We start from the raw sequence: 72,089 nt of genomic DNA, 5'->3' as shown, positions 1-72,089 counted from the left end.
TCATTGTATTAATTTCTGATATTTTGCACCTCTGCACCTATACTCGTCAGCCCTACTCCAGAACTTCATAATACTTGAAGGCCTAATTTTCATATAATTTAACTGTCCATTTGAGGTGCAATAACACAACATCAGATGTATTAAAAGAAATAGTAATAAGGCAGTAACATGGTGTTGTGAAATCCTGGTTGGAATACAAATAATGGAAAGAGTAAAGGTTACACTCACCATACTGTGAGGCAGGGATAAGTCCACAGACACAGAAAAAAGTGATGATTTTGCTAAGCAATCAGACAATGTCCTTCTTCAGAGATGCTGACTAGCAAAAACACACACAGCCATACTTTTCCGGGTCAGCTACTTTGTCATGCACTGTAGCCTGACGAGTGAAGGTTTTAGTTGGTTGTGGTGTGTGGAAAGAGCATTGAGTGGGAGGGAAGAGGGGCTGAATGTTGGGGGGAAGAGGGAGTAAGGGATTGGGATAGGCATAGGAATAAGCTACTAATGAGCTCTCTTCATCACAGATGAGACTGTTGTGTGTGGCACTCATTGAGTTGGTGTGTTGGGTGGTGAAGGGGAGGACAGGGGACATACAATACTGAGGAAGAGGGAGACTCTCGCTTTTCTATCTGGAACTCCTTCTTCCTCTTCACTGTCTCCCTCTCCCAATCCACTCCTGCTCCACTTTATGTTTCACAAGTAACCCCCCCCCCCCCCCCCCCCCACTGCCCTGTCTTTGAACCAGGGCAGACTCACTGGTATACCAGTATATTATTCTCCCATTCCCTTGTGACTGTTGGCTCTCAGCCATTAGCTTAACTTCCCTGCACCCTACCTTTCCTTTGCCCCCTCCTTTCTTCTGTCACACACTCCAGTGGACACAATCTCTCATCTCGGTAAGGGTGCAGTGCGAAATTCATATAATGATGAATGTGTATGATTTTATCATTAATTAATAGTAGTAGTAATAATAATAATTATAATAATCTTTATTTGTCCATAGTAATGTTACACTCCTGGACATCATAATTTATTGTACATTTTTAACAGATACCATATCACACACATAATAAGTACTCATATATACAACAAATGGTACATTAAATACTATTATAGAAACATTTACTATGACTAATATACTACAGTACACAAGAGTAATACTATCAGTAAATAGTTCAGAAATCATTGAGTGAGTATAAATGTCTTTTCATTAACAACTGTTTCAACTTGTCCGTAAAAAGGTTTTCACAGAGTTGCTTCATATTATTTGGCAACATATTATAGAATTCTCTTCCATCTGCTCATGGACTGTGGTTTGTAGTTCTTTTGTGGCTCAATACTTAAAACAATTGAAAGGAAACCTTTTACATATAGCAGATCGATGTGTGGAGCATAGAAACATGTAACAGAAAACAACATTCACACTAAGCTTTTGAGCACTAGTTGTTTTTCAAGAAAAAGCACTCACATTTATACACACAACCACAAAGACACCCAAATGCACAATCCTGTGCCATGAGACTGTGCGTGTGGTTGTCTGTGTGAGTGTATGCATGTTTGTGTGTGTTTGCTTTTGATAGAAAAGAGCTCTGCTGTAGGTGAGTCGTTGTCTTTCCCTTATTTTACATACTGCTCTGTTCAAGAATTTCCATTATTCTTTTATGACTCAGTAACATATGATAATTAACTTCTGGTCCATCTATTGTAAATGTAAATGTACCTATTCATTACACTTACTTCATCATTCTCTTTTACAAACATAATTGTCATAAGAATGTGCAATAAGTACATAGTCATTAGATAATGCTTGATGAAGTAGTCCATATAGAACTGGTGTTTGCTTGTAGTAGCAATTATCCTAACTGCTCCCTTCTGAATCCTGAATGTCCTATCTACATAGACTGTGGGTACCCTATCCCATATTGCGAAAGTGAGTGGATTTATCTGTAGTATATCTATTTAAACACTGGAGAAGCTGTTATATTTGAGAGACTTTATGTACGTAAGCCTTTTAATTCTGAGGAAGGGCGGTTAAGTAAACCTTTTAGCTCTGAGGAAGGACAGTGTCCAAAAACGAAACAATCTTTTCAGTAGCTGGTATATCTTTGGGTTATATAGTCATGGTCCATAAAACTTTCCGATTAAGAACATTATATCCAAAGCTGTGCTGGACATCTTTATAGGTGTTTGTGATTCCGCTGAGTCTTGCCAGAAATGTTAAAAATGGAAAAGTTTCAAGGAACATGACCAAATGTCCCAGAAGATTTACCAGGAACTAATATGTCCTGCCATGAGACCCTAAATTGTATAATCTTTTCAGTTTTCAGTTTTGTTTTTGTGCTGTCCAATTTCTCAATGTCTCAAGTAAACTGTGAGTGGCTACCTCTAATGCTTCCATTATCAGTGATATGGTAATAAAATTTGCCCAGCCTTCATGCCTTGATGTTTCGCACACTCATACGCATGCGCATGCCCCCCCCCCCCCCAGAGAGAGCCATTGTCTATAATTTTTCACATGGTGGTTGTTTTGTGTTTAAGATGATGCTGTTATTTTCCTCACTTATTTATTTTTTTATTATTAGGATAGGACATTCATTTTTAAATATTTGGGAAAAAATAATACAATTTTGAAAATTAATGGCTAATTTTACTTCTAAAATTCACAAACAGCTCAACTTGAAGATAGTGGTTCCTGCTCTTCCATAGCTAACTATTGAAGATTCCTTTTTTTTGCACACTGAATGTAAGTTTTGGCAGTCAATCAACATTTTTTAAGGAAAACTCTGCCTGTGAACCGACCCGTTGTAAAGAGACTGAATTACCTAGATAAGTAACTTCCCAAGTAATTCCCAGTCAAAATATAGAGCCAAGAAATCATGAAAATCTTGTTGTGCATTCACAATAACTGATGCTTATATCTGTGGCTTTTATGTAATAGGATGTTCCCATTTTCGTCTAATTCCAAAATGACAAGCTTCTTTGGGAAGTCATAAATTTCATTGATCTTTCCAAGTGTTTGTGTTGGACCTTGGTAAAGCTCATTCTGACATGTGACTTTTTAATTTTCTCCCTTCACCTCCAATCCTAATTGCAATCGAAGAATTTCTACATTCATAATTTTTTAGCTCATTTGTTCACACTGCAATAATTAACTACATTTCTCAGTGCCTAATATAGATTCATATGTACAGGAATATGTCCTTCATTAATATTTCATAAGGATTATAATTTTTCACTCTTGTCAGTCAGCACACATTTAGAACATACTGATATGTTATCAGAGGCAACTTCTAACAAAATCACAGAAAGAGAAAAATGTATCACAAGATGTTCCTGTCAGGTAATCAGTGACAAATGTATCACTGATTCTTTTGTTTGATGAAAGATTATAGTAAAAATACTTTATATGTAACTTTATTTGGAATTGTTATTTTTCATTTAGTGATATTAATTATTTCTTCTACTTTGGAATAATATACATATAGAGCTAGAATCCTGATCAGTTATAAGAACTGATTGAAAACAAGATGTACTATTGATCATTTTCCATGTGTTGTTATTTTATAAAAGGTCTGGTTGTGTCACTGTTAAGAACAGTTTATTCGTGACATCTGATTAAGAAATGAAGTAATTGTGTCATATAATACACAGTGAACTATAAAAGTTAACTGCACTCTCTTCCCTAACACAGTGCTTTGAAGTGGCATTTTTCAACTATTGGTGATGATTTCACAAGTCAAGAACTCACTGAGCAATCACATACATTACTACCTTGAATTGCAGTATCCAAGAACCAGAAAAAGATTAAAAGCTGTGGTAAAAGTAAATTATGATGAGTCACCCTGTTGTGTTGGCACTGCAGTTTAGTGGGGCTTGATATTTTATGTAGTTCTATGAACTGATTAAATGTAGTTAATGCACTTATTGTTAAATCATATATTTAAAAGCTGTACTGATTTCCATGTGTTTCACATCATTTCTTAATACTTTTTTAAATTGTATTATCAGTGCATTAATTGTACAGGAAGGAGGTTCTTATATGTGTACTGGTTTTAATTATTGCCCATCCTGTTCCTCAGTTAATATTACCCTGAAAACATAAGTGCCATGAATCTGTAGAACTGTGTAGTCGTGTATTTGCTATTGTCTTGTGGCATGTGTCAGCAGTGCTCACATTATCTTTTCCTAATGAAAAGTTCACTTGATGAACTAGTGCCTTGTAATTTATTGCACTGTGTGTATACATTACTATATTTCTCAGTATATAATAATACATAATGACTGTTGCTTTATTGTGAATATTATGTTGTTGGTGTGTAAAGATGCAGTTAGATTGTGTAATTGTGGCTGCGTTTTTGTTTACCAAAATGTATTAAAAAAGAAATGTTTATTAAATACAGAGATCTTACCAGAAACTACAATTGCTTATTTAAAATTGTAATTTGGTAATGTTAATTTTACTCTCTTGGTACTCCAGGATTCAATTTATTGAGTAGCCAACACCCAGCTGTTTTTTTCTTTTTTTTCCTTTCATTGGTAGACCACTTATATATTGTATTCACTACACTATTGGAATCAGACAGCACATTCAAAACATTTGTATAACAACATGGCAGTAATCCTGTTATTGTGTTCCTAAGTTTGCAGTGCACTTCATTATATATAAATAGCAAGGGAGCCGGAATATATTCAAAGTCTTACACACACACACACACACACACACACACACACACACACACACACACACACACACACGCGCGCGCGCGCAGATAGCTGATTTTTGTGTGGCATGTGCTGGGTGAGAAATGTATCCCTGTGTTTTTATTTTCATATGAACCATGTACCACTTGTTTCATGTCCAGTAGATACAATGTGACAAGACAATGAAATGTTGGGATTTATCCTGAATAGGCATAGTTTGGAAAACAACTCATGCATGTCATGTATATGTTTAAAACAACTCATGCAAATTATGTATTTGTTTAAAGCAACTCATGCAAGTCGTGTATATATTTAACTCAGATCCTTGCCTCTCTTAATGTGGTACTCAGTTCTTTTCAGCTGTTGCTGTTCTCTCCTGTTGTTATTGACTGAAAAGCAAGTAACATCACCATCTTGAATGCAACATCCTTCCACTTTTATTTTTTTTAAATTATTTTTTGTGTGTCAATGCAGATGTTGTTATTTCCATTTACTATAGTTTCTGGTTTGTTACGTTATGATGCATAAGATAATTTCTGAATCAGAGACTCACTAATAAAAGATATTTTTCAGTGTGATAAATGTGATTACACTGCATTGAAGAATTCTATATTATTTTCTATAATACAGCTATTTCTTCTCAACTGTGAAATCTATTTAGTGTGGAGTTAACTTCACTAAAATTTATTTATAGACAGTGTTTCTTCTGCTCAATGTTCAAAGTATAATATTTTCAGTACTTTATTTCCTTTGGTTGATCTATAAATTATAGTCATATGTGTTTCAGGTTTCCCAGTGCAGAAAAGGAATCCAGTTTATTGCAAACTTGATTCAGAAGATAACTGTTTGCCTTCTAGGAGCAATAATGCAATTGAAACAGATATAAAGCCAGAAAGAGAAGAAAAGATAAAAACATGGGAAGGTTTACAGATTTTTCCATTATTTGAAAATGCAAAGAAAATGAGAGAAATTGTTGCAGCGATTCAGGAAGCAGACTATAAAAATTTCCTAGTTTGTAGTTCAGAGAATACTGTGAAGGGAAGAAGGTGCCACACTTCAACAAAACCTTATATTCCAAATTATGACCAGGCAAATAGTAACAGTAGAAGTTCAAAGAAGACAAAAAAATCACAGTCTTCTCCATAAAGCTCCAGAAACATTTACTAGTCCTTTAGAGAGATCTCCCCGGAAGAAGAAGCAGCCACAATAGGAATAATTTCATAAAAATTGATTGTAGGCTACTAAGAACATTTTGTTCAAATCATCTAACAACAAAGCAGAAGAGAGTTACTGAATCCTTTACTCAGTAGCCTACCCTTCAAAGGCACCACACACTTTTCTCATAAATGTTTGGCTTGCAGCAGCATTGAAAATAATGATTTATAGATTGTAGAAAATGACAGTGAAGGAATTGCAATTGCTCTGACACCAGCAGTTGTGAATGTTTCTGCTCTTTAGACACAGGGGCATATTACTATGCACTTAGCAAGCAAAGATAGTTAGATTACATGATGCAAAAGTTTCCGTGTTGAGCTATGCACATATTGCTGCTCTTACCCTTCAGTGCCTTGTCTTGTAGAGAAGATTACCCATTGTGTCACACGAGTCTTTTATCGCATTCTATATGAGTCAACATAAAAATAAAAGTGTGTGTTTATGAAATTTTCTGTCTGCACCTGATAAAAGTAAAATTTTGTTGCAACCAGTCGGCTGTTTTATACATACTGTACAAAAGACTGTATTTTTGTATTGCATGTAAGTATGTGCGTGTGGGTTTTTCAGGTGACAGTCTAAATGTCTAATTTTCACGTACAAAAATTATTATGCACTCTTCACTGACTTGAAAGGAGAGGTCCCCAGCAGGGGATTGACTTTTTGAAACCATCTATACGGTGATGTAGGTTAAGGTCCCAGGTATCATACTCCTGCAACCATTCATCCTGGTGGGCCCTTGTTTGTGAGAAATTGTCAAAAAATTTTAGAATTTTGTGTGATGCTCAATAGCACTAAAAAGGAAGTATTATGTAGACTGGTTGTGTGGTGTAATAGATTGGGCAAGGCCTTAATGTGCAGAAGGTCATGAGTTCAAGTCTCGTCAGGTACTATAATTTTATTTTATTTTTAAATTTTTATCAAAAAGACATTGATCATTATTTTTATTCAATTAATTGGTGTAAATGTATTTTTTTATTTCTACTCCTTTGTCACATCATATTAATCATCATATTAACTACTTCAATTTTTCTTGCTGTAGTTGTTTTTCCACTTGAAATCTTTGTTCATAAGATTTTAATTAGTTTTATGTATTAATTTTGATTTAATTTCTTACCTGTTATCATCCTATTTTTTTGTCCATGTTATTCCATTCATTATTTATATTTCTCATTTTCCTTAAATATAATTTTACCTGTAATTGCTTTGTTTGCTTAAATTTTGTTCTGCATTACTTTGGACAGACTGCGGCAAGAAATTAGGCTACGTTTTACATTTTTGTATGATGATTAATGTTAAAAAAAGCACATCTTGTAATGAAAAATACATTTTTGACAACATACACACAAAATTCTAGCTTTCGCAACCAACGGTTGCTTCGTCAGCAAAGAGGGAAGGAGAGGGAAAGACGAAAGGAAGTGGGTTTTAAGGGAGATGGTAAGGAGTCATACCAATCCCGGGAGCGGAAAGACTTACCTTAGGGGGAAAAAAGGACGGCATTACACTCGCACACACACACACACACACATCCATCCGCACATACACAGACACAAGCAGACATATGTAAAGGCAAAGAGTTTGGGCAGAGATGTCAGTCGACGCCTAAGTAAAGAGGCAAAGATGTTGTTGAAAGACAGGTGAGGTATGAGCGGCGGCAACTTGAAATTAGCGGAGGTCGAGGCCTGGCGGATAACGAGAAGAGAGTATATACTGAAGGGCAAGTTCCCATCTCCGGAGTTCTGACAGGTTGGTGTTAGTGGGAAGTATCCAGATAACCCGGACGGTGTAACACTGTGCCAAGATGTGCTGGCCGTGCACCAAGTCATGTTTAGCCACAGGGTGATCCTCATTACCAACAAACAGTATCTGCCTGTGTCCATTCATAGGAATGGACAGTTTGTTGCTGGTCATTCCCACATAGAAAGCTTCACAGTGTAGGCAGGTTAGTTGGTAAATCACGTGGGTGCTTTCACAAGTGGCTCTGCCTTTGATCGTTTACACCTTCCGGGTTACAGGATTGGAGTAGGTGGTTGTGGGAGGGTGCATGGGACAGGTTTTACACTGGGGGCGGTTACAAGCGTAGGAGCCAGAGGGTAGGGAAGGTGGTTTGGGGATTTCATAGGGATGAACTAAGAGGTTACGAAGGTTAGGTGGACGGTGGAAAGACACTCTTGGTGGAGTGGGGAGGATTTCATGAAGGATGGATCTCATTTCAGGGCAGGATTTGAGGAAGTCGTATCCCTGCTGGAGAGCCACATTCAGAGTCTGATCCAGTCCCGGAAAGTATCCTGTCACAAGTGGGACACTTTTGTGGTTCTTCTGTGGGAGGTTCTGGGTTTGAGGGGATGAGGAAGTGTGTCTGGTTATTTGCTTCTCTACCAGGTCGGGAAGGTAGTTGCGGGATGCGAGAGCTGTTTTCAGGTTGTTGGTGTAATGGTTCAGGGATTCCAGACTGGAGCAGATTCGTTTGCCACGAAGACCTAGGCTGTAGGGAAGGGACCGTTTGATGTGAAATGGGTGGCAGCTGTCATAATGGAGGTACTGTTGCTTGTTGGTGGGTTTGATGTAGACGGACGTGTGAAGCTGGCCATTGGACAGATGGAGGTCAACGTCAAGGAAAGTGGCATGGGATTTGGAGTAGGATCGGGTGAATCTGATGAAACCAAAGGAGTTGAGGTTGGAGAAGAAATTCTGGAGTTCTTCTTCACTGTGAATCCAGATCATGAAGATGTCATCAATAAATCTGTACCAAACTTTGGGTTGGCAGGCCTGGGTGACCAAGAAGGCTTCCTCTAAGCGACCCATGAATAGGTTGGCGTACGAGGGGGCCATCCTGGTACCCATGGCTGTTCCCTTGAATTGTTGGTATGTCTGGCCTTCAAAAGTGAAGAAGTTGCGGGCCAGGATGAAGCTGGCTAAGGTAATGAGGAAAGAGGTTTTAGGTAGGGTGGCAGGTGATCGGTGTGAAAGGAAGTGCTCCATCTCAGCGAGGCCCTGGACTTGCGGAATATTTGTGTATAAAGAAGTGGCATCAATGGTTACAAGGATGGTTTCCGGGGGTAACAGACTGGGTAAGGATTCCAGGCGTTCGAGAAAGTGGTTGGTGTCTTTGATGAAGGATGGGAGACTGCATGTAATGGGTTGAAGGTGTTGATCTACGTAGCCAGAAATACGTTCTGTGGGGGCTTGATAACCAGCTACAATGGGACGGCCGGGATGATTGGGTTTGTGAATTTTAGGAAGAAGGTAGGAGGTAGGGGTGCGGGGTGTCGGTGGGGTCAGGAGGTTGATGGAGTCAGGTGAAAGGTTTTTTAGGGGTCCTTCTTAAAAAACCTTAATCCTACTCCCAACATCACCACTGCTGAAGCCCAAGCTATCCGTGATCTGAAGGCTGACCGTTCCATCGTCATTCTTCCGGCGGACAAGGGTTCCACGACCGTGGTACTTGATCGTAGAGAGTATGTGGCTGAGGGACTGCGTCAGCTTTCAGACAACACCACATACAAAGTTTCCCAAGGTAATACCATTCCTGATGTCCAGGCGGAGCTTCAAGGAATACTCAGAACCTTAGGCCCCCTACAAAATCTTTCACCTGACTCCATCAACCTCCTGACCCCACCGACACCCCGCACCCCTACCTCCTACCTTCTTCCTAAAATTCACAAACCCAATCATCCCGGCCGTCCCATTATAGCTGGTTACCAAGCCCCCACTGAACGTATTTCTGGCTACGTAGATCAACACCTTCAACCCATTACATGCAGTCTCCCATCCTTCATCAAAGACACCAACCACTTTCTCGAACGCCTGGAAACCTTACCCAGTCTGTTACCCCCGGAAACCATCCTTGTAACCATTGATGCCACTTCTTTATACACAAATATTCCGCAAGTCCAGGGCCTCGCTGAGATGGAGCACTTCCTTTCACGCCGATCACCTGCCACCCTACCTAAAACCTCTTTCCTCATTACCTTAGCCAGCTTCATCCTGGCTCACAACTTCTTCATTTTTGAAGACCAGACATACCAACAATTAAAGGGAACAGCCATGGGTACCAGGATGGCCCTCTCGTACGCCAACCTATTCATGGGTCGCTTAGAGGAAGCCTTCTTGGTCACCCAGGCCTGCCAACCCAAAGTTTGGTACAGATTTATTGATGACATCTTCATGATCTGGATTCACAGTGAAGAAGAACTCCAGAATTTCCTCTCCGACCTCAACTCCTTTGGTTCCATCAGATTCACCTGGTCCTACTCCAAATCCCATGCCACTTTCCTTGATGTTGACCTCCATCTGTCCAATGGCCAGCTTCACACGTCCGTCCACATCAAACCCACCAACAAGCAACAGTACCTCCATTATGACAGCTGCCACCCATTCCACATCAAACGGTCCCTTCCCTACAGCCTAGGTTTTCGTGGCAAACGAATCTGCTCCAGTCCGGAATCCCTGAACCATTACACCAACAACCTGAAAACAGCTCTCGCATCCTGCAACTACCCTCCCGACCTGGTAGAGAAGCAAATAACCAGACACACTTCCTCATCCCCTCAAACCCAGAACCTCCCACAGAAGAACCACAAAAGCGCCTCACTTGTGACAGGATACTTCCCGTGACTGGATCAGAGTCTGAATGTGGCTCTCCAGCAGGGATACGACTTCCTCAAATCCTGCCCTGAAATGAAATCCATCCTTCATGAAATCCTCCCCACTCCACCAAGAGTGTCTTTCCGCCGTCCACCTAACCTTCGTAACCTCTTAGTTCATCCTTATGAAATCCCCAAACCACCTTCCCTACCCTCTGGCTCCTACCCTTGTAACCGCCCCCAGTGTAAAACCTGTCCCATGCACCCTCCCACCACCACCTACTCCAGTCCTGTAACCCGGAAGGTGTACACGATCAAAGGCAGAGCCACTTGTGAAAGCACCCACGTGATTTACCAACTAACCTGCCTACACTGTGAAGCTTTCTATGTGGGAATGACCAGCAACAAACTGTCCATTCGCATGAATGGACACAGGCAGATAGTGTTTGTTGGTAATGAGGATCACCCTGTGGCTAAACATGCCTTGGTGCACGGCCAGCACATCTTGGCACAGTGTTACACCGTCCGGGTTATCTGGATACTTCCCACTAACACCAACCTGTCGGAACTCCAGAGATGGGAACTTGCCCTTCAGTATATCCTCTCTTCTCGTTACCCACCAGGCCTCAACCTCTGCTAATTTCAAGTTTCCGCCGCTCATACCTCACCTGTCTTTCAACAACATCTTTTCGGCCTCGAGTGACATCTCTGCCCAAACTCTTTGCCTTTACAAATGTCTGTGTGTGTCTGTGTATGTGCGGATGGATATGTGTGTGTGTGCGAGTGTATACTCGTCCTTTTTTCCCCCTAAGGTAAGTCTTTCCGCTCCCGGCATTGGAATGACTCCTTACCCTCTCCCTTAAAACCCACATCCTTTCGTCTTTCCCTCTCCTTCCCTCTTTCCTGACGAAGCAACCGTTGGTTGCGAAAGCTAGAATTTTGTGTGTATGTTTGTATTTGTTTGTGTGTCTATCGACCTGCCACCGCTTTTGTTTGGTAAGTCTCATCATGTTATATATATATATATATATATATATATATATATATATATATATATATACAGATGATGTGACTTACCGAACGAAAGCGCTGGCAGGTCGACAGACACACAAACGAACACAAACATACACACATCATGTATGTTTGTGTTTGTTTGTGTGTCTGTCGACCTGCCAGCACTTTCATTTGGTAAGTCACATCATCTTTGTTATATATATATATATATATATATATATATATATATATATATATATATATATATATATATATATATATATAACACACACACTAATAAAGCCTGCATGAAAGGCTTCCATCATGGAGAAAACATCAGTGTGAGGGTCACCTGTCATTCTCAGTTGAGGAGATAAAAAAATTTCCTGATGGACTGCTGTTAGTTCATCTGATAACTGTAAGTTTACAGCCGTACTGCATAGTCTATAACAGTTACTTATAGTGAACAAATAGTTATTATTTTCTGTGTGTAATTTCTGTATGTCAAATTATGCATTCATTGGATTTGTATTTAGGAAGACACTTTTCTTTTAAGATGATTATTGTTTTCATTGTGAAATAAAAACTACAGTTTCGAAACCTGAAGTATGATAAATGATTAATTTTGGAAGTCACATGAACTTGGAATTTAATGGCTTAACTTCTGAGGATTTCTCTGTACAGCATGTCTTACTTTCTTAACATCATGAGTACTGTTCATATGAGGTGGAATGGAGAAAGAGAGGAGCGATGTACTGACAAGCAAAGCAGCTAATTAGTTAAATAGTTGGATGGATAGGGATTTTACATGTCCAAAAATGTATAGCTGTCTGTAAATCTTAGCATGATTTGAACATGGCAGACCTTTCAAAGCATGTTCCTGTTGGAAGTGTTGTGCCCCTGCCATCTTCCAACATTATGAAATTATGTATCTAGCCAGTTGGAGGGGAACCTGTAGGTTAATAATGACATCAAATCAAGTTTAGCTTGGTTTACTTATTTACATGTTCCATTAAACGTAATTTTTACAGGTTCTGTGTTGTGTAACTTTGTTATTTTTTGCGTTAAAAAAATTTCCAGGGGTGAATGAAGCGGAAAGTAATAGGAGAAAAAATCCTAGAACCAATGAAGAACTGAACACCAAGCTTTTGGATTTATAATCCTGTTTATTATCTTTTTAGTTACATGTGATACAAAAAGAAGAGGCTGTGTTAGATGATGATCATAAAATAATCATCATCATCTGGATCTTGTGCAACCATCTCAGCTTAGACTTTTTATGTTTTCTCTAAAACATCCCAGGTAAGTGCTCTCTCTGACCAGAGCCAGTACTCTTGAGTCTAACCACTGAAATGAAGACAACATATTGAACCACAGTTATCATAAAATTAGGAGATGACTAAAAAGAACAAAACTTAACTTCAACTTAATCATTAATTGTGAAATTATGAATCATTCTCTCAACTTGCACTTATACATTGAGCATTTTGTACCCAATGCTGGTGGAAGTGGAAAATAGTGTGTATTTCATTATCTCAGATGGTGTCATTCTCATAAACACTGTACTTCTGCAAAAATATTTATCAACACATGTTCATGTTCTGGAGTAAATCTATTACCAAGAGTCAGATGTGAAAGTGTGCAGAAGTAATAGTGTATATATAATCACACAAAGGTAGAAGTAATCATAACTGCCATACACCAGGAAGCCAGATAATTTCCAGCATATAATAACCGAGTGATGTGGCACAGTAGTTAGCATGCTGGCCTTGCTTTTTCGAGGACAACAGTTCAAATCTCTGTCCAATCATCCACACTCTGGTTTTCCGTGATTTTCCTAAATCACTGCAAGCAGATACTGAGATGGTGCCGTTGAGAAGTGAAAAGTGCACTGCCAGTTACCCTCCCCATCCTTTTGTGATCTGACCTTGTGCTCTTGTCTCTAATGACCATGCTATCAACAAGTCACTGAATTCTACTCTTCCATCCTTTTTGTTGATAATAGTTCATCTCAAAACATGTCCTATTGGTGATAAATAACATATTGCAGCAGCTATATGGTGTTCATGAAAATGATCCCACCTAAGAAAAAATGGTTACCTGCAGGGAAGGATTGCCAGAAAATGTTTGTTTTATTTGACACGTGCTTGTCTCTGATAGCAGAAGTACAGCTTAACATCCAACAGGAAGTGCTACCTTGCCTTGCCATATTCTGTCTATTGAAGAGAATATCTGCTAAAATGACGGTACAATCTTACATCATTCTCTTCAGTTCCACCAATGAGAACCAATTTACTTTCTTTCTTCTTAAATTTTAGTAAGAACTTGGGTCATCATTTGCACTAGAGTATTGTGGGGCTTTGTGTATTAGCCAACTGCACAAAACCTAATGGCTTTGAACACCAATCTGTCCCATTCTTGTAGATCTTCAAACCACTGTGTACTGTCCTCTTTTGTCTGTTTTAGGTTTGTGTTTTTTTGTTGAAAAATAATTTCAGAGTTGATGCTTTGTAGACCAAAGGTATTCCCATTTGCCATATTCAAATCATTCTCATTTCTTAATTCTGCATTCTGATTTCAAAAAAATAAAAGTAATCTACATTTTACAATGTCAGATAGTTATGTGTGACTGCATTTGTTGTTACTGAAATACTTAAAATGGGAATCTCTGAAAATGTTTGTCAAGGCTGGTTTTGCTGAAGAAAATAAAGGCAGGGGTAAAGGTACCCATTCACTGTGCAGATGAGACGCAGAGTAATTTGCAGGTGCACAAACATAGATTGAAAACATTGTTATTCAGATAGCCCTTATTCAAACTAAGTGACTAACAAAAACACATATAGCTACATTGTCCCAAGCAGGTACATTATCCCATTATCCTTGCACTGCACCACTGTATACTGACTGGGGTGAGGTGTTGTGTTAGTCAGATTGTGGGGTGGGGGTGGGGGGGGGGAGCATGACAGCTGGAAGAGGAAAGGAGCATTTGCTGGGGGGGGGGGGGGGGGGGGAGAGACAGCAATGCAACTCAATAAGAATGTGGCAAGGCAAGATTGTCCAGCCACATGGAGGGGAAGTTGCATGTGTGTCACAATTAATTGGAGTGGGGCAGGAAGAGAAAGAAACAACATATTCTGCCATTGAATAGTTAACCTTTCACTTGGCAACAGTTTGGCTGTGGTCATTCATTCAAGCTGACAGTTGCTGGCAATCATGCTCAGTTCCCCACAATCGTTTAATGAACAAAGTAAGAGCATATGGACTATCAGACCAATTATGTGATTGGATTGAAGAGTTCCTAGGTAACAGAACACAGCATGTCATTCTCAATGGAGAGAAGTCTTCCGAAGTAAGAGTGATTTCAGGTGTGCCGCAGGGGAGTGTCGTAGGACCGTTGCTATTCACAATATACATAAATTACCTTGTGGATGACATCAGAAGTTCACTGAGGCTTTTTGCGGATGATGCTGTGGTATATCGAGAGGTTGTAACAATGGAAAATTGTACTGAAATTCAGGAGGATCTGCAGCGAATTGACACATGGTGCAGGGAATGGCAATTGAATCTCAATGTAGACAAGTGTAATGTGCTGCGAATACATAGAAAGAATGATCCCATATCATTTAGCTACAATATAGCAGGTCAGCAACTGGAAGCAGTTAATTCCATAAATTATCTGGTAGTACGCATTAGGAGTGATTTAAAATGGAATGATCATATAAAGTTGATCGTTGGTAAAGCAGATGCCAGACTGAGATTCATTGGAAGAATCCTAAGGAAATTCAATCCGAAAACAAAGGAAGTAGGTTACAGTACGCTTGTTCGCCCACTGCTTGAATACTGCTCAGCAGTGTGGGATCCATACCAGATAGGGTTGATAGAAGAGATAGAGAATATTCAATGGAGAGCAACGCGCTTCGTTACAGGATCATTTAGTAATCGCGAAAGCGTTACGGAGATGATAGATAAACTCCAGTGGAAGACTCTGCAGGAGAGACGCTCAGTAGCTCGGTACGGGCTTTTGTTGAAGTTTCGAGAACATACCTTCACCGAGGAGTCAAGCAGTATATTGCTCCCTCCTACGTATATCTCGCGAAGAGACCATGAGGATAAAATCAGAGAGATTAGGGCCCACACAGAGGCATACCGACAATCCTTCTTTCCACGAACAATAAGAGACTGGAATAGAAGGGAGAACCGATAGAGGTACTCAAGGTACCCTCCGCCACACAGTAGATGTAGATAAAATACTGTGTAGAAGTTGCAGTGAAGTTGTTATGTATCCTTTCACACGTGTCCCTGCCTCTGACATGGTAATATGCCTGTAACAAGAATGGAATAGGATATCCTGGGTTGGGTGCACAGGACAGGTCTGGCACATGGATCTTCCACAGGAATATAAGCTGACTCCACTCCTAACCTCTTTGTTCCTCTCACCTACTCCACCTGCACACCCACTTATTCCAGTTGAGCTGGATTGCTGGGGCAATGTACTGTGTGTGAGTATGATAATCTTTTTTAATTCTCAAGAAGGATGTTCACCGACTGCTCAAAAACATATTCAGTGTTGTAAGCAAGCTGTTATCTGCTTTCTCATACTGAGGAACAACCGCTTTGTCTTTGGGGAATTGAAAACCAGGAAGGAGAATGGGAAATTGTAGGAACTTGATAAACATTGTAAATACTAGGATAAATCTGCTCAGCATGATGGGTGGGGATGGGGGGAGATGAATGTGTTGTGTATTGTAGAATTCAGCTAATTATAATAATCTTATTAATGGCGTAAGAAACAGCAGACTAATTGGTAGTAATATATAAAGTTAGCATTTGCTGTTGAGAATGAACAAGGATTACTGGCAGCAACTTGGGGGGGAGGGGCACTAGAGCCAAGAGTAAAGAAAATGTTGTTCTTGGAAGTGTCTGGAGGAATCACAAGGCTCAGATGCAGTAAATACGTGAAAATGAGATATTGAGAGTGGAAAAACGAGAACAGGAACTAAGAGAATGAAAGAAATACGGATATGAGAGATATGTTGGCAGCATAAAGAGAAGGAGATACAGCAGGAGGAAAAATGTAAGGTAAAGTACAGTAGCTTCCAATAAGATGTGCTGTGCGAGTAAAATATAGAGAGGAATCTGGCAACTCATACAATGATAAGTTGTTTTCATATGTAAATTGCCAGATTGGTTGGACTCTCAGGGTGAGTCTGAGTTTGACTGCAGTTTTATACTAAATAATTCTGGATGGCCTTCCCAATAGATCTGATAATTCTGGTGAATATTTTAGGAAAACTTTGTATGAAATGGATAGCTGACCAGTCACTATGTTTGATAAAGACGGTGGTTGGAGGTGTGTGTCTGGTTAAGGTCCATTGATATTATTTTGATCTTCTAAAATAATCCTTTGTTGGACATTTTAGGTGATAGGAATAGGATAGTTATAAAGTGAACCCAAATTTCAATACTAAGGTGGAGAAGCTGATTCATGAACATGACTTTGGTGTGCTATTTGAAGCATTTTAATAAGGGAGGCCAAAGGGATACCACAAATAAATGAGCAAACTTTAGTAAACCAAATGAGGTAGTTTGGTAGCTATGACCGTGGACTCGTATTGGGGAGGGATGAATTTCAAAGAAATTCGACCATTCTGATTTTGATGTACCCTGATACCTCTGTGATCACTTCAGGTAAATTTCACTGTGATTTCCTATTTCCTCTGCCATTCTTTCCAAACTGAGCTATTGTGACCACAGTGTCACTGAAGTCAAACTTTCCTGCATCATCAGTTGAAACTCGCCTATGGAATAGACTGGAAAATTTTATATACAAGGGGCATTAAATAAGTAATGTAACACTGTTTTTCTGAAAGCAGGTTGGTTTTATTCAAGATTCCCATTTGCCATATTATTTCGTAATCTTTTGGCTACAAAATGCTGTTCTTCAATATATTCTCCATTTGATGTGACTGCCATATGCCACCTTATTGGGAGGGCCTGTATGCTGGCCACATAATACCACTCTACTGACCAATGTCACTGCCAGCGTCTTGCAGCATCAGTAACCTCCTCATCATCCACACACTGCTTGCCAAGGAGTACATCCTACATTGTGCCAAACAGATGGAAGTTGGAAGGTGTGAGATCCAGACTATAGGTTGAATGGGGAAGAACGATCCAATGAGGTTTAGTGAGCTCATTTCAGTTGTGCAGACTTGTGTGAGACCTTGCATTGTCTGGAGAAAGAGTGTTTTGACTGTTATCTGTCAATCACTCAGATGAGTGTGTCCACTTGTTCCAACATTGCAGGAATCACAGCTCTGTGTGGCCAGGTAGCAGATGGGAGATGATAAGGCTTTGCACAACCTTATTGCAGCGATGACGGTTGCCTCGCCAAATGACCCACTGTGCTTTTATTTTTATTTTATTTTTTCCAGGTCTCTGTAGAAATTCTGCAAGTGCCTGTGAATGCCTCTGATTCTCTGGTTTCCCGCCAAAAGAAACTCAATGACAGCTGCCTGCTTGGAACGCATATCCATTGCAGGTGCCATTTTGAAGGCTGCACATAGCACCACCACCTATCAGAACTTTGTGCTATAGGAACTGAAGCAGGAATATTCCACAATGTCCTCAACAAATTCCACACTTTCTCAATCAAAATGACCTAGAAGAAAAAAATGGTTTGCATCACTTATTAAATGCCACTTGTATGTGCTCAAAAATTCTGCATCAGAAAAAGCTTTTCTGCTTGCAAAACTCAAGGTGTAAATGGGTGTTTCCAGTGGTTCTCAGAATGAAGATATTGCTGCTTTGTTTTTCGGGATTAAAGCCTTCTGTAGTTTGGAAATTGCCTTCATTATGTTTCAGGTCAACTACTAAATGTGCAACTTTAAAGAATGTAGTTATTCAGAAATTGAATGTGCCAGCTTTACCAGGGATCCTTTAATCGACTGCCAGGTACAATTTTGGAACAAGCCACGTGCTTTCAGTTGTTAATCACAATAAATATTAAAGAAAGATTGGTGTTTAATGTCTTGTCAGTGATGAAGTGGAGATGGAGGACAAGCGTACCTTTCTCAAGGATAGAAGAGAAAATTGGCTGTGTCTTTTTGAAAGGAGCTATCCCAAAGCAATTTAGGGAAACCATAGAAAATCTGAATGGCCATGTAGATATTTGAACTACTATCTTCCAAAACATGAGACCAGTGTGTTGCCTGTGTGCCACTTCAAAAGATCTAAATGCATAAATTTCTCAGAGAGTCGGAAAGACTTCCTAGCACTTACCTTTTGGGGACTAAATTCTCAGTATTGCCAATAGAGACACTTAAAACAGGAAATGATTCTAATTATGTTCAGAACTCTATATACCTACTTCAGAAACAAGTTGGGATTCAATCAAGGAAGGGGTTGGTCATAGGTCAGACTGCAAGTTGAAAGGGAAACATCTGTTGTGCTAACATGGAGGAAAAAAAATGCAACAGAGAAAGTGCAAAGTCAGATATAGTGTCGTCAGGATTAGAATGAGTTAAGCTAACCAACCTTTGCTTAGCGTGAACAAACTAAACTTGTAGGTTTCACGGAACAAAATTCGGTAACAGTATCTGCCAAACAGATTGGACAAGCGGTCACCCTCTATGTTGGATACGAGTCTGAATGAGTCAGGAAGAGGCAAAATAGAAAAACGATCATTGACATTACCTCTCTGAGAGACTGAGAAAACATAAAAACATGGAACAAACAAAATCATATAAAAATTCATATGTCCAAGAATAAACAATACAAAAGAATATAAAACATATTATGAAACAAAGTGCCCCTGGCGGATGGTGCAGAAGCTGTTTCACAGCTGCTACTCTTTTTGTTAACACAGACCACACACACACAACACTGCACCACTGAACACAAAAACATTTCCAGATGATGCAAACTTCATAGTAGGTGCTATAATAGTATATTAGTAATTATTGTACTAGCTTCTGTTTAGACCTGATATAAGGGACAGTGTGAGAAGTAAAGATTAACTAAAAGGGGAAAAGAAATTGGGAAGTGGAAAGGATAATGCAGTTAAGGAAATGAAAGAGAAGAAAAATAAATGATAATTTAATAAATTGTAACAACTGCCAAATAGGCAAAAGTAGCATGTTAGCTTGAAATTGTCTATGGAAAATTAGCCAAAGAGGGCCGTGTGCCAAGAATATTTTCATGGTTACTGTTCAGACACAAAATTAAATAAATGCAGTGTGAAAGAGTCATTTTCAATAATTTGAATGTTTAAAAAACTATTAAGTGTTTATTAGGTAAAGCTTTAGGGAAATATTAATGGAGGGAAGATGGAATATACGCTGAATAGCCATGAAATTTAGGGACCCTGCGAGCAAGCAGAAGTGCCGCAACATGACGTGGCATGGGCTCGACTAATGTCTGAAGTAGTGCTGGATGGAATTGACACTGTGAATCCTGCAGGGCTGTCTATAAATCTGTAAGACTAAGAGGGGGTGGAGATCTCTTCTGAACAACACATTGCAAGGCATCCCAGATATGCTCAATAATGTTCATGTCTAGGGAGTTCGGTGGCCAACTCAGAAGACTGTTCGTGGAGCTGCTCAGTAGCAATTCTGGACGTTTGGGGTGTCTCATTGACCTGCTGGAATTGCCCACATCTGTTGGAATTCACAATGGACATCAATGGACGCAGGTGTCACCTGTCAGAGTCATATCTAGATGTATCTGGGGTCCCATATCACTCCGACTGCACATGCCCCACACCATTCCAGAGCCTCCACCAGCTTGAACAGTCCCCTGCTGACATGCAGGGTCCATGGATTCATGAGGTTGTCACCATACCCGTATGTGTCCACCCACTCGATACAATTTGAAAAGAGACACGTCTGAGCAAGCACCATGTTTCCAGTCATCAACAGCGCAATGTCAGTGTTGATGTGCCCAGGCAAAGCATGAAGCTTTGTGTCATGCAGTCATCAAGGGTACATGAGTGGGCTTTGTGGGCAATGATGTTTCATTGAATGGTTCACTTGCTGATGGGCCAGCATTGAAATCTGGAGCGATTTGTGCAAGGGTTGCACTTCTGTCATGTTGAATGATTATCTTCAGTCATCATTGGTCATGTTCTGGCAGGTTCTTTTACTGACCACAGTGATGTTGGAGATTTGATGTTTTACCGGATTCCTGATATTCATGGTACACTTGTGAAATGGTCATACGTAAAATCCCCACTTCATCGCTACTTCAGAGATGCTGTGTTCCATCGCTTGTGCGCCAACTATAACACCATATTCAAACTCGCTTCAATCTTGATAACCTGCCATTGTAGCAGTAGTAACTGATCTAACAACTGTGCCAGACACTTGTTGTCTTATATAGGTCTTACCGATCGCCGTGTCATATTTTGCCTGTTAACATTTATATGAATTTGGATACACATGCCTATACCAGTTTCTTTGGCACTTCAGTGTGTATGGGCAAGGGAATGTATATATTAATAATGAAACATGATTTATAGGAGTAAGCTGTCTTAATAGAGGTTTGTACTTGCAATGAATAATTGGGGATAGTTAGAGAAAGTTAGAGTATGCTCAGAAATACAATCAGAAATTGCAAGACAGTCTGTTGTGAGACAGAAATGCAAGTAAATGGGGGAGGGGATCATCTCAAAATCGAGATGGGCGGTTGGGATTTGAATCCATCACAGTCAGAATATGAGTCCATCATTTTACCACAAAACATTTAAAATGAAGTGGAATGATTATATTGTGCCAATGAAATCACTGAATATACTCATTAATTTGATCCTTCATAGCCATTAATGTCATTTCAGTGAATTTAATTCAGTTATTATATATATATCTCTTAGTGATTGTTTTATGGGCTTTAGAGTATGATCCAGGCATATTTCTTCACATAATACTTCATCTCTCAGTGCTAGAGACATCGTCAGAGGCTGTAAAGACCCAGAAAGCAATAACGAACTTAACCTTAGGACGCCCAAGCCTTTTTTTCTAACTTATGCCTGGGGGGGGGGGGGGGGTGTTCGGCGAACCCATAGGTATTAAATAAGTTTACTGACAAAAAATTACAACTTTCAAAATGGTGTATGTATTTTAACTAAGGCATTGGTTTATAAATGTATTTAATTGTTATAAATATTGGGTTGAGTGAATAAAAAATTGACATATTACAATACAGAATACATATGTGTTCATATACAATAGACTACTCTGAGTCCTCAACTTCAAGGCAAGAGACACACTTCACAATGTGTTACACACATTTTTATGACACTGTCCACAATACTGTTTTGGTTTACTTAGATTGTTTTTCTTCTGCTTCTTTGTTTTAGCTTCTCTTACACAAATATGGCACCGACCTTTCCCTGCAGGAGGCTGACGTGCTTCTGTTGTCACGTCTTTGATTTTCTTTTGTAGAATAGTCTCCGTTGATTGAACAATTTGGTTAGATAACCCTCTTGCACTGGCACTTCTTTCTTCTACCTGCAATTTCACTAGTTCCATCCCAGCTTGCAGAAGATAAAGTTTTCGTTTGTTGTGTTTCTTTTCATTCCATCTTGGATGTTGCTGGATGAATATGGTGATTTCATTGATAGCACAAATGTCGATGAGAGAGTAAAATACAGATAGTGGCCATCTCTTTGTTCCCCTCTTGCAGGTGTATATACGCGCCATTTGATCAATGGTATCAATTCCACCTTTAGTGGAATTATAATATGCATTTATCTCGGTTTTATTTTCCTCTCCTCCAAGAGTTCCTTTATCTTGGTGCATTATTGGCAACATCAGTATGTTTTTACTTATTTTGTTTTTGCTACGTAGGACACCAAAGTTACTGGAGGCCTACCTGTTGATGGGTCTGTGAACAAGAACATTGATGAGTATAGCTCTCGATTTGATGTGTTCTTCATTATGTCTGGAATATACTTCCTGTTTGACAGGAGAGTTTCTACTGTAGTAACTTTGTAGTCTTGGTATAACTCTCCCGCCAAATCCACCGATGTGTAGTATTGGTCTGTAGTAATATTTCGACCAGTATTTTTCACAGGTGCTACCAGACGTTTGACTACAGCTGCTGAACCCTGTTCTTCTTTCGACAAATTCTGAACATTACCTGCATAGTGTTCCATATTCAAGACGTATCTGTCAACTGCACCGAACATCATGCATATAAGGATGTCATACCTGCCCGGTTTATCCTTCATAAATACTTTGAAGGGTCAGCGCCCTCTAAACAAGCTGAGCATCTCATCAATGGTGAGGTGGACCCCTGGTTTATACAGTAGTGGAAACCTATCATTCACTTTGTTGAAAACATCAGGGATTGCTGTGAACTTGTCTGCTTCCCTTCTTAGCTGGCGGGTACTTTTGTCATCAAACCTTATGATTGCAATAAGTTTCTTGAAACGTTCTCTTGCCATAATACCCTTGTAAACTGGCCGACCCATTAGGTCTGACCAAAGATCGTGTTCACTGACAGAATTGTCCTTATTTGCCCCCATAAGTATCAGGATTCCTATAAAGGCATACAATTCTTTCTCATTAGTCAAAGTAACATTTCGGCTAACTGCCTCTTTATTTGAATGTTTTACTATAACGTCCATGATGTCAGGTGTAAGAAGTAACTTCAAGGCTTCTCCAGGTGAATGGCAAACACAAGCTGGAGTTACTCCTGCCTGCTCTCTTACTATATTAGCAACAGACCTCCGAGGAATTCTAGGCTGTGTGGTTATGTACCTTCTTCCAGACTTGGCCGCAATCACTGCAAGTTTACAAGATAAACAACAGCTGACTGACATAAAAAATCATGTCCTCTGAAAGTAAACCAGTTGTTGTGAATATCAAGAATACCAACCAACAAGAAACTAACTAGCATTGGTGTAGAGATGAGAAATACGAAATCCTACTAAGGCAAATTTTCCATAGCGTGGAAGCCTAAGGGGGAGAGGGTTGTTGGACCCATAATAAGTTTATTTATTTTTTCTTTCAAAGCAGGAATTTTCTCCAAAATATATTGACACTAATGTTTCATAAAATAGCCAACAAACAATATCTCAAAGGGAATATGCAGTATGAAAGTTACTTGAGCAAAAGCAGGGGACATAAAAAAATTGTGGGTTCAACGAAACCCCCCCCCCCCCCCCCACAGGCGTCCTAGACCCATAATAAGTTTATTTATTTTTTCTTTCAAAGCAGGAATTTTCTCCAAAATATATTGACACTAATGTTTCATAAAATAGCCAACAAACAATATCTCAAAGGGAATATGCAGTATGAAAGTTACTTGAGCAAAAGCAGGGGACATAAAAAAGTTGTGGGTTCAACGAACCCCCCCCCCCCCCCCCCGCCCCACAGGCGTCCTAGACCCACAATAAGTTTATTTATTTTTTCTTTCAAAGCAGGAATTTTCTCCAAAATATATTGACACTAATGTTTCATAAAATAGCCAACAAACAATATCTCAAAGGGAATATGCAGTATGAAAGTTACTTGGGCAAAAGCAGGGGACATAAAAAAATTGTGGGTTCAACGAAACCGCCCCCCCCCCCCCCCCAGGTGTCCTAGGGTTAAACAAGTTCAGCAATCCAAACTGTTTATACGTATCCATGCAGTGGTCAGTTCACGAAGTCTTGAGACCACTGCCTTACACTACAGACTCGCACTGACGTGTGTTATGGAGTTTGTGGCTGGAAAGAGTTGACACAGTTTGTGTCTGCAATCTAGGCAGCGGTTTCATGATAATATGAACCAACTTGTGCATGTATATGTATAAACAGTTTTGCTTGCTGAGCTTGTTTAAGTTCAATATTGCTTGCTGAGTCTTTATAGTCTGTAATGATGTCTCTAGCACTGAGAGATGAAAAATTGGGTAGATAAATATGCCTCGGACCATAGCCTGCAACTCATAAAACAAAAATTACAAAGGGCACAAATACAAGACATGAAAGCATGCATTGCATGGTAATAAATGTTTGGTGTATCATTTTACATGTCATGCGTAATCTTACCCTTTTTTGTTCTTTTTTTGCCTGCTCTCTTTAAACTTAGATATGTTTCCACAAACAAACACAAACACACATACAAAATTCAAGCTTACGCAACCCACGGTTGCTTCATCAGGAAAGAGGGAAGGAGAGGGAAAGACGAAAGGATGTGGGTTTTAAGGGAGAGGGTAAGGAGTCATTCCAATCCCGGGAGCGGAAAGACTTACCTTAGTGGGAAAAAAGGACAGGTATACACACACACACACACACACACACACACACACACACACACACACACACACACACACACACATATATATATATACAGACACAAGCAGACATATGTAAAGGCGAGTGTATACCTGTCCTTGTTTCCCCCTAAGGTAAGTCTTTCCGCTCCCGGGATTGGAATGACTCCTTACCCTCTCCCTTAAAACCCACATCCTTTCGTCTTTCCCTCTCCTTCCCTCTTTCCTGATGGAGCAACCGTGGGTTGCGAAAGCTTGAATTTTGTATGTGTGTTTGTGTTTGTTTGTGTGTCTATCAACATACCAACACTTTCGTTTGGTAAGTTACATCATCATTGTTTTTATATATGTGTGTTTCCTGTGGGTGTTATAATAATTATAATATGAATTAATATTATTCCATGGGTTATTATTGGTTGAAAATAGCCAAAGTACACTGTTTGTATTGTGCTCGCCTCCATACTGTCAGACATAACTCTGAAGACAAATGTTGCTGTCCTTCATTTTTGCATAGATCTTGAATATGGTAATACCACTTCAGTTTTATGCCTATTTGCAGACCTAAAAACTTGGAAGACTCAATCTTTCAAGATCTTGTGCTCATCCATTTTTAGATTATTTGATCTGCAGCGTTAATAGTAGAGCAGAAATGAACATAATTTATCTTTTTTAGATTGACTGAAAGATTGTTGATTTCAAACCAGTTTATCGCATCTGCAAATGCTTTATTTACTACCTCACGTAACATACTTAATGAAATATTATTATCTAGTATTGTAGTGTCATCAGCAATGTGGTGACCTTTCCTTGTTGTGTGAATAATAGTTTCAGAATATTTATAAATGTTAGGAAACGCAGTGGACCTAATATTGAGCTTTGAGGCACTCCAGTGGCAGTAGAGCCCCAGTCCGAAGATACATTGCCACCATGTATTCCCTCCATGATTACTTTCTGTCCCACTAGTAAGATTCAAGCCACTTACACACTATTGCACTCATTCCTAAGGTTTTGACTTTATTTGGGAGGATATAGTGGCTTAACACTGTCAAAAGCTTTTGAGATGTCACAAAATATTGCAACTGTCATCATATTGTCATTTATGGATTCTAAAAACATTGTCAACAAATGCATGAATTGTGTTCTCTACTGATACCCCTTTCTCAAAGCCAAACTTGCTGTTGTTGTATTTACTAAGATGCTCAACCATTCTGCTGTGCATCAATTTTTCCATTACCTTACAAAAAGCTGATAGTAATGAAACTGGTCAATAGTTTGTAGCATCTGTCTTTTTCCCTGTTTATAAAATAGCAATGCAAGTCCATATTTTAATTGGTCAGAGGCTACTCCTTCCTCAAGTGACACATTAGAAAAGAAAGGCAGAGAACTTTACTTATTTCTTTACAGCAGTATTTCAATACTTTACTGGAAATGTTATAAACTCCAGCAGAATGTTTACTTTTTTTAGACAGAATTTTTTTTCTGTTTCCTTCACTGGTGTTTACAAACAAGTGTCTCATCTATTTTGTTAGCTGGCATGTTATGTAAGGAATCTGAATATTTATTTGTAGAACCTGAGGATGCCGCTGTATTTGTAACTATTGAGAAGAGATTGTTAAAAATATTAGCCTTCATTATTACACCTATTTCTTAAACTAATTGTTTCTATGGCAATAAAACTATTCACTTATTTCTGTATGGTGTTCATTTTGTTATTAGATTTATCACTTTCTGCTTTTAAATATATACGTTTGGATTTTTGTATCACTTTCCATAACATTGTAGAGTACACTTTTACAATTCCATTTTTGTTTTACATGAAATTTTTATGTCCTGTGTAATCATTGACTTAAATTTATTGTTGCACTGGTTTTCTCCAACTCTTTTTCTATGGAAACATTCTGTCAAAATGACTTGTAACTTGATTATTAAATCCGTTAAATTTTAACATCTGCTGCATTATGTACTTCAGACCAGTGAACTAGCTGTACTTTCTGTTTGTATGTCTTCATTGTTTACTTATTAATCTCTCTAGTTTCCGGATAGGTTTTGGTTTTATCTGAAAATTGAACTCAGTGATAGTAAGAATCACAGCATCATGATCTGACAGCCCATTTATGACTTGTCTAACTATCAGGCTGTTGTGCCTGTACTTTCAGTTAAAGTACCAGAATGGTCAGTTACCCTAGTGGGAAAATCTACTTACCAACTGCACTAAATTGTAAGAGGCCATCAGTTGCACCTGCTGTACTCTGTTACTACTTTCAGTCAAAAAAATTACATTCAGGTCACTTAGTTATATGGTTGCAATTATTAATATTATTTCTTTCTTTCTTTTCTCAGACGTTATGTCTGGTCAAAAATGGAAAGTGACGCGGACCTTGATCAAGCGTGACTTCCTTTTAACTGTACGGTATATGTTATATTGCATTTAGGAACTTTCGGGTAATTGAACATGTATCAATAATTACGGATTTCTGTAGTTGTATGTATAAGTTTGGATGTAGCTGTATTGCATTGATGTACTGGTGGATATTGTGTGGTATGACTCCTGTAGTTGATAGTATAATTGGTATAATGTCAACTTTATCCTGATGCCACATGCCCTTGACTTCCTCAGCCAGTTGGATGTATTTTTCAATTTTTTCTCCTGTTTTCTTTTGTATATTTGTTGTATTGGGTATGGATATTTCGATTAGTTGTGTTAATTTCTTCTTTTTATTGGTGAGTATGATGTCAGGTTTGTTATGTGGTGTTGTTTTATCTGTTATAATGGTTCTGTTCCAGTATAATTTATATTCATCATTCTCCAGTACATTTTGTGGTGCATACTTGTATGTGAGAACGTGTTGTTTTATTAGTTTATGTTGTATGGCAAGTTGTTGATGTATTATTTTTGCTACATTGTCATGTCTTCTGGTGTATTCTGTATTTGCTAGTATTGTACATCCGCTTGTGATGTGATCTACTGTTTCTATTTGTTGTTTGCAAAGTCTGCATTTATCTGTTGTGGTATTGGGATCTTTTATAATGTGCTTGCTGTAATATCTGGTGTTTACTGTTTGATCCTGTATTGCAATCATGAATCCTTCCGTCTCACTGTATATATTGCCTTTTCTTAGCCATGTGTTGGATGCGTCTTGATCTATGTGTGGCTGTGTTAGATGATATGGGTGCTTGCCATGTAGTGTTTTCTTTTTCCAATTTACTTTCTTTGTATCTGTTGATGTTATGTGATCTAAAGGGTTGTAGAAATGGTTATGAAATTGCAGTGGTGTAGCCGATGTCTTTATACGAGTGATTGCTTTGTGTATTTTGCTAGTTTCTGCTCGTTCTAGAAAGAATTTTCTTAAATTGTCTACCTGTCCATAATGTAGGTTTTTTATATTGATAAATCCCCTTCCTCCTTCCTTTCTGCTTAATGTGAATCTTTCTGTTGCTGAATGTATGTGATGTATTCTATATTTGTGGCATTGTGATCATGTAAGTGTATTGAGTGCTTCTAGGTCTGTGTTACTCCATTTCACTACTCCAAATGAGTAGGTCAGTATTGGTATAGCATAGGTATTTATAGCTTTTGTCTTGTTTCTTGCTGTAAATTCTGTTTTCAGTATTTTTGTTAGTCTTTGTCTATATTTTTTTTTAGTTCTTCTTTAATATTTGTATTATCTATTCCTATTTTTTGTCTGTATCCTAGATATTTATAGGCATCTGTTTTTTCCATCGCTTCTATGCAATCGCTGTGGTTATCCAATATGTAATCTTCCTGTTTAGTGTGTTTTCCCTTGACTATGCTATTTTTCTTACATTTGTCTGTTCCAAAAGCCATATTTAAATCATTGCTGAATACTTCTGTTATCTTTAGTAATTGGTTGAGTTGTTGATTTGTTGCTGCCAGTAGTTTTAGATCATCCATGTATAGCAAATGTGTGATTTTGTGTGGGTATGTTCCAGTAATATTGTATCCATAATTTGTATTATTTAGCATGTTGGATAGTGGGTTCAGAGCAAGGCAGAACCAGAAAGGACTTAATGAGTCTCCTTGGTATATTCCACGCTTAATCTGTATTGGCTGTGATGGGATATTATTTGAATTTGTTTGTATATTAAGTGTGGTTTTCCAATTTTTCATTACTATGTTTAGGAACTGTATCAATTTAGGATCTACTTTGTATATTTCCAATATTTGTAGTAACCATGAGTGGGGTACACTATCAAAAGCTTTTCGGTAATCAATGTATGCGTATTATTATTATTATATTATTATTATTATTATTATTCTTATTCTTATTTTCCCTATACTGCTTCACTTTGAGGTAGACTCCCAGATTCCTTACAGGAGCCACTTGAATTTATAAAAACAACTGATGTACTATTTGCTGTCAGTTCAATGCCACAACACTTAAAAGTGTTCCTCAGTACAAAGATTGCTTAAGTCTAGGACACTAAATACTACGTTATTTCTATACATATACTGTATTTGGCAAGAATGAAACAGACTCCAGCTCTTGCCGGATACACATCTACAAGTGGCAAATTAAATGTAGATGTAGACCTTGACTTTTTTTAGAAACTTGACTCACCATTTTTATAACAAATTTCATCAGAAATGCATTTAATGTTGATCACATGTAGGGAAAGAATAATGGCATCATTCAGATGAATTTATATGTAAATTCCACTTTCGGTCATAAAAATCTTTATTTTATGTTAAGGAAAATGGCATTGTGGAGAGTGTGCACCCAACTTCAGATATAAAAAATTACATAAAAGTGTACAAGAAGATGCTACAAGAGCCAAAGTTGCTGAAGCTGGATCCACAAAATCTGAAATGTCACTGTGTGTTGTTCACACAGCTATTTTTGTACATTAATTTAATTACCAAAATAACAATTATTTCAATCATAGATTAAATGACATCATTGACATTTACAATGATAATGATGTAGAGTATGTCAGTAGTGAAGTCAGATGTATTTGTGTGTTGAAGATGTTAGTATGAAGCTGAAGAGTTGCTTCTCTTTTGTCAATATATATCTTGAATCATTCCATATCCTTCAAAGATGCTCCTTCTTGATGGTACTTTATATTGCAATGAGTGAATGAATGGTGAAAAAATGTGAGGTTCAAAGAGCAGCAGTGAACCTTCTTAGGACAGATGAAGCTTCAGTTATTATTGACTTCAAAATGGTCTATAAAAGCCTGAAATCAGAACTATTGATTATAAATGGAGAGTGACTATTTAAAATGGAATGCAGTTGTCATATGAGTTTCAAGGGATTCATTAAGGTTTTCTGATAATATTATTTCATTATCATTTACTTCCTAATGACCAACTTTTTTGATTATACCCTCTAACACCATTGACTATAAAGAGCAGTTTGTACAAATGAACCTGAATAAGTACTCTTCAACATTGTAAAATCCCATTTTCACAACACCCTAGATTTTATACTGTCACTTATTGTTGCTTTCACCTCTGACAAGGTTTTTTTATGTAAAAAGGCCATGTTGCATTATTGAGAATCTACATTAAACCACAGGTTCTCATATAAGTGGCACGGCAAGTTAGTTCAGAGACTGGAGGAAGGCAAGGGCATACCACCACTTCCAGTGGGATTATGCCCAGTAAAGCACTTTGGTGTTCTATTCAACCTTTGGTTTGAAGACAGCATTACTTTTTTAAATTCTTGGTTCTCTATATCATTGACATACGTCTGTTACACAATTGCTAATTGACTCCTTAAATACCACTACATCAGAGGTTTCATTCTACAAACTCAAAAATTGCTAGTGCAATTCAGAATAATGTAATTTTTAAAGAGCCATGGATTTAAAATTAAGTGTTGAAAGAAAAAAAATCAATTGCAATAAATCATCCAAATATCACAATTAAAGTGTTAAAAAGTTAGAACCCGTATGCAAGTGAATGGAACTTGCATATGGTGCTAGAACTGGTCATTTGCTAGCTGCTGACTTGAAAGTGTAAAAATCTACTTGTTGATGTAAATGTATTTCTCTTGTACAATTATTGCCCTTCTGTTTGACAAGCATGACTTGTGCATTTTATGTAGTTTTATGTTATACCCTCACACTTGACACCCTTTTAGATAGACTGCACTTTGAAACCTTAGGTATGATCAAAATAATCATGCTTTACTTTTTTGCTAGAACTGTTGGTTTTATGTTTGAAATGTTGCAGTCCTGTAACTCCTTTTTATTATGATTCTACCCTTTTTTTACCCATTGTTAGATCTAAATATGATCTTTTCATCAGTGTGTGTTTCCTTTGATTGTTTATTTCATTTTATCCATCTGTATACAGAAAGTACTGTATGGATGATGACAAAGCAGTGGTCACAGTTTTACATAGACATCATGTTTTTATTTTTGTAAATTGTATATCTTTTCACTCCAAACCTTTTTGAATCATTTTCTCTTGTGGCATGGACAAAGGCTTGACTGACAGTCACCCAATGAGGTTTCTTTGAATCTTAAGTTGTAGGAACTGAACATCCAATGAGGAGATACTGACACATGTACAAAACATAGAAATGTGAATGGTTACTAAAGACACAAAAAAGCATTCAGTATCTGCTCAAGGAAGAGACAGCCTATTGGAGGAAAACACCATGTCAACTCTCCTGCAGTCTTTCTGGTAAGTACATTCACTTTGTCTTTCAACTGCAATTAATAATTTTGAGTTTTCTTTATTTATTCATATATTTACATTTTTGTGAAAATCTTTAACTTAAGTTACTTTGGAGTGCAATTTAAATCAGTCTTTGTTGTATTTGTATTTTCTGGTAGTCAGTCTCAAGAGACTAAGGTAATTTTTACCAAGAATACCAGATAGTGACATGAAACTGAACACTGTGACAAAGATGTTGGCTTAAGTGTACGTCCTTAAGCGTTCTTTACAAGTGCCAGCATTTCCTGAATGGAAGAGATTAACTCCATGTGCCAGTAACATAATTAATGGTGCGAAAAGTGCATTAGTTTTTGGGTTGTCATTAATTCTCCGCCATGTGACTACAACACAATTACACAGCTTTATGATATATTGTCTACAAGAGACAGCAGAAGAGTGTCACATTTATCAATCCAGTTCCTTTCCCACCAGTGTTACAAAGGTCACAGACAAAATCACACTTGCCACTTACACAATTCTCAGAAATAGTTTATAGGAATGTATTGAAACAAAAGCTGACTTAATAATTGCAAATAAGTAATCATTTAATAAACTGAAAATAAATCCGCTACATAAACATGAGCTCAGTGAAGTTACTTTGTTTGGTCACATAAGAGTACTGTAGAGGAAATGTGGGGGAAGTATAGTCTGTCTGCAAAATTAACAGCAAGCAGCGCTCATGGTGGGGGACATTGCCTTTCCCCGAAGAAGGCTTCTGTTTCCGTGCAGGATGACTCAAAAGCAGATATCCTGTCTGTTTAGGTGTGTAGAACAGTGTGCAGAGATTTATGTTGATTCTGCCCAGATGCATTTTTTGCATTATTATTATCAGTAACACATATCTGTATTCCATGTAGTGCTAATGGAGTTAGTGGAAAACAAATAAGCTGCCCTCCCCCACACCAGACATGACTGCACACTTAGTGTTAATGGACTTGATGGAAAACAAACATCCTCCCCCACACCAGACACATCTGCACACTATGATGTCGATCGTTCATAAGGCATGTTGCGGAGGGTCGGTATAACTTTGTGAATCACCATGTATGAGAGGCGTTTGAAAAGCCCATGCAAATTCTGAGAGATGGCGCCATTGGCACGTATCGAGGTCATGTTTAGCTGGTAGCATCGTTGGAAAGAACGCACACCAAGTTTCAGCCATATTGGTCTATTTCTTTATGTTTTGCATTCGTGTGAATCAAGGAAGTCGAGTGATAGTCAAAAAATGGATGAAACAGAAGTTTGTGTGGTGATTGAACATTACTTTATGAAAGGCAAAATGCCTCAGGAGACTAATGAGGAGCTTGTTAAACATTACGGTGACTCTGCACCTTCGATTAGAATGGTTTATGAGTGGTTTCAAAATTTTCAGAGTTTCCATATGGGCACAAGTGATACTGAACATTCTGGACGCCCTATGGAGGCTACAACTCCAGAAATCATTGATAAAATCCATGATATGGTGATGGATGACAGAAGAGTTAAGGTGCGTGGGATTGCTAGTGCTGTGGGCATCTCGAATGGATGGGTACATAATATTTTGCATAAACATTAGGACTTGAGAAAGCTGTCCACTAGATGGGTTCCGCGCGATTGCTCAAACTTGACCAAAAACGGAATCATGTGAAGTGTTGCAAGGGTGGTTTGCAGCTGTTCAGGAAGAATCCGCAGTATTCTAAGCGCCGTTTCTTCACTGTGTATGAAACACGGGTACATTACTATACTCCTGAGACCAAACAAGAATCTAAACAATGGGTTACCCTGGGAGAATCTTCACCAAAAAAGGCGAAGACCATTCCTTCAGCCGGAAAGGTTATGGTGACTGTCTTTTGGGATTCGCAAGGGAATACCCTCATTGACTATCTGGAAAAGGGTAAAGCTATTACAGGTGCATATTATTCATCGTTATTGGATAGTTTGAAAACCGTCTGCAAGAAAAACGCCGGCGATTGGACCACAAAAAAAGTCCTTTTCCATCACAACAATGCACCAACACGCACCTCAGCAGTTGTGGTCACAAAATTAATGGAAACAGGATTCCAACTCGTTTCACATCCTCCCTATTCTCCAGACTTGGCTCCCTCGGACTACTATTTGTTCCCCGATTTGAAGAAATGGCTGGTGGGACAAAGTTTTATTCAAACGAGGAGGTGATTGCAGCAACTAATAGCTATTTTGCAGACCTGGACAATTCCTAGTATTCAGAAGGGATCAACAAATTAGAACAGCATTGGACAAAGTGTATAAGTCTAAAAGGAGAGTATGTCAAAAAATAAAAAAGGTTTACCCCAAACACATAAGTAGTTTTTATTTTTGCACGGACTTTTCAATTGCTTCTTGGGATGTAGTGGGTTAGGTAGGATGGGGAACCACAGGCTCGCTCCTCAGTTTGCAGACCTATGAGGGAGGATTTGTGCAATCACAATCCAGTAACCTACCTTCCCTTGCATTTCTATCCACCCTCTCTGTCCTGTTACACTCCTAGAACACAATTTATTGCTTGATGCAGCTTTACTGCTCTTAGATGTGGTACAAATGTTTAATATTTGTTCTTAACTCACTTCATTTAAAAATAAAACAAATTTTATATCATTAAAACACTATTTTTGATAATCTAATAATGGAAAAGCCAGGATAGATTACTGACAATATTATGAGAAGGATAGATTGCTACTTACCATATAGTGGAGACAGTGAGTTGCAGGCAAGCAGTTGATAACGTTTTTAATAATCTGCAGTTTTTCCAGTTCTAACAATGTGGAAGCTATTAGTCCTGAATAAAAAATGAGTAGGACCTTTTTTTTTTTTTTTTTCAAAATTTAATGTAGTTTAATTTTGTACAGGGGTGGATTTTCGCTAGAAACTGTGGTTTTCAAATTGTTCAATAAAGTATAAAAAAGTGGCCTTTAAACACCCCTCCACTTCCACACACACAACTCACTAGTGGGGATTTTTAGTATATTGTTCTTAACACTCTCTACTACCACTGTACAGAAGTTAGTGTCTACACAATTTTCCCCTAATTTTCCTTTGTTGACTGGATTGGAGAGACCATTCCTTTATAGTGTAACATATCAATAGCTTATATTTTCAAAGCAGAAAAATATTATGTGACCAACTACTTAAAGATAATATCGTTCTCCTCCATGCAAAGTTAAAGTAAAAGCAGAACAGGAAACACAGAGAGTTGGTGTTGTACCAAGGGATAAAATAATTCTTTTGTTTTGTCTAAATGATGTACGTTAACATACCCCCAGTACAACTTTTCCAATGTCTTGTTTTTATGAAGTTTAAGTGACTGCTTTGAAGTAAAGGCTTAGGCCATCTCTGTGATCTACTTAATTAGCATTGGTGAATAGTAATATGGAGCTCCAAGGTTTGATTCATGGTAACCATGTCACATAATTGTATTGTGGAAAGGAGACTACTTTGCTTCAAGAGGCCAAATGAGATGCTGCTGTAAGCACAAGACCTATTTTCAGAAAATGTATTGTCTTACTGTATTGTTCTATCTTTCTAACAAATACAACCTCTTTATCAACTGTTCCTCATAACCAGGAGATTGATCTAGTCCTGAGAAATAAATGATACAAGTGAAAGTTTGAATAAAGTATTAAATAAAAAATAGAATTATTTCTGATTTAATCATGTTTGTCAGTTTTATTTATTTATTCATCCAGGAATCAACAGTATAGGTGTTGTAATATTCAGAGTTTTGCTGTACATCACTTCACACATTGTGAACACCCACTGGAGACTCAAGGACCATGAACATGCTACTATGCCCCTTGCACTCCCTTCAGTCTGTTTGAAAAACTGACTCCAGGCCTACATACGGGAGTGGTTTGAAAAGTTCTCAGAATCACCATGAGAGGTCAGCACTAGTGTAACGAATTGTTCATGTGATATCCATTGGACTGTTGCCTGTAAACATGTGCCATTTCAGTGCTCTTGGAAGATAGCTGTGGTGATGACATGGCTCTGTTGTTTCCACGTAGTGATTTGCAAAGATGGAAAAAAATCGAGATTCAAGCAGTGATTAAGTACTTCGTAAAGAAAGGTATGAAAGCAAAGGACATTCATGCCCATTTCCATAATACACTGGGGGACTCTGCTCCTTCATATTCAAATGTTGACAAGTGGTCAGATAAATTTAAATTTGGTCAGGAGAGCTTAGATGATGAACCAAGCAGGGTTCAGCCAAGATGTATCACTACTCCAGAAATCATTGCACAAGTGCACAAAATGGTCATGGAGGATCGCCGATAGAAAGTGCGTGTAACTGTTCATGCTTGCCAGATGTCATTTGAAACGGTATATCACATTTTAACTGAAGAATCAGAAATGAAAAAAATTTGTGCAAGATAGGTGCCACAGCTCTTGACGTTGGATCAAAAATGCATGAGAATGGACATATCGGAACTGTGTTTGGCCCATTTTAGGAGAAATGAACTAGATTTTTTGCACCAGTTTGTGACCACCGATGAAACTTGGGTGCACTACTACACTGCAGAGACAAAACAACAGTCAAAGCAGTGGAAACATGCTGATTCTCCACCACCAAAGAAAGCTAAAACAAATCCTTCGGCAGGAAAGGTCATGGCATCAGTGTTCTGGGATGCAAGGGGGATTCTGTTTGTAGATTATCTCCCCACTGGTAAAAAAATTACTGGAGAATACTATGCTAACCTCCTGGACAAATTGCAACAAAAGATATGTGAAAAAGGTCCAGGTTTAGCAAGGAACAAATTCATCTTCCATCAAGACGGTGCACACCCACACACATGTGCTGTCGCCATGGCAAAATTACATGAACTAAGGTATGAATTGTTGCCACACCCACCTTATTCATCTGATGTGGCTATGTCAGACTTCCATCTCTTCCCAAAACTGAAAATTTTTCTTGGTGGGCGAAGATTCACTTCAAATGAAGTATTGATAGCCAAAGTTGACAACTATTTTGCAGGCCTCGTGGAAAATCAAGATTGGATAAAGGCACTGGAACATCATTGGACCAAGTGCATTAATTTACAAGGAGACTTCTTTGAAAAATAAAAAAAAAAGTGGCAGTGAAGTAAATTCATTTTTCTGTTCCATTCCGAGAACTTTTCAAACGACCCTCGTATGAGCTACTACGCCCCATAATGTGTCCATGTCCACCCTTCAGTCCATTTCGAAAAATGAGCCAGCATCTCCCCATGATGAGTGAAATATTGAGCTCAGGAGAATAACAAGACAGTAGTATCATGCACCATAGACCTAGGTATATGATTTCCTTGTAAAAGCATTGTGATCATGTACCATAATATAACTGGACATTGTTGTTGCATCCTGAATCCTCTAAGTAATATTTAATTGTGTAGTGTGAACTACGTATGAAATGTGTTTTAGCTGTCTTTTTAAACAGATCTATGTTGTAATCTTCAAACAATCATTTACAGGAGTCTGACTACTGCTTTTAGTTATTATTCTTCAGTTCTTTTATGCAGTTTGAAAGCTGTGATATTTACTGTTACAGTCTGTTGATCGGACCCAGTGTGCTGATGACATCCTTTCAGCCAGTATCTTTTGTGTTTTTATTCCAAGATAATTGACAATTAATTGTTCATCCCAAAAAACTTTGTGTTTGTTACACAGTGTATAGGTATATCATCAATGCTTTATATAACAGACTTGATTTCACACTTTATGCTGAAGTGCACACTGTTTTTTTAATTATATTCATTGTTAATTTTTTATATACTACTCAATTGCAAAAATCCTTGAGTGTTTCGCTTCCTTTCTCAGATATGAGTTTTTGTAGTTTTTGAGTGTTTTTGTGTTTGCTCCACGTCTTATACTGTCTAGAAAGTCATTGATACATATTAAGAATAGAATTGGACCAAAGATACTAGTGTGAGGCACAGACATGTTTATATGTTTCTTGCCTGACAGGAGTTTTACTAAAAATTTGCCATCAGCAGATTGTGAACTTTCTCTTAATTTTGCGCCCTATTTTTGATGTAAGAATGGACCACTCAGTTGCTATTCAACTTACACCTAGTGCTTCTAATTTGTTTAGTAGAACTTTAATGATAAACAGTGTCAAATGCCGTGACAAGTCTAATAATATGCCTGCAACACAGTCCTCCTAATCCAGAGGTTCAAGTACCACTTTTATGGCCAATGTTGCACTTCTCCCTCTTTGAAAACCAACCTGTGCTTCATTAAAAAGGTTTTATTTATTCATGTAACTGGTAAATTTATCCCTGATGAATGATCAAATTATTTTTGAGAATATTGACAGTTGCATATCTGGCCTGTAATTTTCTGTACAATCTGCATTACTTTTCTTCAGCAAGGGCACAACTCATATCTGCTTTACATACTGTGGAATTTTTAATGGTGTTTTTATGGTACCTATGCACACTTTCAGAACAGAGACTGGGAACCTCATTTATGCTTGCTGACCTGCTATTTTTTTTAGTTTTTGCATTGTCTGTTGTGAGAAACAAAACCATTCTACTTGCTTTGTAATTCATTGTGAGTGCTACAGGAAGATTTTCTTGCAGCTTCTCCTTAATACCAGAGAAGTTCACAAATTTGCCAATTCCTGAGGATTTTCTTGTATTCTATTCCTATTTTTTTATTTTTATGTTATGACAGTTGTGTCTGCCTTTTCCGGTTTCATGTTTTTGACATAACATACTACTATGCTTTTGTTTTCTGCATCATATTTTATTTTGGCGTTGAATGATTTTTTGCAGAAGCAGTACCCTGTTGTACATCTTTCTGTATCTATGACAGTAATCTAGGATATATGAACTAAGTATAGTGCTTTTGCAAAGAAGTGAGAGATTTAAGTGTTGCGAAAGACTTTCTTTTCCAATACCTGCAGTTACCTATTTATTTTTCTTAGCTGCTGCTGTTTAAGTGACTACTTTTCGAAACGCTTCCTCAAACATTAATTTGACAGTGTGCAAAATTTAGAGAACTTAGCATCTACATTGCTTTTCATTTAGCCTACATTTCATCCCAAATTCATGTTTTTTGCCATGGTTATTAATTAAGCAGTATGATTTTTCAGTAAGTCATGGTTGGTATATATGAGTATAATAATATTTCATATTATTTTTTCTGTTCAGTTACAGATTATGGAATGTATAGGCTTGATGAAAGGGACCATTTGCCTGATGCATGCTTCTATCACCAACAGCTCCCAAGGCACCACTCTACTCGTTGCAGAACTGCAGAATGACATATTCTCATAAAGGAACATTAAACAGGCGTGAAATATTTGAACGTTTTGATATAAAACCTCAATTTTCATGTCCCTATTGTTCAAAATACAAATGTAACATAGATGTCCATATTGCAAACAAACATTTTGACGCTGTGTAGGCCTGTTTAAATTTTATTTGCAGTTTCCTTTTTCCACTGTTAATCTCTTCATTTTTCAGAATACCAGTGTAAACTTCCAACAGGTATAAAGAAATGAAAAATTAGTAAATAATTTTCTTTTTAATGAAAGACAATGTTTCCTTCAAGCTGAATCTATTTAAATTTTTCCACATTGATAATGAACTTTGAATACTGATGATAATGGTAATTCAGATGAATACATGATCTTGGAAAAAAATGACTTGCACTTAATGAATCTTTGCCAATTTGTTCATACTTGAATAAATGTTACAGAAAGACATATGCTTGTAATTTGATGTGCCAAAAATTCTATAAGTCTTCTCACATTAGTATTGAAAAGGGTACAACATGGAGGTAAGATTATAATTTTTAAATTGGCACACGTGTGCTTTTGTATTATGTAATATTATGAACGCTGTTTCCTTTTTGTGGTAGGACATTAATATAAGGAGTTTCATTTAAATAAATATTCCTGTAATATCAGCAGTGGATGGAGGTCAAGAGAATCAGAGACAAAAGAAATGTGTGGTTATTTAAGAAAGTAAGAAGTAAATCAAGATACTTAAATAATTGAATAGTGGCAGATTTTTCTGTGTGTCTCTCTACATATATTAGTTCATTTTCCAATTACATCCTGTCTTGATTTCTGCTTGCAATATATGTTTGCATTCAACAACTAAATTGTCTTATCTCTGTGTGTTGCAAATCTGTGGAAACTGCCTCCTTTGAATTGCAGCCCTAATTTAATTGTAACATTTGATAAAATTTATGTCTGATGTAAGCATCTACATCTAAAAACCACCAGCATAGCTTTATTTGTAATGGTATTTCAGTCTTCACATCACACAGTTATTGACAATGAATTTAGACAGAATGTCATACTATTGGTTGTCAGTGTGACTTGTGACCTGATATTTGGGTTTGTACACCTCTCCACTACAAGTTTATGATGACAATGGAAATCATTTGTTTATTAGTGAACTAAGTAACTTCATAGATGCTGAACAATGAACGCGTTGATGTACAGAGTATGAAAGCCATATTATTTGTATAAATATAAAGACCAGAAAGAGAAAGTAAAAAGTAGAAAAATATGAAAAGTAAAGCAGATGAGAGATAGGCATGTATTATGGGGAAAGCCAATTTGAGATCACCATGACAACTAGACATACTTATTGAGAGGAAGATGAAATGATCAGTGAAGTACTTTCATACATCCACCATTTCTCATTAGAGGAAATTATCGTTAAGGAAAAAAGTAGACAAATTGTTATGGAAAACATTTGGTAGATGAACTGCCATAAGCAGGTTATTGAGGCACTGGCTTGCTATTGAAGAAATTCTGATAATATGGCTCATAAAAAGTTCATCAGATGTTGTTCTCGTGTTTTTTCCATTAGCATTGTATATATTTGTTTATGTACAATTTCTCCACTCCTGTTTGTTGTCATTAGAAGTTTCATGTCCATCATTCCAATGTACATGCAAAAAATTGCTTGTGCTCTACAACAATTTAAGCTTCAGCAATCATAGAACAGTGCTAATAGCAAGAAAGTCAAATACGTACACTCAAGTTGTCAAAATTAATATACAGTATCATAAGTTACCACCATTGTATCATGTATTATTGTTTCTGTTCATCAGTATGCTGCTGAAACATTTATTATACTGATTTTGATATGATTTCAGCCATGTTTGAATCCACACTCTATTGTATGAGAGCATTCAACACATCCAAAGGTAATGAGTAAGTTAATGTATTGGTTGTCTAAAACTATTACAAAAGAATGTTGGGATGCACTGACATTCAGATCCAGACAAAAAGTGAAAAATTAAATTTTGGATAGTTCACATTTTCCCTGCTCTCCTCTCTCCTGTAAGGAACTGTTAGCAGCAACAAGTTCCCAGTTTTGAATCAAAATGATTGATAACCAATTTGAAGTGTGTATTTGTCATGAACCTTAATGCTTAGTCATTTTCAATACCTGTCTTTCGTTTCATATATCTCTTTTGTTGTCCTGTAACTGCTGTAAAATCTGTCTTGTATATCAGTACATTCTAGCAGAATATTTAGTTTGAACACTTCCTGAAACTCAAAGTTACAAATGTAACCTCTTATGATAGATAATACTTTTACCTGAGAGCTTCAAAATCCATACCATATAGCTATTTTACACTTGATACAAATTATTAAAAGAAGTGGAGAATGTTGCTAAAACCTGTAACAGAGAAGTTGAACATGTTTACACCTTGTTATCTGTTATAATAAAAAAAAAAAATATTGCCTCACAATCTATTATGCCTGCTTCTCTGCTAAGAAATTTCCTCTGTTAGCATCTTCTCTCTTTACTTTTGCTTCTATTTCTCATCCTTTATTTATTCTTTCATCCAATGCCAGTGCCTATATTTTATCTTTTATATGTAATCTTATTTTATGATAGTCATTGAACCTTTTCATGGAAAACAAAGATAGTGAACTCAAATGTAAATTAAATTATAAAATATATTTATTGTCTTACATTATGTTGAAATAAGCCTATTGTAACACAATAGATGAATTTTATAATTTAATTTATGATCAATATTATTGAAACGTCTTCAGTAGTTTGTGTTCCACAACTTGCAGGAATTTGTCTAAAATCATCTTGTTCGCAGTCAGTTGCTATGAAAATCTTTATCATTGTTGGTGACAAAACTAAATTTTTGACAAATAAATTTTATTAGTTCTTCTCTCCAATTCATTCTTACAACTCTTGTTAAATTGAAATCCTTCTCTCTCCTTTCCCAACTGTACAGTTTTAATCTGCCAGGAAGTTTCAGTTATTCGGCAGTGCACCATATTTATGTTCAGTTGTACATTAACCCTGTTTATCTGTCTGCTGTTCATAGATCTCAGCAAATGAATGTTCTCTGATAATTCCTTGTGTAATTCTTTCATCTTTCCTGAAGTTGAGTATGTCACTATGTTATTAGTCATGTGGTGTGCAGTTGTGTGTTCCTATTTTGTCTATTACACAACTTGTCAGTTAACATAAATTAGTTATCTACTGTATTTCTTTAAAATTGGAGGCTTCTCACATATCTCAGAGGTTTAAAACTTTTATTTGCATTGTGACAATATTACGAAAAGGAAAGTTGCAACTCACGATATAGCAGAGATGCTGAGTCGCAGATAGCAATGTTCCTTTGGAACGTTGCTGTGTACTTCTTAATAACACAGTCACTGCAGTTTTGTATACATTATGTTGTCAGATAAACAATACTACTACATTTTATCTGTAGAAGTGAATAAAATATCATTCAAAACGGCCAACACATAAATGACTTGATCTGAATTCATCTCAAATATTTTTGTTGAAAGTCTTTATTGCTCTTATTCTTTTCACAATGTATTACAAATTTGGTATGGTGATAAGAAATGACTATTTCACATTAACATAAAAGTACACTGTATAATGAAATTATGTGTGATAAACAAAGAACTATACAACATATAAATAAAAGTTTTTAATCTCTGAGGTCTGTGCAAAGCCTCTCATTTTAAAGAAATATGGTAGATTACGTAATTTATGTTAACTGACAAGTGACATAAAAGACAAAATAGGAACACACAACTGCACAGCGCATGAGTAATAACACAGTGATATATTCAACTTCAGGAAAGATGAAAGAATTACACAATAATACAAGCACTGCTATTTCATATTTATTCACAAATACCAGATCCTCAACTCTCAATAAGCTTGTCCTTTTTGGACACGACTATACTTAATATATGAGTTCGAGTTGTGACACATGGACAACAACATATGGAAGTTTAGTTCTGACAGTGAATTGTGCACAGATAGCCTAGTTGGTGAAGGCAACGCTCATCTTAAGTGGGCAATCTGGCTTCAAGTCCCTGTATGGCGCACATTTTCATTGTCCTCATTCCAATACACAGCCGATGCTGGTTTATATTTGCAGTTGCGAACACCTTTCCTGTAACTCAGTGTATGTTCTGTAGATTATTGAATGCATCTCATTACAGGAATCCTGCCTGTGTTCAGAAAGACATAAACCAATATTTGTGTGTGTGTGTGTGTGTGTGTGTGTGTGTGTGTGTGTGTGTGTGTGTGGTGGATTATTTGAACTTTCTTAACATTTCTGCCTTCTTTAATGTACCTTCCATTCTAAATATTATGTCTATTTTTTATAGTAAGAATTACATTTTACAGTCCTGATCATGATCTTGATCATCATCAGCATCAGTAACCTTTTGTCGTCCATTGCTGGATAATGTCCTATTCCACACTATTCCATGCAATACAGTCTTCAGTTATACATGTCTTTGTTGCTCCAAGATGACTCAAATTTTGTCTGTTTATCTCCCAAATTGTATGTAATTTTGTTCTTTTTTTGTCTTTGGAATGCAGCAAAGAAACGTCTCCTGCCCACCACCATTTAATTTTCATTAAAGCCATAATTATGTCACCAACTTTTGTCTATTCTGCAATCCATTTGTCTGTTTCCCTGCCTTTCCTAGTAATTTATAATGGTGATGCTGAGCAACCATCATGTTACATAAAACTTTCACATAAAAGTCCTTGTCTTCTGCCATAGATCAAAACTGTTAATACACAATGATTGTAGAGTTTCCTTTTCAGACACCATGGAAGCTTATTTTCAATATACTGTGTAATATACCAAGGCACAACTCAACACACTTTTACTCTTGTGTTTATTTCTTTTGCTATTCACCCAGTTTTTGTCTGTTTACTAGACTGAGGATCAAACCCAGAATCTCACCTTTCACAAGAAAAGCTCTTACCGACTGAGCTAGCCAGCCACAGCTCACTACCTGCAAGCACAGCAACGCTTCTGCCAGTACCTCTTTCCTGATTTCCAAACTTTATGCAAGCTCCCCAGCAACCTTACTGCTGTAACACTCCTATATGCAAGATGATGCTGTGGTGAGACATTGGACCTACATTTGGGAAGACGGCAGTTTGAATCCCCATCCAGCCATCCAGATTTTAAGTTTGTGCAGCTTCCCTAAATCATATAAGGGAAACTGTGTGATGCTTCCCTTGAAAAGGACACAGCCAATTTACTTCCCAGTCCATTCTCAACCCAAAATGACTGATCTGCAAACTATGTGACTGTTTCAGTGTGCAGTGCAGTGTATGAGTGCTTCAAACTTCCTGACAGATCACGAGTATATGCCAGACCAAGACTCCAACCCAGAACTTTTTGTTTCAATGGCAGTGCTCTTACCAACTGAGCAATCCAAGCACAATTCATGATCTCCCCTCACAGCTTCACTTCTCCTACTTTCCAAATTTAACAGAACCTCTTGTGCACATATTGCTCTGCTAATATTCCAGGAAGAAAAATATTGTGGGGAAAATGGATTAGCCACAGTCTGGGGATTGCTTCACAATGAGTTTTTCATGCTGCAGTGAAGTGTGTTCTGTTTTAAAACTTGTTGACAAATTAAAAATTGTATTCCAGACCAGGACTCAAACCCAGCACCCTTTTTTTGCAGCAATACTCTTACCCACTGAGTCATGTGGCTACGACATTTTTGCTTCCATGAGTGCTAAACCAGTAAAGTATGCAGGAGAGCTTGTGTGAAATTTAGGAATTAAGGTGGAGGTACTGATAGAACTGAAGCTGACATGGCAGGTTACAAGACATACCTGGATAACTCAGTCAGTGACAGGTTTGTTTGCAAAATAATGTGAGTCCAGTTTTGACTCGATGTAACACACAGTTTTAATCTGCCAGTAAGTTTCAATGAAGTAAGAATACAAGATGTGTCAGTCCCAAGACACTTGAGAATTTCAAGTAAGTAAAGTAGTGCGGGGCAGTTGGCTGCAAGACCACAGAGAGCAGGCTCAGTCTCCTAATTATAAAGGTTCATACTATCTTTCTCTCACAATGGCACCCTTCCCTTGTGAAATGTGGGAGTTGTGTTGAAATGTGTCTGGTAATTGTAGGTGACTGTAATGGATGTGTATCTAGTGTGGTGTCTTGTTTGTGTTGGATGATGATGAGAAAAGAGAGAGGGTGAAACCTGGTGCCAGCACTTAGCCTACGCATCTTGAATAGAACCAAGGGGACCGCTGAGCTTAACGTCCCTGTTTGATGGACAGATCACCATTGACAGTTTCGTGTGACCTCATTTTCTGAGACACTGCTGAGAGGTTTGAAATTTGATCCAGGACACTGCTGCATAGACTGGTGATTAGTGATCTAATGCCACCATCCTCCCTCCTCTTTGCTGTAAATGCAAAGAGAAAGCAGCTAACAACACCTTGTGTACCTGACAGTTGCCTGCCCAAGTTCTGGCTGTGCCTGAGATTGCTTGACATTAGTGATCTGACAGGAACTGGTTTATTCAATGAGGTGAGGCTGTTGGTTAAAATTATGAGTGATCCTAGATGCATAAGATGTAGACTAAAAGTTGGTACAATGCTAAAAAGGAGGGAATTCATCAGGCAGGAAGTAAGACATATACAATATGAGAATTTACTAATGAAAGTAAATTAAGGTGCAGGTTCAAAGACAGCAGAAGGGGAAATACATAAAATGGAAAAAGCAACTATAAATAGAAGTCTAGAGTTCCAAGAAAACAATATTAATAGCATGACAGAACGTGCAAATTTCAACAAAATTATTTAGAAAAGATGCCAAAAATTTTATGAGAGAAATAATTAAATACTTGAAGATGTTCTTTTATTTTTCATCTCTCTTTACAAAATGACTGGTTTCAATACCTACTGAAAGACCCAATTAAAATTTTACACCCACCTTTGATACTTAGTCTTCCCCAGCAGTCTCACTTATAGCTTCACTTTATATTTCTTTCGATTTGACATTCATGTCACTATGATAAATTCGCCACTTCTATTTCCCATTAGCCTATTCTTCTGATACTCATTTTGATTTACTCAAAAAAAAATCAAATTGTTGTTAAGTCTGGGCTATAACTAGGTTTTTGTACTTAGTATTATGTGAGCTTCACTGCATTTTAGGAGTGGTTCAAACTCTAGAATTTTATTGCAAATTCTTCTGTGGTTGGTTACTAGAATATAACTGAGCAACCATTGTTTCCTAATGTTGTTGCACTGTTTGACTGCACCGCAACAAAGTTTAAAAACTGATGGAATAATTTAGCAGAGCAAGTTTGAAAGTAGACTTGAAATATGATTCTAATAAAACTACAGTAATGTAAAATCAACAAATCAAAAAGACAATAATACATTTAACATAGGATTTCCAAAATTTAACTTCCAGTACAACTAAAATGGAAAGATTGCAATCAGTTTTGAGCTACAACAGCAAGATGTGGATTTTTAATGCCGATTCCATGTAAATCCAGAGAATTGCTTAGTGAACAATGGAGAGATGCGTGTCAAAAACTACTTGAAGAGATGGGGAAACAAACAAATTGGTTGGGGAACAGATGCGAGTGCATGACATAACTGTAATGAAAATGAAATTGAGGTTGACAGAACATTTAGCCACATGAAAGGATAATAAATGCACCAAGAGAGTTTATTTCTGGATCACAAGAAATAAACTTTGTACTGATATGCTCATGGATAAAGAAAGAAAAATGTTTTCTGCTGTTTTGTATAGTATGTAGGGAATTTTCAGGGAATAATTATTTATTAATCAAATTTGAGTTCGAAGTGTACTTTATTCCAAGTGAAGCGGTAATGAAGCCTGTAGCACCCTGTGAATAGTAGGTAATTTAGAAACTGACTGCATCATACAGTATTGAAAGGAGTACATGTTGTTGTTAGTAACACCATGGATCTACAGTGAACTTCTCGTGTTTGTAGTTTACCATTCATATATGTATACATCTTCACAAAGTAGCTAAATAGACAGATAATCTCAGTTATGTAATTGGGGAACCGGTGATGCTTTGAAATAATAATTTCTAATATACTCATTGATTTAACCATCCAGTCTCTTGACATATAAAAGTCTGAATTTTGTGTTATATTGACAGTATTACACATGTAATGTAGGCTCTGTAGCCCATTTAGCTTCTCAATGTGGTATTACCAAAGAAACTATAATGAATTTCTTTGTTCTGTATTAAACACCCTACTATAGTAATGATAAAGTGTAGGCATTCAAAGTCTGTAAATGTAGAATGTTCCATCCATGAAATATTCTACCCAACTTGGTTAGAAATTATATTTATTTATCAAAAATTTTCCACATTCATGCATAGCCCTAAAATATCTATAAATGCTTCATAATTTTTTCCTCCTAGATTTCTGTCTATATTTCTTTATTAATATACAAACTGTAACTGTAAAAGTTTAATAATGAACATGTACTTACCGGTACTTCTTGATGTAAAAAAAAAAAAAAATAATAATAATAATAATTTAGAGCATAGATATTGCAGTTAAACTGGCCCATAAGCTGGGTTCAGGGCATTTGAAGTTATAATTGACTACAAGTGCTGCAGCTGCTCATATTCAAGAAAAGGCAGTCCCTTCAGGCACCTGCAATTTGTGTGTGATGTTGCTCGCCAGTTCCTTTACAGTCTATGTAGAAAGGAATGTATGTATAGACTACAAATAACCCAGAATATTCTTCAGATTCATAGTAGATACATAATCATGAAAGCAAAGTTATAGTTAACTTGAACTGATCATTAGTTTTTTTGGCTCTTTTGAGACTGAATAACAGTAATGATAACTTCAGTGTGGATGCACACTGTGCCCATGCCCTTGCAAGAATCAGGTGAAGCTCAACCAGTGAGAATAATGGATGGTGGATGTTAAATGTGTAGCCTGTGACAAGTTAAGAATTGGGGTTAGACAGGAAGGATTGTCTGGATAGTGAAAGCAGCTAAGATGATTGCTTGCATAAAGGGGGAAATCTGTGTTCAAGTCCTGATCCGGTACAAATTTTCACTTGTCGCCATGGAACTTAATTCAGTGCCCAGTTGTGGCTAAGATTTGTATTTCTCTGAAATCATTGATTATGGCAATTAAGTGTAGATTGTGTTTGATATGGAAATTTTGTCCTTTATGTCCACCCAAACTGATACAAAATAAAAATAAATTCATGGTATTTGTATTCTTTCAAATTTATGTATAAATCTTATAGGCACAATTCTCTTTTAATGTTAGTGCAATACTTGTCTATTATTAACGTACCAATTACTTCAAAGTCAATAGGCCTGCTATAGCCGGCCGGTCTGGCCGAGTGGTTCTAGGTGCTTCAGTCTGGAACCGCGCGACCGCTACGGTCCCAGGTTTGAAACCTGCCCAGCCGTGGATGTGTGTGATGTCCTTAGGTTAGTTATGTTTAAGTAGTTCTAAGTTCTAGGGGACTAATGATCTCAGATGTTAAGTCCCATAGTGCTCAGAGCCATTTGAACCAGCTATAATTTTTTTTTATTTTTTTTTATTTTTTTATTTTTTATTATTATTATTATTATTATTATTATTATCTGATACAAAATTTTCTGTTCCACCAATCTAAATTACAGAAGCTTTTTATCATCATTATGATATTAAGATATTGTCATTACTACAAGACTAACGTGTGAACACAGTCACTATTTCATTTTTACTATGAATTGAATCTGTGTCAGAGTGAAATTGCCCTCTGCGAGAACAGGTGTGCTCCTACCAGGACTGTGTAACTGTTGTTAAGTTATGTATGCCTTTCTAATAGGGGAGACATTAATAACACTGTGGGAAACAAAGAGGCAGTATCAATAGTCATTTAAATACTTAGTAAAGATGCTAAATATTTCTTTTTATGAGCTGACCACTTCCTCCATAAACAGTCTTCCAATATTTGCAACATGCGTATTTATTATTATTTCACCTATATCGCATTTAGGTACTGGCACGTAATTGACTTTCACATTAACATTCCGAAAGTGCCTTGCTCAGCTCTTGTTCTTTGGCATCAGTTGTCAGACATAACACATTATGTGTGTTTAGTTGGTATTTTCCATCTTTGCTCATCCTAGTAACTTCCAATAAAAAACAATTTTTCTTGTAATAATTGTTTCGGCCATGGCAGAATCAGTGCCTCAGCCCAACATTTTTCTGGGATTTTAATCACGATAATAACACTCTTTCTTAAAAATAAAAGTTCTGTGTAATTATCAATTTATTTATTTCTTGAACAAAGGTTCTAGGCAAATAAAGTTTACAATCAAAATGTTCACCAAATATCGATAAATATTTCTGAAATGCTGCATGTAATGTATATTCAGTACTATAGTTGTGTCACCATAAGTGGATCCCTGACAGTTGCAGTGGACTGATCACAGCTGCTTCATGGGCCTACCTCAGTCAATAAAGCAATATGACTTTGTAACTGTCTCTATGGCGCTGCAAGCTGGCAGGAGTCTTCGTATGCCATCTCAACTATACTTCTGATTTTCGATGACACGACACTTACATTTTTGTCCTCTATTCCATGCATAATGTTCTCTAATTCTGAATATTGATAACCACTGTGCACTAACTGGCTTCTTTATTCATCTTTAACAATGATTATATAATGAAAATAATCATTTTTTGAAAATACATAATGTAATTGGATAGAGAAAAAATCTGTTCACCAGGTGGCAGCAGGAGAACACTCATATAAAAAGGTATTGAAATTTTTAAACGTTCTGAGCCCATGGCTCCTTCTTCTGGCAGAAGGGTTGAAGAGGAAGGAAGAGGGACAAAGGGAAAGCACTGGCGAGATTTCGCATATGGAGAGAGTTCAGGAAAGTCACCCAGAACTCTGTTTCAGGGGAGACTTACTGGACAGGATGAGAAAGGAAGACTGATTTTTGTGGATGTCCCAAACCAGAAAAAGTGACTGACTCTGAAAGCTTACAAATTTCAACACCTTTTTATATTTGTGTTCTCCTGCTGCTACTTCTTGAGTAGATTTTTTAATCTATCCAATTTGGCTGTTGTTGATTTTGGGTGAAAAAGCCGTATTCAATGTCAAACAATACTGAGACGTTCAGGTTTATATTTGTTTTTGTTATCTATCTCTTAGGGAAAATGTTGTCGTTTGGTACTGATGAAAATTATAGTAAGAATTATAATTACGTCTGCTGTTATATTTACAGTGTACCAGCATGTAAATAAGATCAGAAGCAAAATTTTGTAGGAAATTACTTTGAACAAAGGTATTTATGTATGTCTACTGTAATGATGAGATGGTATTCAAATGCAGGTTTTACAGTAACATATCAAGAGAGAGAATAAGAGTAGAAAAGGCATTGGTGTCTTGGTATTCTTCCCAGGGACCTACTAATGTCACTTCCTTTTACCTCATTCACTTGTTATAATTGTGTCATACATAGTCTGACCTTTCAACAGTAATTTACCTGACACCATGGACTTTTAATTTTTGTTTATCGTAGTCATTCACATGCTGAATTTTAGTTGTAGCATCTCTATAACAACCTCTTCAAAAGAAAATAGTTGAATCAAGCTTAATACATTTTTCTTGAAAGTTAGCAAAAGCTGCTTCATTTAATTTTCTTAATCATAGCTTGCTGATGTGTGTCATTGATTACTTTTAGAGTGCTCTGACTTATCTTCATATTTACAGGTTCATTTTTCTGCCATCGCTGCGGTCGCACATACGCTTCGAAAGGCAATTTATCGAGACACTTACGATTTGAATGTGGTGTTGATCGTCAGTTTTCTTGCCCACTGTGTGGAAAAATGTTTAAACGAAAAGAGCATCTTACAGAACATATATTTGGTACTCACAAAAACATAGATATGTTTACTTTCAGTAATTAATTCAATCTTATAGGATTGTATTATATTACTACCATATTGTTTGAAATAGCGCAATGTGCTAATGTAAAGAGCTTTCATACGTATTCACTTTTTTACTGTCCTATAAAACAAACCGTGAAATTGTGAGGAACCATATATGTCGGAAAAACTGATGTCATAATGTTTGATACTCACCCTCAGGAGTACTGTGAACATACACATTTAAAAGAAGGAATGAAAAAAAAAATAGTTTTTTTTTTTAATCTGTTCAATCCCTTCTAAGGGAAAAAAAGAGAGAGGTAGGATGTGTGAAATGCTGGAGAACATGACAGGTTACTCAAACCTAATATTGTAAGAGACCCACCTATAGTCAGTATGTGGTAGACAAAATGTAGGTGGAAGTGTCAGAAAGAGTAGTGGGTCACAGGTACTACAGTGGTAACCACTGTTCCAGCTTCAATACAGTGAGAAGTAAATGTGGATTATGAGGAAATGAAACATTCATTTATCAATTGGAAGGAAAACAGAATAGGAGACATGGAAAATACAAACAGATAAAGAGGACACAAGCATCACGTACAGTCTGTCTACTGAAAAACCTACAGAGAAATACCGGTAGTGCCAATATGAGTGCAGTCGGCTCGTGTAATTGAGGCCAATGCACATGTCAGGAAGCCTCTCACCATTGAAAGGCTGCTGAGATCACAAAATGATTTATTGACATAAATCACAAAAAAGATTATTAATCCTCACTGACCATTGTTACTACAAGGTATGGAAGTAAATCACACTACCATTGAAATTTACTTAATACCCAGGTTTAGATGCTGCTTAAAACTGTCTTTGGTATGTGCTATGAAGCCTTTATATAATAAGATACTACTGATGGTGACCATGCACTCACAATATTAGTCTACCAATAACATTTAAAAAAATGAAAGCACTCCTCTTGGCCACAGTCATTTCATCCTACATAGTCACTTGTATTTCACATGCTGTGTATTCCTGAATCTTTCACATTTCAAAGATGGCATCTCTGTTCCTTATTGTACAATCAGTGTGTAGTATTTTGTAGTGTACACAATTCATGTGTATGTACGCTTAGTATTTGACGTACTGGAACTGTGTCTCAGACTTCGAGTTTTTACAAAACCTAAATCTAACTTCTTTGTTCTGATTTAATAATGAAAATATCATACGAGCATGTATGCTGTATTTCAACTGAGTACAGTTTTTTGAATAAATTTACTTTTTGCAATTTTTCTGCTCCTGATATTACCCATCCACTCTTGTATTCTGTCATTATCTTCATAGTACTTGCACTAAATTAGATGTGTATGTAGCTTTATCTCACTCCATTTAAGGATCTTCATTATTCTTTCCTTGCAAGCCTCTTGGTAAAGGTACTTTATTTCTCATTCCACTTTCATGTCACAACTACACTGCAGCTTACCTCAGAACAGCTACACAACTTTCTTTCACAGGAAAATATTGGCTGCTGTTACTTGGGAACTGTTTCATAGTATTTTGTCTTATACTCCTTGATCCTTGAGGCATTAAAGTTTGTTCAGATCAGAGTATCGTCTCCCAACACTGTACTTGCTTCTAAAGAAACAAGATCCCAATAGAGAAACTTAACTGCCCATATTTCAGTACGTACTTTATTTTAAAAAAAGGAAAGGAAGAAACGTATCCTTAGTAACATGAGAGCCTTACATAATTCATGTGTACTTACAAATTAGGTGCCCATTATTATGTTTGTGTCAATACTCTTTTGTTGTTACGTTCATTTTTAGCATGGAAAGATGATTATTGCTACACAAAATGTTAGTGCTATTATCATATTCATTACAATGTTCAAATGCAGTACTGTAAGGCCATGTGATGTCTACATGCAGAAAAATGTAAATAAATAAAATTTTATTTCTCCTTATGTTTTCATGTATTTCTTAACATCTTACCCCATATGTTGAGCATAAACCATTCTGTTGTGGGAATGCCACCACATTGTATTACTTGTTAATGTATAATGTGTCTCAGTAATAATTTACAAGAAGTATTTGCTGGCATGACAAATATAAATGTCTGTGGTGTTGTTGACAGTTTACAGTTGCTGCTTAACCTTTGCTGAGAACTGAATATTTGAAATTATGGATGTATATAAATTTGTCACAAAATTATTAATAAATGATGTATTTATATTGTAAACCAAATTCTAGAACATTCTCAGAATGAGAACAAACATGTTTGTTTATGCAAGAGAAATGATGCTTTGAATATGTACATTCATTTAATGCTCTTCTCAAGTATGATTTGTTAGTGGAACAAGTGTAAGTAGATTTCTGCAGATCTATTTTGATATCTTCGTAACTGTCTATTTTACAGGGTAAATGGCCAATACATCTCTTGTCAAGATAAAGTCACATGTACTGCCAATATATACATTTAAAAGCAGAAACAAAGTCTTCTTGCAATTTTAAAGTTTTCAAAAGTGAGATTTCCTTTTAATACAACAGTATATTTTGTAGGTGTCAGAACCAAAATTGTTTGTGTGCTTGCATTTGAAGGAACCTTATAACCATCATTCAGGTAGTACATGTTATTCCTACAGCTAAGTATTGCAAATGTAAGAATTGAGTTGAAATCAGCAAAATCTATGTTCCACAGAAAACTGGTTGGCTGATTATGGCTTGCATTATCTACTTTTGATAATAATGTGAAGCAAAGAAAGTTTATTGGATGCACCTTTATTGAAGCTGGAGTATAGTTGATTCAGACCTATCGTCTTTCTTCTCTGACTGACGCAATTACTGCCATTTTAGAGGCTTATTGAAATATATCACTGGTCGTATAAGGTGACTGAAGTACATAAGTAACTGTGGTGCTTACAACTGTACTAAAACTTGAGATAGCATGAAAGGAAATGATTAAGACTGGCAGGGTATGAGTGTCTTCAGGAAAAAGTAGCTATAATTATAAATAATTGAAGCAGTAAATTGAAACCATAATTGCCTTAGGCTTCGTGTCTGAAGGATGCTAAGAATATTTTCTCCTATGGTGGAGTTTGTGGTAACCATTTAATTCACCAATATCTTACACTTTTGTATCATACAGTCATTGTAAATCACATTTAAGCTGTTCTGTATGTTACTCATGTAACATATAGATAGAGAAGAGTACATTTATTAATTACTGATGTATTATCACCAACATACATTGTCTTTGTATTCATTGATTTCTTCTTTTCTCCTAAAACATGATAATCATATCTAAATCATGACTGGTCCATGCACTACAGTGCACGGTATCGGTATGTTCCAAACAAGCTGCATGTGAGAATGCGATTTTCCATGGTGTCATACCTTGGATTCTATTGATCACAAAGATAATGAGTCAAGTCCTTCAGATAGCCCTTGGCCTAGCAATCAGTTATATAGCTATCAGAAGAATGGGTATACTGTAGCTATCCTATATTGTTGTTGTTGTTGTGGTCTTCAGTCCTGAGACTGGTTTGATGCAGCTCTCCATGCTACTCTATCCTGTGCAAGCTTCTTCATCTCCCAGCACCTACTGCAACCTACATCCTTCTGAATCTGCTTAGTGTATTGATCTCTTGGTCTCCCTCTACGATTTTTACCCTCCACGCTGCCCTCCAATGCTAAATTTGTGATCCCTTGATGCCTCAAAACATGTCCTACCAACCGATTCCTTCTTCTAGTCAAGTTGTGCCACAAACTTCTCTTCTCCCCAATCCTATTCAATACCTCCTCATTAGTTACGTGATCTACCCACCTTATCTTCAGCATTCTTCTGTAGCACCACATTTCGAAAGCTTCTATTCTCTTCTTGTCCAAACTGGTTATCGTCCATGTTTCACTTCCATACATGGCTACACTCCATACAAATACTTTCAGAAACGACTTCCTGACACTTAAATATATACTCGATGTTAACAAATTTCTCTTCTTCAGAAACGATTTCCTTGCCATTGCCAGTCTACATTTTATATCCTCTCTACTTCGACCATCATCAGTTATTTTACTCCCTAAATAGCAAAACTCCTTTACTACTGTATCCTATATTACGGGATCAAAAATTAAATATTACACACTTCCCCGAGCATAGGCAAATTGATGAGCAAATAGGTTGGTTCTTTTGCATTAGATGTGATCTATGGTGGGCCTTAGATGGTTTATATAAGCACCATTTGTTCCTGGGCAGTTCCTGAGAAAACCATAAAAAATCATTATTTTTGGGTATAATATTTTTTCGATATCATTATCAGTTACCAAGATCCGGAGGTCCACAGTTATCATATTTAAGCACATAAAATATGTGCACGTAATATGCAGTCTGAGGTGTAGATGCAGTATTAACTGACTATCAACACATGACAAGGTTCCTGGTGTCATTGCAAAGGTTCTGAGGTAACCAAACTATATTTTCAGTTAGCATATTTTCACCAGTAAAACTTAATGATGCAGTGTCTATATAGTGGGCACTTCACGCCTATAGAGGCTGTCTTGACCTGGAAATTCGATGGTGCCACCAGGTGGCATAAGCACCTTACAAAAAATTATTTTGTGTTCTAAAATTCTTTGTACCTGCAAATCAAATACAGTATATTTTTGGTTTATTGTAGGTGTAGCTGAAAAGTTGTGGATTTTTATGTAAAGTAGTCTAAAGTAAACTTTTGTCATATGGGTGACAATTTTGTTTTAATTTTATGTTATGCACACTTGTTTGTTTATATGTATGTCAAAGTGTATAAGTGTGTTGAGGTATATAAATAAACTGTCAAAACTTTACTGACCTATATAGAATTCATTTTATATAAGCAGCACACCCTGCTGTAACAGGGAAAAGAAAGGAATCAGGAGAAAAATGCTCCTTTCAAGGACAGAAAATGTGAATATGCTCCTCTTTAAAACACTCTTGACTGAAAAGTGGGTTACTAGCTGCCTCAGTCCTCTTATGTCTTCCTCACCAAAAGTTTTGGCATACTAACGTATTTGTGCTTTTTTGTGGTGAAAGAATATAGCAGAGAGACAGTGACAGTGGAAGAGAGAGGAGGTAGTGTGAGAGGGAGAGAGAGAGAGATGGAAGGTAGTGATGGTGGGAGAGAGAAGGTGTCAGTAAAAGAAAAAGATATCAATGAAGACAATAACAGTGGAAGCCAAAGGGAGAAGAGGTAATGATTGTCGGGGAGAGGCAGTGCCAGTAAAAGAGAAAGACAGATGAATGGAGATACAAGCAATGCGAGCAAAAGAGAGAGGAGACAGTGGAAATGAAACACAGAGCTGAGTTGAGACCATAAATAGACTTGGGGGCGGGGGGGGGGGGGGGGGTTCTGGATCCCCCAGACCAGCAAACTTAAACACACAAAAATTTGATCACTTTTCCCCATCCCCTATACCCATGTGTTAAAGTTTCCTGGTCTGGGGTCAAAACCCCGAGCAAACCACACTCAATGACATGTGTGGAGAGGAGACAGTGGTGGTTGGAGGGAAATACGGCAGACTGTAAACAAGAAGGAAAGAGAGAGTGGCAATGGGAGAGAAAAAGGAATGGGATAGAGATACAGTGAAAGTGGCAGAGAAGGAGACAGTAGTAAGGAAGATCTGGTTATGATATATGAATATGTCTTTGTTCTAATAAGTTTTACTGGTTCCGTAAAAACAAAACAATACCGATTTTGCTTTAACTTAATAGGCAGTTACACACATAATATAAGTGCATCTTGTAATTGTATTTTTTTTTTTTGTATATAACTCTTACTTTTAGGAATAATTTATTATTTAAATGTTAGCTTGGTGATCTCATTGTTTTATTTGTCTGCATGTTCTAATCTGTATGCTCAATTACAGGTGTATTTTTCTGCCGTGGTATGGTCATATGAATGGATCAGATACAGTCACTCTTATATTGATTTTAACCCTGTCTGTACAATAATTAACTCAAAATTATGTGTTCAACCTGACATGTTGAAAATGAACAAATTGCATTAATTAACAAAAGAAACGTTCAACTAATCACTTTACACAGGAATAAACAATGTAGACTGTGAATTGATAGGTTATGAATTACTAATAGTAATAATAATGATGATAATAATAGTAATAATAATAATGATAATAATAATGTGCCCTTTGATCATTTTGTACAGTGATAAAGATGAGTCACTTCATAAGAGGTATGCAATGCACATATGTTACAGCACTCATGCCACTTCATATACTTAACCTTGCTCATGCAGTCATGATTACTCATCATCAGGCTCACTTCAGCAGCTTCCTGGGTACCCAAGTACACTGAAAGAATCAAAGCAAAAAAGTAGTGTAGAAATATTTTTCATATGAAGGACATAGTGCACACCACATAATTCTTGAATAAAATGGTAGACACGTGTCAATCTGAATAATTTATGCATTTATCAGCAATGTTAAACAAGACTGAGAACATTGCTAGATTTTGGACAAATCATTCTTCAGCACTAATAGAATATACTAACATGGCTACATGGACCTAGCTGACTACATTGTCCAGTACTGGAACTCATTTGGGCGGGCAATTGTGTCTGGTGGAGAATTTGTTCCTTTCATTATTTGTATTCCTCTAAGCACTTTCCATTGTTGTATTTAAATAAACCTAATAGCATTTATTTCCGCAGGCAATGCACTAAAGATTATTTTAGACCGATGTAATATCATTTTCGTTTATAGTGCTTTGCTATATACATCTCTTTAAAAATCATTCCAACTTCTAATTTCATAATTATGAACTCTGGTTGTTTATTGTTGAAAAATTTCCATGTAATTTCTGGTGAAACACACACACACACACACACACAAAAGCCGTAATTTTGATTTCTTCCAAAAATGTTCATACATTCCATATTTGTAATTCCTTTCATTATCCTTGTTGCAACTCTAACGGTTTCTGACGACACGAGACAGTGAGGTACTGGGGTGCAAGACTGATACATCCCTCGCAGTTGACTTACGCATTGTGTGCAGCTGATCTTCTTCTCAGGTCAGACGGCTGCGTCGATCTTCACAAACTCTTCTTCCCCAAAGACTATAGCTGGTTAAAGGAATTTCGAAATAGACTTCTTTTCTACTCTTGAAATGATTCTGTACTCTCAGGATACTTTTTGTTCAACTCTGTTATATTTTGATCTCCACAATAAAACAACTTCACAAGTTACACATAATCGTTCAACTCTTGCAAGTCAACCCCACCTTGGACCATCAAATACTAATAGATACAATTACAATATGTTTTGTTTAATAAAACCAGTTGTTGCTTCTAGCAAGTCCAACACCAGAAAATCAAATGTAAGTGTCTTTAGTTCAATACATAATTCATTTGTTCTCAACAAATAAAGTCGTTACACCATCAAGGAGTAAAGTGTGATTGCTCCTTGTGCTGGAAATACAGCTTCTATGGCACGAGTTGCAAACACTTGTCCATGCCAACCGACCCACACTATTGCAGTATTCTCCTGATATACATCCATCCTGCACACACAGAAACTGGTGGTTAGGTAGACACATCTCCACTCTATCACCCTCGTACTTAAAATATCGGGTGTTCAAGTTGGTGGAGAGCCGAGTGTCTCTAGAACTTACACCGAAATTCTCGAGGCACTACACATATCCCTCCCTTTAGCTTGAACATGCTATATTTTATACATAATTATCATGTACAGTAAGGGCACATAGGATAACACTTCATCTTTCAACAATATATCTTTTCTATCAATAACAGTGAATATGCCTGTTCTCTTCTCATTACTTATCCCCCCCTCCACTCCCCCCCCCCCCCCCCCCCCGCCCGCTCTCCCTCTCTCTCTTTTTTTGCTTCAATTTAAGATGTGACTCTTTCAATACCTGTTGAAGTTAGCTCTTTTCAATTCTCTGACAATTCGTGCCTACCAAATTTTTGTTTTCTGTCTTTTTCCAATCATAAATTCCAGGTGTACATAACTCATGAATAATCTACTGCTTTGTTTGTATTTCCCAACCCATACTACTTTTCCTAAGTACGTACTTATTCATTACCTTTTGTAATCTGGAGGAACTCTGGGTAAAATAAAAGTGTTCCCTTCTTCTGACACTTGCAAATCTAAAACGTAAAAATACTAGTGCTGCATAGAATTCAAACCTACCAGACTCATCCTTTTAAATTTGTGACTTCTGTCATGATACTGTCCTTTTTCCCTTTAGGAACAATATCTATGTCTTACTTGGGTTGATCCTAGGAGTGCCCTTTCTCCTTCCATTTTGGTAGGTATGCCCCTTTCTTATTCCTATCCTCCTATGGTACAGGTCAATCCCCTTCTTGGTGCCCCTATCCTCGCAGTATAGGTCAGCCTTTCATAGGTCTGCATATCCGCCCTTTTTCTCATCCAATAAATGTCGAGTGCATCCTCCGTATCCTTCTTGAGTAGGCCTCCTGGTTCACTGCCCTAGCATACATTTTATGTATACTATACTCAAATATTCTCTGGTAGAATTACAAATCTACTTTACACCTCAACTCCATTTTCCAAAGGCCCTAGAGTCCTCTTTCACTCCTCACTCCTACTGTACAAACAGATATCATACTTACACATAGTAGATGCTATGTCTACCTGTATTTACCAACTCCAAGTAGATACTACGCCTTTTCTCAAAAGACTAGCATGACTAACTCCAGTGAACTTAACCCTGCTTTGTACTTATTACCCCAGTTCTCCTGCTCCTCCTTCTCTAGGCACATGCATTGATTGTTATTCTCATGTCTTTATATGCATGTAAATATATATGAGACCGATAAAAAAAATAACAATGCAGAACCGTCACATATCAACAATGTAATATGTGCATCTACTCAGATGCACAATGTCTTTATTCCCCTACACCCCTTGGCGGTTCGGACATCGCTTCAGTTTTCTAATCGGTAATTTTCATATTTGTGTGTAAGTTTCTCTTTGTGTGTATGTCTATGTGTGTTTGTGCAGCCTGATTCTTCGGCCTACTTATGTGAAATAAGTTGTAGGTTCTTTGTAACCACGGAAAAAGAGAAGGACTTCTGCGATAGAAGCATATGAATATGGAAAGAGGGAAAGATAGGTAGGTACTGAGATGAGAAGTAAGAAAGGAAAAAGCAGAAATGGTTGCTAAGATTGAAGGAGAGAAAGAAGATAGCCCCAAAGACAGAAAACCCTTCCCCAGGATCCCTACTTCGCCGATACTTGAGTGAGAAGCCGGAGGAGGTATGACATTAAACATCTCCTACAGAACAGTCATTCTCACCTTCACCTTTGAAGTCCCCGAAGAAAAATCTTAGCAACCCCTATGGAACAGCAAATGGTGAAGAACTCGTCACACTTGTCTGCAAGGGTTGTCCAAAAGGTGTGGCGTGTGTTTAGTGTTAGTCATGCTTGTACTTACCCACCCCTTCCAAAACTAATATAAACCCTCCCTTATAAATCCCATCTCATAAAAGGTATAAAATGATCCATAAAAAATAGAAAATTATACACTACGATAACATAGTTGTTTAGGCATTCAGTTTATACTATATTTTTATACGCACATAAAATCCTCTGTTCAGTTTATGTCGTCTCGACATCATTGGGTTTAAATAGTACCATCATATTGTACTTCCCACTAATATAACATTACATTCTTTTCACTTCATGTGTAGGGATTATTTTTCATCCGTGATTCTCTTAAATTGGTCTCAATCTTGTAGTCATGTCCAATTTCCTACGTACTAAAATTGTAGAATAGTTTAAGAATTCAAGAATAGATTACAGAATAGTTGAAGACTTGAAGGGAATTTGGTGCAGGAAAAATAGTACAGAAGAAACACCAAAAACAATTAAGGATCCGACGATCGTCACTCCACCTGTTAACACAGAACATTAATGTCCCTAGGAGACAGATGTGACTCCGCCCGGATCCCATGGATCTGACATTAGCCTCACTTGATTACTTATGGACCAATACTTCTCGTTAAATTTTGTATGAAAACCTCCCCACAACAAAACAATTACCACTTTACTAGGAAACACAACATTAGGTAAAGTTATTCTATTTTCTACTTTGTCATGGACAGGTTTGAATTCTTCACACAAGTCGTCCACAACCTTGCTTGCATCATTAAGTTCGGAAAAAGCAACCGTCAAAATGTTTCCGGAGATTATACTCTTGGTAACTTCTCAATCTTAAATTAGTTCAAATGGTTCCGCCAAACTACCTACATTTATAATGTCAAAGTTGACTATTTGTCCTTTAAAACTACATCATATATTATCCGCTCATGAACTGACAACTCGTGTACTGACACCTGTAATTTGCGATTGAACTGTTGGTAATAATTTGTCCTATTTTGCAACCCTCTCCTTTGTTGTTGTTGTTGTTGTTGTTGTTGTGGTCTTCAGTCCTGAGACTAGTTTGATGCACCTCTCCATGCTACTCTATCCTGTACAAGCTGCTTCATCTCCCAGTACGTACTGTAGCCTCTCCTTTAAGGTGTGTAATCTATGTTTTACAGCATCAAATTAACATTACAGACACTTTGAAATGATCCTAGTTTTTCACTCAGTTCTGTTTCTACATTATTACATTTATTTTTTAGTTAAATCCTTAAGTTGCTCATCCTGTCTCTCATTAAATTCAGTAAATTACCTTATTATTTAAAGAGTCAAATTCAGTCTTCATGAAAACTATATTTGCTGCTTGATTGCTCAAGGTTTAACTTTGATTATTTAAAATTTCACTCTGAGTATCTAATTTTTCACTTAGCGTTACACTTTGTGCTTCTAGTTTTTCACTTAAATTTGCACTCATTTCATCTCTTAAGGAAGCATTTTGAGCATTTAAATTTTTACTTAGAGTAGTAATTTGAGCATTTGACTCTGTTCTTACTGAGTCTAACTTTACACTTAGTTCTTTGGTTAAATTTGCTACTTCAGCCCAGTCTGGCATTTCCTTATTCACTGTCATAGCCATGGCTGGTTCTGCTAGTTGCTGTTCTTGATCCATAACTTTATCGATTTTAGACTTAGTAATCATCTAAAGAAAAAATCACCGCCCAGTACAATAACTACACTAACACTTCATCATTCAACTGTCCCTTCAACTTTACCAAACAATTATTGTTTGTCACTAACCTGGCATAGAGTTCTAGCTGCGCTGGTGAGTTGATGTGTAATCAGCGCCGGTGGACAGCACTGGCGCTGGCGGCATCGAATGTTGGTTTCAGCGTTGTCATCGACGAGCGGACACGGAGTCAGCATTGGTGAGCAGGAGCTGGTGCAGTCGGTGTCGGTGGCTGGTTACTGCGTTGGCGTCAGCACTATGTGCATGTGTGAAAACTGCTTACTCTCCACACCCAATCTTCTTAGTCGAAAAGTTGGAGTCTTCTCTCCGGTGTTGTTTTCCTCCTGCTATTACTTTCTCACATATTTTACTGCATTGCACTTGCAACTTTCTTCCATTGGTTTATTAGACTCAATATAATTACTGGAAACAGTTCTCACATCATGTTAGGCCTGTTTGCATGGCAAATCATAATGTCTTCTTCCCGTTTTCTTCGGGTCCTGTAAATTAGGTCGTCACGTTCTAACGGTTTCTGATAACATGAGACAATGTGGTACTGGGATGCAAGACTCACACATCTCTCGCAGTTGTGTGCAGCCGATCTTCTTCTCGGGTTAGTTGGCTGCGTCGATCTTCACAAAATCTTCTTCCCCGAAGACTATAGCTGATTAAAAGAATTTCGAAATAGACTTATTTTCTCCTCTTGAAATGATTCTGTACTCTCAAGATACTTTTTGTTCAACTCTGTTATATTTTGATCTCCACAATAAAACAACTTCACAACACAAGTTTCACATAATCATTCAACTCTTGCAAGTGAACCCCATCTTGGACCATTATTATACTAACAGATACAATTACAGCATGTATCTTATTTCCCAGAAGATCACAACATAGTGGTTATTAAACCACTATAAAACCAGTTATTGCTTCTAGCAAATCCAACACCAGAAAATCATATGTAAATGTCTTTAGTTCAATACATAATTCATTTGTTCTCAACAAATACACTCGTTACACCATCAAGGAGTAAAGTGTGATTGCTCCTTGTACTGGACATACAGCTTTTATGGCGCGAGCGACAAACACTTGTCCATGCCGATTGACCGTCACTATTGCCGTATTCTCCCAATACACGTCCATCCTGCACACACAGAAACTGTCGGTTAGGTAGACACATCTCCACTCTCACCCTCATACTTAAAATATCGGGTGTTCAAGATGGTGGAAAGCCGAGTGTCTCTAGAACTTACACCGAAATTCTTGAGGCACTACACACCTTTTTGAAACTTAAATGATTGTCTGCAATACTTTTATTTCCCAGAAGATCACAACATACATAGTACAGTTACATAATTGTTTCAGTGACACAGTAGTCTCTAAGGATTCTTAAGCCCTCAGGAGCTCGGCATTCATTTGCTGAACATGGGCTTGGCGACCCCGGGGCTCCTGTGCTGGGATCTGGTAAGCACCGCCAGTCCTCTGTCGCCGTAAGCTCTGGGCATGTTTCAGCGATCATTGTATGGTACGGCAGTGGAACGTTGTGTGTCACAGGGAGTGGGGATCTTGGTGTGACTGCCCAGATTGCAAGGATGGTAAAAACATCCATCTCAATGTGTGCTGCACTGATGAGATGCATTGATGTTGAGGTGGAACAGTCATTAGCAGGCAACCTCTGGGGAACCTGCTGCACCTCAGTTGCGTAAGACTAACCTAAGCATGTAGGGCTCTGTCTAAGTTGACTTTTATGCCCCTAGTGCTCGTGGGACCAAAGTGGATCCTTCAAAGTTTTCTCTTCCACCTCCCAGCAGAATGGTTTGGCCACTGGGTGGTACTAACAACCAGTCAAATAAGAAGGCTCATGTAACCAGTCCTCAGGGCTCAGGGATATTACATAATTCTAGTGTCTTCAGTAACAGAACTTGTGCTGTTGGCCAGAGTGTGCTCTTATTGTTTAAGAGGAAAGAGGGAAGTTTCAAAAAAGTTTCATCTTTTTGCATACAAAATGGTGTAGAGAGGATTGCAGGTTCTTTAAAATAAATTAAGCGTTTACGAAATGGGTTACTGTTGGTGGAAACATCAAGTTCCCAGCAAGTGACAAACCTACTAAAGGCCAGTAGCATAGCCATTGGGACTGAGCTTCACACCATGTTAAACTACAGTGAAGGTGTTGTGACATGTAGAGACCTTGTGGACGTCCCCAAAGAAGCCCTGAAAGTTGAATGGGCCCAAGAAGGCATTGTAGATGTGCAGAACATTATGAAAATGGTGGAAGGTGATCTGATTAAATCTGACTTATTCATTCTCACTTTTAACAGCAAAAATTTAGGTGAGTTTTCTTTGCTTAACTGTTTGGTCTTATGTACCCAACCAAAGTGTTGTTTTAAAGGCCAGGACTTTGGGCACACCACTCTTGGATGTAAGGGAGAAGCCACTTGTGGGAAGTGTTGTAAGGCTGCCTATGAAGGAGTTGGATATTCATCTCCTCCAAAGTGTGTGAATTGCTCTGGGCCTCACTCTGTCTGGAGTAGGGACTGCTATGTCTTTCTTGAAGAACTGAAGACCGAGGAGATTAAAACCACAAGACAGATCCCCTATGGCGAGGCCAAGAAGACTGTACAACACTTGACATTTGCTACCTCTTTTGCTTCAGTTGTTAAACAGCCAATACAGAAAACAGATGCTGCTACACAAACGGTGGCAGCTAGTGTTAGCACTAGTACCAGCGTTTGTCAGCGTACTTGTGCTGTTGCAGTTTCTTCACAGCCTACACTTCCTCCCAAAACATTGGATAAATCTGTTGTCACTAATGTCACAGAGCTCCCTACTCCCCCAAAAGTTCAGTGTGGTCCACCATCCAGCACTGTCACTACCACTACCCAGCACAAAAAAAAGCAAAGGCCAAACATCCACCGCTGATGGAGTTGGAAAGTAAATAGTCTGATGATGTTGATGTCATCGTATCTGATGTTTTGCTTGATTCTTCTGTCGATCTAATGGACCTTTATGTCGGACAGGTCCAATCATCTGCCCCCAACCATTACGAGCTCCTCTCCCCAGCAGAAAGACAGTGTGAAATTACAGCCCCCATGATAGATGTGTCCCACATTACAGTGGAACATTAATGGAGTCAGGACACAACAAGCACAGGAATATCCCCTGTGCCTGTGTCTACCGGAAATACGTTTTAAAGCCACTGACACCTCTGTACACAAAGCTATACCCTGCACCAAAAGGATGACCTGACTGAGGGCAGGGCCAAGGGAGGGGTTGCTGTATTTATCAATAACATATGTCACTTCTCTCCTCTGTCTGTGGCTACTGACCTGCAAGCAGTGGCTACTGACCTGCAAGCAGCTGTTATTGAATTTCATGTGTGTCAGAGCATCGTTTGCTCGCTGCCCTATTGCAAGGTGCAATAGACTCTTGTAGATCTTGTGGAAAAACTCACACAGCCATTTTTTCTACTGGGAGACTTCAGTGCCCATCATGTCTTGGGGTGCTCGACCTCTAGTTGCCCTCAGAGTCAGGTTTTGGAGAGCCTCACATCATCTCATAAGCTGTGCTGTGACCTTCATTGTAGTGACTATTTCCCACTCTGCATTCACCTACTGGATGAAGCATTCCCTGAAGAGAAGTCATCAAAATGGATGATCAACAAGGCTCACTGGACACTGTTCAGCCAGCTGGCTGTGCCTGAACACCATAACAGTGCTCAGGAATGGATGGCCCGCACCAGACGAGTGATCCATCACGCCACTAATCTATCGAACCCAGAGTCCTCAGGTCATCTTAACAGGCAACCTGTACCTTGGTGGACATATCAGTGCTCTTCACTGATCCAGGTACGGCTTAAAAGCCACAAGATAGCAGAAAACCTCATAACATTTTGCATCACAAGAGCCATGTCTCGACGGGTAATTAAGGAGAGCAATGAAAGTACATGGCAAGTGTACCTGGACTTTATCAATTGTTCCACTTGTTCTACAAAGGTATGGGAAGCCATCCGAAGGATTTCTGGTAAACACAGTTGTTTATTGGTAGCAACAGTGCTGAAACAGGGGTGTCTCCAAACAACACGCACAGACATTGCCCATAGGTTGGCAGAGCAGTTTCCGAAAACTACTGCCCGTGCCAGCCAAGGTCCAGCATTTTGCCACTACGATGCGACTGTAGAGAGGGGCAAGTTGGACTCAGATCCCACGATTCTGAGTCTTAACTGCCCTTTCTCCATATGGGAGCTGTAACTGGCACTATCTGAGGCTCAAGATACTGCACCTGGTCACGATCAAATCCAGTACTGCATGCTTCAGCATTTGCCAGCTGTGTCAAAGGAAATCCTCTTCGATTGTTTTAATTTGATATGGCAGTCAGGTCAATTCCCCAACTCAAGGAGAGAGGCAATTTTCATACCTCTCCTCAAACCAGGAAAGCTCAGCACATATCACAGTAGTTATCAGAGTATCACCTTAATTAGCTGTGTAGGAAAGGCACTGGAGCGAATAGTTTACCATCATCTGGTCTGGTTGTTAGAGACAAGGCAACTCTTTATCCATTACAGTGTGGTTTTCGGTTCACTATTGACAACCTGGCCCTGCTAGAGGCACTGTTCACCAGGCTTTCCTACTTAAACATCACTGTATCGGCATATTCTTTGATATCAATAAGGCATACAATACTACTTGAAGACACTGTATTCTCATGCAACTGCATCAACAGGGCTTTTCTGGGCACCTCCCCATCTTCACACAGTCTTTCCTGTCTCCGCGGTTTTTTACGGCCCTAGGTGGTGACACGCTGTCAGATTGTTTTGAGCAGGAAATGGTGTCCCTCAGAGCAGTGTTTTAAGAGTTACTCTCTTTGCCATAGACATAAACAGGATCGTCCATACAGTAAGGAGTCCTCTTTATTTTCGTGGATGATTCTGCCATTTTCTGTTCCTCCTCCACTGTTGCAACAGCGAGCCATCAGTCCAATTTACAGTGCGGACATTAGAGGAGTGGGCTGCAAAGATAGGTTTTCAGTTTTCTGCAGGTAAGAGTGAGTGAGTGTGTGTGTGTGTGTGTCTTCATTTTAATCATTTTAGTACCTGCCTTGCATATGAGGGACATCTTACTACATTTTAGAGACTTGAGGTTCCTGGACCTTATTTTTTACTCAAAATTATCATTGCTGCCACACTTGAGAGACCTTGAAGCCAGAACCCTGAAGGCACTGTACATCATAAAGTGCCTGAGCCACAGGTCTTTGGGAGCAGACAGGGTAAGTCTGCTCTAGTTTTATAGGGCTTTCATGCATTTGTGGCTAGATGACGGCTGCACGGTTTGTGGATCAGTGAAGCCTTCTTATTTGAAGATCATAGATGCTGTCCACCATGAGGGGATTAGTCTGGCCACAGGTGCTTGCAGGACCAACCCCATATCCAGTCTGTGTGCTGAGGCTGATGAACCATCTCTTACAATTCCACTGTAACTCCTCATGGTGCATCAAACTTGTAAGTTCCCCACAGCTTCCAATTCACCTGCATTCCATGATGTTGCTTATCCCTCTCTGAAACACCTTTCCTCCCATTGTCCACTAGCAACAAGGGCATTTGAGATCCACGTGCGGCATGTGCTGGAGTCACTTGGAGTGGTTGGAGTGGAACAAGTCCAACCTCAAATCCAGGGTTTTAACTGTCTGCTACCCAGACTACTGAAGAGGCTCAGAGTCATGTTAGATTTAGCACAGCACTGGAGAGATTGCACTACTCCTTCTGTTTTTAATGTGGCATTTCCTGTCATTTTATTTGGGCACCACGACTGTGTAGCTGTCTTTACAGGTGGGTCTAAACAGGGGGCTCTGTTCATTGCTCTGTCATTTTCCCAGATCATGTCCTCAAGGTCCGTGTGATCTTGCGGGTACTGGAGGAGATGAGACATTCGTCCAGTGCTAAATTTCTTGCCTGTCCAAACTCTCTGAGAGCCCTACACTCTCTACAACATTTGTACCCAGCAGGTAAAGTAGTCCAGAATATCCAGGATGCCCTCCTCCACCTACAACAGCTTTGGGAGGAGGTGTCTTTCTGCTGGGTACCAGCACACATGGGCATTGTGGGGAATGAAAGGATGGGTCTAGCAGCCAAGAAGGCGTGTCATGATCCTCAGCTATTTCAGTGTGCCATATCCCACATGCCATATTCTCGCTGTTGAGATCCAGAGTCTTGTATTGTTGGGAGGATGAGTGACTTGAAGTGATAGATAATAAGCTCCGTCTAGTAAATCTCACAATGTTGTCATGGAATACCTCCTTCCAGCCACATCAATGGGATGAGGTCCTCCTTACTTGTCTTCACATAGGCCACAGACCTATGACGCATCTCTGTCTGCCACATTTTATTGGATTTTGTTTTATTTTTCAACCAGTGGGCTACAGCAGATTTGGTGATGGATCAGTGCCCTATTTTAAGCAACGTTCAAATGAATATGGTTTTGAGTTTTAAATTTTTGTGATTTGTCAAACATTTTCCCCTAGATTTTAAGGAGATGGTTTTAATCTGTCAACAGGGCGACAGGCACACCCATGTTTTCCTTTTTTAATTGGTCAGCCAGTGACATTCTCTGTGCCTGCCTTTTAGCTCCTTTGTCATTTTACGTGTGTTTTAAACTCATTTATAGCTACTTTTGCTCTTTCCCCATTGATTTAGTACATGTGAGATGCAGTGATTGTGTGGTCAATTTGGGTGCATGAGTGTGCAACAGTTTTAGAGGTTTTATTCACAGTTGTTTACTTTAATGACTGTAAGGCGCTGATAACATCACTGTTGAGGGCCCTTAAGCTCCACACACACACACACACACACACACAAGGTTTCTTAAGATATATCTATTTATTCAGCCTTTTGTCCAGTAGTCCAGTAACTTTTTCTCATCTTCAATGATCACGGCAACCATTCTTCATGAATCTTTGCCATCAATGAATTTGTAAATGAAGTTAATTCCACGCAAAAAACTGTGAGAATCTTCTGTGTCCTGTCCAAAGCATTTGACTATGCGAACACAGTGTTAGTTTAAGGCCCAGACTACTCAAGCCACCACTTGGGGTGCCAGGCTGAGAAGAGCACCCAAGTGCGAACTTTATCACAGTTAAACTGACATGGGTGAAAATGTATGAAAGATATTGGGTGTGAAAGGGAGGGGGGGGGGGGGTTCCAAATGACAAGTTACTAATGCAAAAATGTTACTATTATATTTAAATAGTATAAAAACATAAGATTATGGGTGGTGCCTTACAAGTGTAAGTTGTATCTGACAGAGAGAAAGCAAAAAGTTATCATAATATCAAGCAAAGGAATGTACTCCTCAAACTGGGTAACTGTTACATAAGGGGTACCACAAGGCTCAATCTTAGGCCCACTCTTGTTTCTTTTCTACCGAAGTAACTTACCTAAATACGTAAACTATCATTCAGTTTTATTTGCTTCTGACACATCAGTATTTATAGAAAATAAAAATGCTGAAGAAATTCCTTGAAATGCCTGAAACACTAGCAAAGCAAAACATCTTAAATTCTTATGAATGCAATTGGACATAAATCTGTGATAGTTCTCACACATAGACTATCTGAAAAATGAATTAAATAGACTGACATTTGCTGTGTCAGTCTTAGCCAGTGTTTCTGGTACAGACACAAAAAATAGTATAACTACTTGGAGGCAATCATGAGGTACATATTGTCTTGTGGGGAAATGCTTGCAACATGGGAAGAAAAAATTATCAGAAACATATGTAATGCAAGGCCAAGGGAATCTTGTCAGCCGCTATTAAGAAACCTAAATATGCTAAATGTTACTTTTTTGTACGGATATGAAATAATTCTCTTCAGAAATAAGAATACTGAACTATTTCTTGTAACTTCCACTACAGTTATGAAACTAGAAAGAAAATTTTATGCTTCTTACATGTAGCCTTCATCTTTTTGCAGAGACAACATTTAATACGGAAATGAAAATATCCGACATGGTGGAAGGCACACATTTTGGAAAGGTTAAAACTGAATTCATAAAATGAAGTGCTGTTATTCCGTTAAAGAAATTTTTGATGATGATCTGATCAGGATTTTGGAGTTACATGATGATAAATATTGTATTCCGTGTATATTCTGTTATAGTTATAAAGTGTCCTGTACACTAAATCAGTTATTTAACTTGTATGTTATGAGACAGTAAAACCCTGATTCTGATGTCTGCTCAGTGCTAAAAGCTGCTAGTACCATCATTATACTGCTTCTAACCTTCATTCTTACACATCTCTAAAACTGATTCTCACTGTATTCTTATATTTACCACCATCCAGTTATCTCTAAAACTATCTTCCTGTTTCTTTGAACCACAATAAGAATTAAAACAGGTAAACAAACTCTTAAATGTGAAACCTGTTGCTGCAGATTTTGATGTCTCTCATGCATTACGTCTCGTACATAGCTGATTGGACAGTGAAACTACTCTAACCTGTATCTAGTTACTATTCTGTTTCTATTAATCACAGATTATGCCTCTCAGGAATCAAAGTGAAGGGTAGGAACTGTAGAATGATAACAGATGAGGCAATAGGCAAAATGACAAGGCCCAATAAAAATTCTTGAATATCACTCAATTTATTGAATGTAACAATGAAAACAATTAATTTTTGACAAAAAATTTTAATTTGATAGATTAAAAAAATCTACTCACCAAGAGGTGGCAGAAGACACATAAATGAGGGTTGTAATTAGGCAAGCTATCAGAGCCCATATAAACGAGATAAGTGGAGGGTAGAAAAGAAAAATCTATCAAATTTGCAAATAAATCAGCGGATGACAATCAGGATAAGGCCATGGACCTGTCTACGTGCACGGGAATTAGTACTAGAAAAGATGTAGGGGCAAAGTGTTGATTAATCTTGGTGATACAGATAAATAAATGATCGGATTAGCACATAAGGTAGAAAACAGATGACAATTTGAACAAGACAGATAATAGGGTTACATAAGAAGGAATGATGACCACATGTGCTAATAGAACAACGGAAACAGTCAATTTTTGAGTTTAATTATTGAATTTAACTGACAAAAGGAGAAAATATAAAATTGCATCAAATGAAACAGGCAAAAGACAATAGATACATTAAAAAAAGAGAGAGAAATTAATAGAGTGTGCAAAATGGCAAACTAGGAATGACTAGAGGAAAAGTGCAAAGCTGTAGAAGCCTGAATGACTATGGGAAAGATAGCCGTCACCTGTAGAAAAATTAGAGAGACCTTTGGGGGAGTGATATGTGCCGGAAGACTGAAAGGTAGGAGGAATGTATAGACAGTCTGCTCAGGTGCATAGGAGTCATACCAAATAATACTAACAGGAGATTCTGAATATATACACGTAAGGGCAGTACTAATATCACAAGTTTGTTTGAATCGTTGGAGACTGTTGAGAAAATGCTGAAAAACTAGCACTGGCAGAATCTTGATTACAGATACCAACTACATGGCAAAATCTTACTTACAAAGTTCCCTGTAAAATTATGAAGTGAGGACTCTAGCAACGCACTACAGCTTTCTACATATCATTACCATAGGAACTGCATAGATAAGATAAGATGAATTACGGTGTCCACAGAGGCATTTAAGCAGTCATTCTTCCTGTGCTTCATAAGTTAATAAATGAAAGGAGCTACATGGAAGAAAGGAAAGTGCTCTATGCCACACACTTGAAAGTAGTTTGCAGAGTATGGATGTGAATGTAGATATAGATGTAGCTTGATGACTTCACTGTTTTACTTGACTGCACATTCTAATCTGTGTGCACATTTACAGGTGCATTTTTCTGCCATCGCTGTGGCCGTACGTATGCATCAAAAGGAAATCTGTCCAGACATTTGCGACTTGAATGTGGCGTTGATCCTCAGTTTGCTTGTTCTTTGTGTGGGAAGAAATTCAAGCGTAGGGAATACCTCATGGAGCACATTACTGTCACCCACAGAGTTTTATCTAGATTTAATATCAGCAATTGATTTGTAATTTTAGAACAACTAGTAATGTTTGTGTGCAACTGGTATTTTGTCTTCTGTACTATTGGAATAATCAGTTTTATTTTAGTGCATTGTTATTTCATTTTTTATATGTGAGTAAGTAAACAAACTGGACAGCATTCTTGAATCTGTATTCCTTTACCATCAAAGTTAAATTATTCACCATCCTTGACTGTAAGAAGAGCTTGAAGCTACAATTTTAAACTACATGTAGATTAAAACAATAAAAATGTAAGAAATAAAAAGAATTAAAAATAAAGATTCTTGTAAAAATTTCAAATTTCTGTAACAGCAGGCACTATTATACCTAATGTCAGTGAATAAAATTGTTCGGGTAACCTGTTCTC

General features: G+C 37.8%; 1 protein-coding gene across 1 annotated transcript; it reads left to right on the top strand.

Annotated features, from left to right (window-relative positions):
* The first annotated feature begins 40,466 nt into the window (after nucleotides 1–40,466).
* LOC126252774 (gastrula zinc finger protein XlCGF57.1-like) lies at nucleotides 40,467–50,861 on the top strand. The gene is made up of 2 exons (XM_049953703.1): nucleotides 40,467–40,575; nucleotides 50,431–50,861. Exons 1-2 carry the CDS (start codon nucleotides 40,515–40,517, stop codon nucleotides 50,625–50,627), a joined length of 258 nt encoding a protein of 85 aa, XP_049809660.1. The 5' UTR covers nucleotides 40,467–40,514; the 3' UTR covers nucleotides 50,628–50,861.
* Nucleotides 50,862–72,089: the final 21,228 nt, after the last annotated feature.

This window comes from Schistocerca nitens, chromosome 4 (assembly GCF_023898315.1).
Source record: "Schistocerca nitens isolate TAMUIC-IGC-003100 chromosome 4, iqSchNite1.1, whole genome shotgun sequence".
Classification (NCBI taxonomy): domain Eukaryota; kingdom Metazoa; phylum Arthropoda; class Insecta; order Orthoptera; family Acrididae; genus Schistocerca; species Schistocerca nitens.
Note: the sequence above shows the minus strand (reverse complement) of the source record. Positions and strands in the feature narration are given on the sequence as shown.

What these genes read in the sequence shown, in the direction of transcription:
- LOC126252774 (XM_049953703.1), top strand. Translation starts at nt 40,515, where the DNA reads ATGATTTCAGCCATGTTTGAATCCACACTCTATTGTATGAGAGCATTC. An exon ending in AGCATTCAACACATCCAAAG is followed by an intron (nt 40,576 to 50,430) that starts GTAATGAGTAAG and finishes TCATATTTACAG; the next exon opens with GTTCATTTTTCTGCCATCGC.